Here is a 72,089-nt window from a genome sequence, read left to right on the forward strand (position 1 = left end):
TTCAGTCATGTGGAGGGACTAGAAAAGCTGGGATTGCTCTCCTTGGAGGAAAGATTAAGTAGAGATGTATTCAAAATTATGAGGGTTTTTTTATCGAGTACATAGGGAGCAATTGTTTCCACTAGCAGGAGCGTTGTTAAGCAAAGGCCACAGATTTTAATTTATTTGTCAAAAAAACAGAGGAAGGGTGAGGAGATTTTTTTTAACTCAGCGATTTATGATCTGGAATGCAATGCCTGAAAAAGTGTCATAAGCACCTTCGACAGTAACTTGCAGGGCTAAGGGGAAGGAGTAGGGGAGTTGAACTATCTGGAGAGCACTTTCAGAGCGCTAGCACAGGCACCATGGGCCGAATAGCCTCCTTCTGAGCTGCATGATTATCTGAATATTAGCTGTGCTGAATTTTCTTCGATGTGAATATTTTTTGTCAGAAACAACCTGATGGTTTTTATATTCCGTAATAGTTTTAAAAGGGCTTACAATGGTTCATATTAATACACAAACCACATTAAACTATTTTTAGCTTTTACCAGCGCTCAGTTTTTGCGAATTCTTCACGGTCTATCAATATTTCCTCCTCGGAAGACGAAGGGTGAAACCCGAATTCGGGAGATTTACCAAAAGTGGGGAGCGGATCGGCTGACCGTTATACACGCAGCTCATTTTACTTTCTATTTGGGATTAATTTGAACTCCTGGCACAGGTGAACAACGGGCGACATTGAATTAGCCGCTGAATGTGCAACTCTCCCGATTTTACATTCCATCACCTTCAGTGGAAAGGGAAATCCGGTGTGGTTTATAATGGGTGTCTATTTCAATACTGCACATTCTGTGCCATCAGCCAACTGTAAGATTCACCTATTAAATTCAATGGGAACTAAATTCGGGCCGGGTGTATAACAGGTGATGTATCCACACCTGCCCTCTTTTCACCCTTGCCATTGAATCCCCCGTCTCCCAGTTGAGGCTTTGCTCAAATTGTTTACTGTCCAAAGAGCGCCCTCGTGTACTTCATGAAATGTGTCTATTATTCTTGTTCCGGTTGTTCAAAGGCCAGTGGCCAATGCTCAGTGCCTCATTGCTTGAACCCACTGAGCCACTGGGTGAAGCTGCACCCATTTGTGTTGTTCATTGTTTGATAACAATATCTTCCTGGACCTTACTCTTACCTTTTCTATATCAATGGTGGAATCACATTTGGGAAGTAAGAGCGAATATTTGACGTGCTGGGACAATTTTTCAACATAATTGTTTAGGAGGTAATTTGCTGTCGCATATTGTCTGTACTTGATAGAACCCAGCAATTTACATTCAATTTCGAGCGGTTTTATAACTGGAAGCAAATGCGATTCCGCACATGTTCCATCCCCGCACAGGTGCTATTTCACCACCTCGAATCTAGGTCAAGGGTTACATTCGGTTAAACTACATTTTACCCACAGATCTCTTGAGTCTAATGCAGCTTTCTTACGTTCCATGTGTTATTTGTCTGTTTGTCAGGATGAATTGATTCATTTATACAGTGTGGCTGCAGAAATCGAAAAATGTATATATTGCCACGAGCCCTGTATTCATTCTTTACCTTTACCTACATGTCACTGTATAAATAGCACTCACCCTTTACAGTCACCTGCACATGTTGACTGATAGCTGATGTTATCACTGTTCCATTAACCATTGCTTTATAGCAATAGGAGTAGACTCCTTCATCATCCTGAGTCACATTTGTGAAGGTGAATGTGAAGGTGACAGAATTATCCTCTGCTGACACAGTCAGGGAGGCAGAGCAATTGGTATTGCCAGCTCTCTGCAAGAAGAATATGATGCTGCGATAGACAGTCGATCTGGTGCAGGTAATAGAGACGTTTCCACCGATTTCAACTTTTCCTGGATGTATTGATATAACTGGTTTAAAAATCTCTGAAAAGTAAACGTATTGAGTGAATTTGACTAAATTTCCTATGTTGAAGCCATTGCCATCAATTCAGTGTAGAGTTGCGCTAAGTACAATTGGGCAAGTTGCTGATGATATGATTGAGTCGTTAGAAGTCAATAGAGAAATTGGACTCGGACGGTGGCGAAAACCGAATGGTGTCGGATCGGCCGCCCGCTCTATGTAGCGACTGATATTAAGTTCAATTGACAGCATATTACTCGGCGAATGAATTGAATGTCGGGCACAGCATATACCAGGTCACTAATGTTCTACCGTCAGTTTTACAAGCGCACTCCCTACCCCCTGCCCCGCCATGACCAATTCCACCACAATCATTCTTCACACTTCAACTTCACGTTTGTCTTTAATGTGCTAAATGTTGATCCATTTCAGTTTCAGCGTGGTTCGTAACCTCATAGGTAGCAGATTCATTCCTGGATAATGGGCTTGTTGTTTATTTTGCTGGCTAAGTGTATTAATTGTCGGTAAGCATTGGCAGCTGGTTGTAGAACCGTCTCCAGTTACATTTCCATTGGTTTCTTTAATGGGAACACCGGGGTTCTGCCCAAGCGGTAGGTAGAATATCTATCCCTGTATGACTAATGTTTAACCAGATGGTTGTCACTATTCTTACTGCTGTGTCTTGCAGAACAGGAACACACTCTGAAATAGCCCATTTAAAGTACTGGGGCTTCCACAGGGGAAGCTCTACAGATATGGAGAGACAGCCACATAATACCAGTTATGAGTAGATTTACATGGCATGTGCCAAAATTGTTGAAGGTGAGCAGAGATGTGGCAAGGCAAAAGGTTTAGCAGGATAATTCACTAGAGCAGGAGTCAGTTAGTCTAATGCTTTACCAATCACAACAATTGTCACGAATAGAAGTGAAAGACACTGGATATGATCGACCAGTAACTCCACAGATTTTCTACCGCCAGGTGATTCACCGGCGGGTTCAGTCCCATTCATGTTAATTGGACTGAATATCCGGCGGGGCAAATAACACGCGGCCAATAAGATTCCGCCCGTTTGTCGCTTCTGCCAAAGACGAAATTCAGCTGTGTAACAGCCGCATCTCTTACCAATTCAGAAAGTGTATGTTTTGCCTAAGGATGGGGGATGTATTGTTTGTTGCATGAGTGAGGAAATCATAAACTCCTTCTAGGTGTAGGAATTGAGATTTTGTTAAGTAAAGCAAAAGGAGGAAGAGTTACCTTCCACAGTTATTAACACAGAGGTGTGATAATAATTGCCTTCCGAACACTCTCAACTCGTACTTGCAGCTGTAAAATCCTGTGCGTATATCGGAAATGTTGCTGATAATGATCGAGGCAAAATCATGAGGGGAACCAATATCTAGGGAGCTCAGTACCAAATTGTCCCGATAGAAAGTGAAGTTGTTAACCTTGTTCTGATCGGAATCGGAACAGGTAATGGGAGCTGACTCTTCTTTCATATACACACCCGGCTCGTGGTACAAAGAAACACTGGCGATCATCTTTTGTCCTGGAACAGAAGTTTAAAATAATAGATTTGAAAGAATTTATATTCGTATCGCAACATAAATCTCTAAGGCGCGAGACTCTGAGGGTCAATTAATTTTGCGAGGTGGTATAAAACGGATGATAATGAATTGACCGGTCATTATAAATAAATTCAATGGAGGGAAAAGCAGGCTTGCAAGTATTACAGGTGGCTAATGGAAATCACCCAATTTGCATCATCGCAAAAATGTAAAACAAGATCTGTTATCATGGGCCACAATTACAGAGATATGCGCCAGAAATCTCAACTTCCCTAGGGGCGTAAAACGACGATTTCCGATCATCCTTCCATCATACCCACTGCCTGCCCCACATTATTTTATTTTCCATTGAAAACAATGCAAAGCAAAAGCGAGCATGATATATAATGGGCAGCATTCCCATATTGCCCATATTATCCAGCTGAAGTTGAGGCAGCCACACACAGGCAGCCAACATCAATAGAGACGCCAACGGCATCATTCAGATGCATTTCTATTGATTTTGTCTAGCAATTCTTATATTACATTACTGGTTTTTAGCCTGCTGCCTTAGCTCGGGTTAATTCGTTATAAATTTATTTCCTGAAGATGTTGCAGTATTAAATCATATCGGGTGTAACACAAAACGTGAGCAATGCAATCGGCCTCCCATTATACGCACCGGGGTGTGGAACAGGCAGAAGAAGCGATGCTGCCCATTATACCATTGCTGCCCAGGAGGAAGTTCTACCACATAAAAATGCAGCAGAAGAACAATTCTAGATGTCGCTACAATTTAACGTGGTAACTCGGTAAAAGCATATTTTTGCGGTGAAATTTGTGTTGTGCGGAAGCACAAAATGGTGGGAATTAATCGGTCGCCCCTTTTTAACACTGCCCAGTTTCCGTTTCCACAGAGGGTTGAGCACACACAATAAGATTTTTACCAGTTATCAGAGCCAAGTTTTACAGGTAGATATTCAGTTCCATTGCAGTCAATCGATGTCAACATCAGGCGGGACCAAAAACGTGCAGCAGATTGGATAGCGCCCATTTGTGCACCAGCCCATGAGCAATATCTACGTTTCTTCAACTGAAGGTGTTGCTGATCTCTGGAAGCCGTTATACAAAATTGGAATGGCATAAAATATCAGAAAGTATAACTCACTTTGGACAGTCACAGCATCACTGGGAATAGAGTTAATCCGGCGTCCGGACACTTGTTTCTCATAAAGGCATTTGTAGCATCCGTCACTATTGTTATTGACATTTATTATTGAGTTAGTAAACGATTGTTGTTCCTTGTATATTTCATTGGCTGCATTGCCAACCGGCCACCTGAGTAACCACTGAAGCTGACCGAAAGTGTAACCATTGGCAGCTTCGCAGATAATGATGAGTTCTTCTCTGACCAGATATACCGGATAACTGGGCCTTGTTGGAGGAGGTGGGGGGTCTGAAACGATAGAATTCATTACTGATGTTACACTCAGGCTCTGACTGATGAATAAGCCAATTAACATTGCATTAACACATATGATCTGGTGCGCGTTCAGTGTCACAATGTTGCTGCTGTGTTAGAACAAATGTAAACTTCATTATATAAAGGACAGAAAATAACAGGTTTCTGTCAAAGTTTGTTCTATAATAAACGGACCAACACAATTATAATAATATACACCAGTGAATATCACACACTTATTTTACAAACTATCGTTGTATTCCTTGGTATTTAGATGATTAAGATGTGATTTTATTGAACTTTTCAAGATATTATGGGTAACATAGGGTCCTAAATTTAAATAAAGGAAACTACGATGGTCTGAGGCTGGAGTTGGGTAGGATTGATTGGGGAATGTCACTCAAAGGGTTGACGGTGGATAGGCAATGGCAAACATTCAAAGACTGCATGGATGAACTACAGAATTTATTCCTCACAGTTTGGCATGAAAATAAAACAGAAAAGGGGACTCAACCGTGGCTAACAAGGGAAATTAGTGATAGCATAAGATCCAAGGAGAGGACATATAAATTGGCCAGAAAAAGCAGTAAACCTGAGGATTGGAAGCAGTTTAGTATTCAACAAAGGAGGACAAAGGGATTAATTAAGAAAGGGAAAATAAAATATGAGAGTAAGCTTTCAGGGAACATAAAAACTGACTGTAAAAGCTTTTATAGATATGTGAAGAGAAAACGTTTGGGGAAGTCAAGCTAAGGTCCCTTGCAGTCAGAATCAGGGGAATTTATAATGGGGAACAAAGAAATGGCAGGCCAATTAAATACATTTTTTGATTCGGTCTTCACAAAGGAGGACACAAAACCTCCCACAGATTTCGGGGAACATAGGGTCTGATGAAAGAGAGGAACTGTAAGAAATCAGTATTTGTAGGGAAATGATGTTAGGGAAATAGATGGGAGTGAAGGCCGATAAATCCCCACTGCTTGATAATCTACATCCTAGGGTACTTAAGGAAGTGGCCCTAGAAATAGTTGATGCTTTGCTGATCATCTTCCAGCATTTGATGGAATCTGGAACAGTAGCCATGGATTGGAGGGTAGCTAATGTTACCCCACTATTCAAAAAAGGTGGTAGGGAGAAAACAGGGAATTACAGACTGGTAAGCCTGACAGTGGTAGTGGGGAAAGTGCTAGAGTCCATTGTAAAAGATGTAATAGCAGAGCACTTGGAAAACAGTGACAGGATCGGACAAATTCAACATGGATTCACAAAAGATAAATCGTGCTTGACTAATCTACTGGCATTTTGTGAGGATGTAACTGGTAACATAGATCAGGGAGAATCAGTGGATGTGGTGTATTTCAACTTTCAGAAGGCTTTTGATAAGGTCCTGCATAAGAGATTAGCGTGTAAAGTTAAAGCACATGGGATTTGGGGAAAGGTATTGACTTGGATAGAGAACTAGTTGGCAGACAGAAAGCAAAGAGATGGAATAAACGGGTCATTTTCCAAGTGGCAGGCAGTGACTAGTGGGGTACCGCAAGGATTGGTCCTAGGACCCCAGGGCCTAGAAATTCAGTTGGGCGTGCCAGCTGTTAGCGTCTTAGGAGGAGCAGATCTCGAGCGCTAGGTGCTTAGCGCCCGGACGCAGCGCGATCTGCGCCTCGCCCCAACTTCAGTACACATTTAGCACCGGCGCAAAATCTTAGCGCGCGCCCTGCTGCGCGCGCAGATCATGACGTCATTTACTAGTGCAACGCCCTTTGTGCGCCCTGAACTGGAACTTCACTCGCGCCGGCCCATTGTGCACCGGGCGGTCGTAACGACTGTGAAGTGGAACGGTACACAGCCGATGCGGGCCGCGGGGAGCGCAATTTAAAGGGCCCTCCTGTACTACAAATGGTACGGTATGGCTGGGGGGGTGGGGGGAGAGGAGGAGGAGGAGGAGGACGAGGATGAGAATGAGGAGGAGGAGGAGGAGGAGGTGGAGGAGATGGAGACGACTGGTGTTCCGGGAACACATAACAAACTGATGGAGAGACACCCTCCCCAAAACCACAAATACACCAGTGTCGGCCTTTCAAAAAAATCCACCCTCCCCCTTTAAGAGCTCACCGGAGCCAGAGTGTCTGCCGTCAATCAGCAGCTCGCCGCACCTGCCCTGCGCCCAACTTCCGGTGTAGCACCCCGGCCCGCCGGCTTAGCGCCTAAAGAGAGGCGTGCAGCGCCAGTTTTAGCGCTCGAGCAAACTCTTAGGGCGAAGCTAATGAATATCGGAGAAGTGGCCTCGATTTGGCGGCGAGCGCAAACTTTAGCGGCCGCCCTACTTTACCGCCCCAAAAGTGGCTACAATGAATTTCTAGGCCCAACTGTTCACAATCCATATTAATGATCTGGATGAGGGAATTGGATGTAATATCTCCAAATTTGAAGACGACACAATGCTGGGTGGGAGGGTATGCTGTGAGGAGGATGTCGTGAACCTCCAGTACGATTTGGACAGGTTGGGTGATTGGGCAGAAACATGGCAAATGCACTAGAATGTGGATAAATGTGAGGTTTTCCACTTTGGTGGCAAAAACCAGAAGGCAGATTATTTTTTGAATGGCAATAGATTGGGAGAAGGGGAAGTGCAAAGAGACCTGGGTGATCTTGCGCACCAGATGCTGAAGGAAAGGATGCAGGTGCAGCAGGTGGTTAAGAAGGCAAATGGTATGTTGGCCTTAGTAACAAAAGGGTTCGAGTACAGGAACAAGGATGTCTTGCTGCAGTTGTACAGGGCCTTGGTGAGACCGCACCTTGAGTATTGTGTGCAGTTTTGGTCACTTTATCTGAGGAAGAACGTTCTTGCCATTGAAGGAGTGCAGCGAAGATTCACCAGGCTGATACCTGGGATGGCAGGAATGACGTATGAGGAGAGATTGAGTCGATTCGGCTTGTACTCGCTGGAGTTTAGATGAATGAGAGGGGATCTCATTGAAACTTATAAAATTCTAACATGACTAGACAGACTAGATGCAGGAAGGATGTTCCCGATGGTCGGCGAGTCCAGAACCAGGGGTCACAGTCTAAGGGGTAAGCCAATTAGGATAGAGATGAGGAGGAATTTCTTCACCCAGAAAGTGGTGAACCTGTGGAATTTTCTACCACAGTTGAGGCCAATTAATTACATATATTCAAGAAGAAGTTGGATATATTTCTTAAGGCTACAGGGATCAAGGGATCTGGGGGGAAAGCAGGGACAGTGTACTAATTTTGGATGATCAGCCATGATCTCATTGAATGGTAGAGCAGGCTCGAGGGGCCGAATGGCATACTCCTGCTCCTATCTTCTATGTTTCTATGTAAATAGTGACTGTAATTCCCACTTCAAACAGGAGGTGACGATCGAATGGGTGTAGAGCCACCTGTTCATGTGATTCGTGCTCCAGACCCAGCTTAATCATTATCGCAGCTCATTAACAGAGAGCTTTCGAGGCAGTTGCCTCGGCTGGAGTTCAGCCTAATGACAACATTGTGATGCCAAGATTTTGTGTCAATGGGAAAGGAACAGAAAGTATTTGAACAGTGGTCAATGGAAGGGTTAAATCTCCAAGGCATCAGAGAGGATGGAATCATTTATCGAGGGGCGGCAGTCTAGAGGGAGGAGAAGGACATTAAAGGTCAGGAACGGAAAGTTATAACAAGGTGGATGAAGAAGTTCACAGTCCGTTGTGTATGTTCAAAATACACAAGAGGGGAAGGTGAGTGGCAGTGCCAATGAAACCATTTATTCGGGGTAATATAAAGCAGTTAAAATTCTGCCATTAGTACATCATTCATCCGTGCCAGGTGTAGTGAATGGTAGGTGCTGTTTGACGCAGATACTCTTTAATGCTGTTCGCCTTTATTCCCTTCACTGCACGCTAATGAGTGACAAATGGAAAGCAAAGACACAAACACGTAAGCAGAGTAAATGACATGCATTAAACTTTCACAATATAAGAGGTATAACATATGCTAATGAAGCTGAGATCAAAACCTCTCCCAGCTAGCTGCCTATTCTGTGAAATGAAAGAAGGATTTGCATTTATATAGCGCCTTTCATGGCCACCGGACATCCCAAAATGCTATACAGCCAATGAAGTACTTTTTGAAAATTAGTGACGTGCAATGTAGAAAACTCGGCAGCTAATTTGCACACAGCAAGCTCCCACAAGCAGCAATGTGATAATGACCAGATCATCTGTTTCTGTGATGTTGAATGTGGGATAAACATTGGCCAGGTCAATCGGGAATAACTTCCATGCTCCTTTTCAAAATTGTGCCATAGAATAATTTACGTCCAACTTACAGAGCAGAAAAATCTGAAAGACGGCACCTCCGACATTGCAGCACTCCCTCAGCACTGTACTGGAGTGTCAGCCCCAGGTTTTTGTGCCCAAGTCTCTGGAGTAGTGACTTGATCCCATGAGCTTGTGCGAGAATGCGACCCATTGAGCTCTGGTTAACACTACAACAGGAAGAATACTTTCAAATATTTTGTCAAGCTATCATTTCCTGTTGCTGTACTGTTCCCGCTCTCTCACTATGTGAACCATGTGACTGCACAGTATCAATGTTGGGAAAGCACCTTAACAGAAGCTGGCCGCTGTTGAAATGCAATTAATTTTCTTGGCTGGTCAGGTTCCACCTTTCTTGTTGCGTGTGACCGTTTAGTATTAACATGTTCAAACAGCAGGTTATTGCTCCTTCTGAGTAACGAGGCATCTGCCGTGATGGCTTTGGCTCAGTGCTGTCCACCCTGTGGGATTAGAATTTTATAGTAATATTCTGCACAATATAGAGTGTAGCCGAGCTGATGTTTTAACTGAAGATATAGGCAAATATGACAGCAGCAAATTAGGCCTGTGGCTCAATTATCAGGCCAAAAACATTACATTTTATGTCGCCCAATGTGTACAAACACTGGATGTAATTTTATTGAAATGGCACAATATCATCAATGTCCTTCCATATTCAGTTGATGAGGTTGGCTGTGATGTTATTTAATTGCTGCATCATTTGAATCAATGGAATAGATCTTCCACTTCATATCTCAGGGAATCTTTGAATCTGAATTATTCCATTGTGAAGGAGTGTAGAAAAAGCGCTGGCCTAAGATTTATTTCTACAGACACAGTGATTTCCTTCTTGGCAGTTTCACTGCCATCCTCCCTGTGACATCCACCGCCATACCTACCCGAGCCCCTTTCCTGAGGCATCACCCAATTCATTATCAGCAAGTCAGGAACGCTTACACAGAAGGTGGTATACGGACCTGGTCCTTTGTTAACAACTCTAATCACTGATCACATACAATACCTTATCTCCGAGTCACCCGGAGATCCCCTTTTTCTGCAGAATAATTTTGGAGAACCGAGAAATTCCTCAACTCCACTTTTCAATCTCTAATAGATTACTTACAGAGTCTTTCCCTCCCTTGGGAAGGAACGGTTCAGATTCACTGGGAGAAATTGCTGACAAATATCCTGTAGATTACAACATTGCACAAGTCAAATAACGAACTATCACTCAAATACTGGATTCAGGTCCAGAAAATGCTCCACAATTGCGCATTTCTGTCATCTTTGAACAGACCAACATACATTTTAAAGTGAAGCCTAGGCTATACAGTACTACAATATCATATCAGTTACTCATATTCTATTTTATGTTAATTGTGTTACAACATCGACTCACCTAGATTTTAAAACTACCCATGCACGGAATACAATCGTGTTTTGATTTAATAAAGGCTTTCATAACCTGTATATCTTTCTGACAGCACGTTTATACAGTCTGTGCATATTAGTGATGTACACCACCGCATCATCATCAACCGATCCCCTCCCACCCCACCAGTATGTCGCTTTGTTTGTTTTAGCCTAGTTTAACCTTGAGTTCAGTCACCATTCAAACGTAAGCAGTTTTCTCTTTCGCATGAATTACTTCTTTTGAGGTTTTCTGAAACTTTAGGATTTTGCAGATGCTCATGACACCATTCAGACCTCCCTCTCTCTCCCTGTCTCTCTCTGTCTCTCTCTCTCTGTTTGTCTCTCTGTCTTACTCTCTCTCGATCTCTCTCTGTCTCTGTCCCTGTCTGTCTCTCTCTGTCTGTCTCTCTCACACTCTTTGTCTCTCTCTGTCTCCCTCTCTCTCTCTCTGTCTCTCTCTCTGTCTCTCTGTCTCCCTCTCTGTCTCTCTGTCTCTGCCTCTCATAGAGTCATAGAGTCATAGAGTAATACAGCACGGATAGAGGCCCTTCGGCCCATCGTGTCCGCGCCGGCCATCAAGCCCTGTCTAATCTAATCCCATATTCCAGCATTTGGCCCGTAGCCTTGTATGCTATGGCATTTCAAGTGCACATCCAAATGCTTCTTAAATGTTGTGAGGGTTTCTGCCTCCACAACCCTTTCAGGCAGTGAGTTCCAGACTCCAACCACCCTCTGGGTGAAAAAGTTCTTTCTCAAATCCCCTCTAAACCTCCCGCCCTTTACCTTGAATCTATGCCCCCTAGTTATCGACCCCTCTACTAAGGGAAAAAGCTCCTCAGCATCCATCCTATCTATGCCCCTCATAATTTTGTACACCTCAATCATGTCCCCCCTCAGCCTCCTCTGCTCCAAGGAAAACAAACCCAACCTGCCCAGTCTCTCTTCATAGCTGAAGCGCTCCAGCCCTGGTAACATCCTGGTGAACCTCCTCTGCACCCTCTCTAACGTGATCACATCCTTCCTGTAGTGTGGCGACCAGAACTGCACACAATATTCCAGCTGTGGCCTAACCAGTGTTTTATACAGCTCCATCATAACCTCCTTGCTCTTATATTCAATGCCTCGGCTAATGAAGGCAAGTATCCCATATGCCTTTTTTACCACCTTATCCACCTGTTCCGCCGCCTTCAGGGATCTGTGTACTTGCACACCCAGATCCCTCTGACCCTCCGTCTTGCCTAGGTTCTTTCCATTCATTGTGTATTCCTTTGCCTTGTTAGTCCCCCCAAAGTGCATCACCTCGCACTTTTCCGGGTTAAATTCCATTTGCCACTGTTCCGCCCATCTGACCAACCCATCTATATCGTCCTGCAGACTGAGGCTACCCTCCTCGCTATTTACCACCCTACCAATTTTTGTATCATCCGCGAACTTACTGATCATACCCTTAACATTCATATCCAAGTCATTAATGTAGACCACAAACAGCAAGGGACCCAGCACCGATCCCTGTGGTACCCCACTGGCCACAGGCTTCCAGTCACAAAAACAACCTTCGACCATCACCCTCTGCCTTCTGCCACTAAGCCAGTTTTGTATCCAATGTGCCAAGGCACCCTGGATTCCATGGGCTCTTACCTTCTTGACCAGTCTCCTGTGCGGGACTTTATCGAAGGCCTTACTGAAATCCATGTATACCACATCCACTGCGTTACCCTCATCCACACACCTAGTCACCCCCTCAGAAAATTCAATCAAATTAGCCTCTCTCTCTGTTTCTCTGCCTCTCTCTCCGTCTCTGTCTGTGTGTGTTTGATTCTCTTTCTCACTCTCCCTGTCTCTCTCTCTGTCTGTTTGTTTCTCTCTCTGCTGGCTGTTTGCTGCAGCAACCCTGATGAAATTCCAATATCCTGCCGTTTTGCCATAGCCCTGTATTTGCCTCAGCTTAAAACATGTAAACTCTTACCCCTTAAACAAGTCAATACAACCTGCTTGTAGTTGCTGCCTGTGTTGCTACTGTGTCCGGGTCCCTCCTTTTATTCCTCGACATTCAATTAAAAACTATTGAACGGTAATTGCCCACTTATTGCTGCTTATTGTCCTTTTCTCAATTATATTAATTAAGAGTCAGTGGCAGCGTGGATATAAAAACAGCTCAGGATCAGAAAGAAGTGAGTGGTGCTGAAGGCTTGTTTTTCAGACTGGAGAGAAGTATGTAGTGGGGTTCCCCATGGGTCGCTTATTGAGACCTCTGCCCTTGCTCCTATATATTAACGACCTGGACTTGGGGTTAAAGGGCATCATTTCAAATGTGCAGAGACATTGCTGCTGAAACGTAATGCAGGGAAGTGATGCCTGTTGGAAGGAAGAATGAGGTGAGACAATATAAATAGCTTGGTGTAATTCTAAAGGGGGTGCAGTAACAGATAGACCTGGAGGTTCACTTACACACATCTTTGAAGTTGGCAGGCCAATTGTAAAGACTGTTAAAAAGTATACCGTATCATGTGATTTATAAATAGAGCCATAAAGTAGTGATGAATAATTGTGAGGTGATGCTAAATCATTAAACATCATTGTTGGGGGCTCAGATGGAACATTGTGTCCAGTTCTGGCCATCAGATTTTACAAAGGATGTAAAGGCCTTGGAAAGAATGAAGAGAAAATTGAACAGAATGGAAACAGATGAGGAACTTCGATTATGTGGACATGGTAGAGAAGCAGGGTGATGTTCTCTGTGCAGCAGGGAAGGGCAAGGGGTTTTAATAGAGTTATTCATAATTAGAAATTATTTTGATGATGCAAATAGGAAAAACCGTTTCACTGTCCAGAGATCAGCAACCAGAGGGTGCACATTTAGGGCAGATGGTAAAATCGCCAGAGGGAGCGCTGCACTGCCGGAGGTGCCCTCTTTAGTATGAGATGGTAAACTGAGGCCCCTTCCTCCTCCCTCAGGTGGATGTAAGTTATCCCACACCATGACTCAATGAAGATCAGGGCAGCTGCACTGTTGTCCTGGTCATTATTCCTCACTCAGCCAACCGAAAATAGCATTTGGAAAATCCACCCGTTTGGGAAGTTAGTGCAAATTTGAAGACAAATGATATAAGATGAAACGCATTGGAGAATAAATTATCAATATAGGTATATCTCAGGTACAGATCTGAGAATAAAGCATGAAATAGTAATCCTGGCGCCGGCAGTTATAGAAACAGAATAATTATTCACAAAGACTGAATCACAAGCTGCCTGCAGTTAGAGCAAACTTGATTCAGGCATTGCTCAATTTAACCTGTTTCCTTTGAAAACTGATATCTCTGCTGTAAGCTGCTGCTGGCATTTTCACAGCAACACCATCAGTTGAGGAAGATGCCTTTAATACACACTGTTTCGTGCAGAGAGGGAAGTGTAACTTCTTGATTCACTTCCCTGTGAACTGTGGCTCAGTTGCTAGCACACTCGCCTCTGAGTCAGAAGGTTGTGGGTTCAGAGTCTCACTCTATGGTCTTGAGCACATAAAGCCATACTTGAAGCTCTGAAGCAAAGCTGAGGGAGAGCTGCACTGTCGGAGGTGCTGTCTTTTGGATGAGACATTAAACAGAGGGCCTGTCCCTCTTCTCAGGTGAACATTAAAAAGGTCCCATGGCCAATATTTCAAAGAAACAGGGGAGTTATCCCCGGTGTCCTGGCCAACATTTATCCCTCCACCAAACTAACAAAAACAGATTATCTGGTCATTATCACATTGCTGTTAGTGGGACCTTGCTGTACGCAAAATGGCAGCACCGTTTCCCACAATACAACAGTGATTTCACTTGAAAAGTATTTCATTGGCTGTAACGTGCTTTGAGAAGTCCGATGTTCGTGAAAGGCGCTATATAAATGCAAGTCTACATTTTTTCCAATTTTCTCGCTGTCTTCTTCGCAGATAGATCAGTGCCACAGAAACGATACATTAATAATACAGCTCCCTTCTAATCAATTAGCGAGGGAAAACTGTGGCTCAGAGAAGGTGCCTTTATATGTATTCTGGATATCAATCATTACATGTTCAGCAATGTATTCATTTTCGGTTTAATTTTATGCTTGTCTGTATATATGTAAGCTTGTCTAAATGCCTCTCTCTCTATCTCTTTCTTTCTCCATATCTATAGTAAGAGAGAGTGTAGGGAGAAATAGATACCACAATCTGCATCGTGTACCTGAGAAGAACCTAAAGTGATCATAATTATATAGGGTTTTGATAGGTTGAATTAGGACAAACAGTTCCCACTGGCTAGAGATCGTTGACCAGAGGATGTACATTTATGGTAATTGGCAAAAAAGAGGGGAGTTGCGGATATTTTTTTAATACCCTATTAATCACTACCTGGAATTCATTGCTTGAAAGGAAAATAGAAACAGATTTCACACTTAATTTAAGGTAAGTGATTTTATAGTTGAAAAGGAAACATTTACAGGGATTTGGTGAAATAACAGGGGAGTGGGTCAACTGAATAGTTCTTTCAAAGAGACTGTACAGGCACGATGACCACATTCTGTGCTGTTTTGCTATATATATACAATAATTTGTAATATGTCTCTGAAAAGTACACAAAACACTTCTGATTAACCAAATTGTTTGCTGCATGTCTTTGGAATAATACAGGGTATCATTATCAGAGATGAAATATGTGTAAAGTGATTTGTTCACTATCTTTGGCTATGAAACATTGCTTCCTGCTAAATACTGCACTGGCTGCAGATAGGCTACAGTACGTAAAGCTAATTATTAAACAAATCTGCTCTTTGAATAATGTAGCGAGTAATCTTATTGTTGTACTGAAAATTAAACAGGATTGTTGTGTGTTTAGCGATTAAATGTACTAATATGTACATATATATGCAAATATATTAAGATAACGTCAACATACAATTAACATAATCTGGAATATAAATTAATCCTTCTGAGCTTCTCTCTGTGATCCTAAAACAGTCTCTATTTTTTTAAATTAAGGTTTTCAGTCCTTCATCATTGAAACAAGATGTTTAATATTGAAAGATCTTCAGAGAGGCACCGGGAAGTTATATGTGATTGCCTAAAACGCACTGGCATTGTAGGTGGTTGTTTCAATACATTGTTTAATATATGCTACAGGCTTCTATTTACATATATAGGAAAAGGAAGAGGCCATTCCGCCCCTCGAGCCTGTTCTGCCATTCATTGAGATCATGGTTAATCTGCCTTTGGCCCATATCCCTTAATTCCTTTGGTTAATGGAAAGCTATCAATCTCCGATTTAAATTTAACAATTGATTTAGCAACAATTGCCGTTTGCGAGAGATAGTTTCAAACTTCGACCACCATTTGTGTGTATAATTTTGGAATTTCATATTTTCACTCCTGATAGGTCTGGCTCTAATTTTAAGACTATGCCACCTAGTCCAGGAATCCCTAACCAGCGGAAATCCTTTATCTCTATCTATCCTATCTGTTCCCCTTACTATCTTGATAACATCGAACAGATCACCCCCTCACATTTAAATTTTAGGAAATACATGCGTTGTTTGTGTAATCTCTCCTCGTAACTCAATATATTACACACCGGTGTAACATGTCAAATTCATGTTCAGAATGAGTGTGTAGTAATTGTATGTGCTGACAGGTCAGGAAGAGAGTGTTTGAAGACCAGGACCACAAACCCAGCACTAGGCTCCTGGTCTACAGAGCAGCAATGATACCCGCCCTGCTGTATGCCTCAGAGACATGGACCATGTACAGGAGGCACCTCAAAGCACTGGAGAGGTACCACCAACGCTGCCTCCGCAAGATCCTGCAAATCCTTTGGCAGGATAGGCGCACCATTGTCAGTATTCTCGGTCAGGCCAACATCCCCAGCATCGAAGCCTTGACCACACTCGATCAACTCCGATGGATGGGTCAAATTTTCCGCATGCCCGATACGAGACATTCAAAACAAGCACTCTACTCAGAGCTCCGGCACGGCAAGAGAGCCCCAGGTGGGCAGAGGAAACGCTTCAAGGACACCCTCAAAGCCTCCTTGAAAAAGTGTAACATCCCCACCGACACCTGGGAATCCCTGGCCTGAGACCATGGCACAAAGTGGAGGAGAAGCATCCGGGAAGGCACCGAACACCTCGAGTCTCTTCGCCGGGAGCAAGCGGAAGCCAAGCGCAAGCAGCGCACGTCAACCAAAGCACCCCACCCTCCCGCCCCTTCAACCACCGTTTGCCCCATGTGTGACAGAGACTGTAGGTCCTGCATTGGACTCATCAGTCACCTACGAACTCATTTTTAATGTGGAAGAAAGTCATCCTCGGTTCCGAGGAACTGCCTATGAGGATGAAGAAGATTATTCGTTCCTTTATTAACAACTTGATTAACGTGATTTCTGTGTTGCAATCTTGGTTACTACAGCAACAGCCACGTCATATCCTTTATGCCCAAACCAATGACTAAGGAAGTTAAGAAAGAAATCTATCTCGGTCCTTTGGAGGCTCCGAAAATTGTGCGCGAATCTAATTAGAACATGTATACTCTCTCAGTTCTTCTTGGGATCAGTGAGTATGATTCTAGTGTCTGGTAATTTCAAATCCACGAAGGTTTTTATTTCAATGTAAAGTTGAAATAGAGAGTTATGCAAACTGTTTGAATTGAGGAACAGTCTACACAGGGCGTTGCTCGCTGCTGTATTTGTTTCTAATGAGCATAGTCGGTGATACTCGACCTGTATTTGTAATTGTTAAAAGGTGGGCGAGCAATTCACAGGGTACAAACTGGATGATGTGCTCTGGTAGCTTAAACAATAAATCATGCAGAGGTTTCTCAAGATCTGGACACTGTTCTCGTACAGTTTTGAAAGCGGATTACAGGAAGTAAGGGCAGGGTATGTGTGGCTGCTATATAACTAATTCAAAGACACATTGTCTATCTAACTTACTTCAAACGGTAAGTGCTGGACACACCCAAAAAGTCAGGCATCATCTGTGGAGAGAGAGTAGAGTTATTGTTTCAGTTCAACGACTTTTCATCAGAACTGGAAGTTGTTAGAGATGAGCAGCTTTTAAGAATATAAAGTGCCAGGATAAAGGGGACAGGAAATTAATAAAAGGAGGCAGTCTGTGATATGTTGGAGGACGTGAGTGATTCAGTGACAAAATGGATGATGGTGTAAGGCAAATGGGAGTGCTAATGTTGCAAGTGTAGAAACACATATTGGGTGCAGAGGATTTTTAATGGTTACAGTAGAACAGCGAGAGGTAAGGGAATCGTGGAAAATCTAACAAGGTGGAGAGGCTTACCGTGGTTCGGGAATGAGGTGGAAGACAGTAGGTAGACTGGCAGGGGTGGGGTTGATGGTCGGAAATAGTTTCTGGGAGGGAAGTGGCGATGGTGGAAGTGTGGGAAAGAGGTTTCTGGGAGTGGTTCCCAGTTCCTGCACTTATTTTAAAAGCACTTCATCTCTAATATCTTCTAGTTCTCATTTCATTTATCGACCTGAATCGTTAACTCTGTCTCACTCTCCACAGATACTGCGTGACCTGCTGAATGTTTCCTGAATTTACTGTTTGTATTTCAGGATTCCAGGATTCACTGTGTTTTGTTTTATCGACTTGCCTAACTTTCTCTTTGTTTTTTCTTTCTTACTATCTCTTTCTTTCTTTCTTTCTTTCTTTCTTTCTTTCTTTCTTTCTTTCTTTCTTTCTTTCTTTCTTTCTTTCTTTCTTTCTTTCTTTCTTTCTTTCTTTCTTTCTTTCTTTCAGTCATTCTTTCTTTCAATCTCTTTCTTTCAATCATTCTTTCTTTCAATCATTCTTTCAATCTTTCAATCTCTCTCTCTTTCTCTCTTTCTCTCTCTCTTTCTCTCTGTTTATTTATTGCTCTGTGTCTATATCGATGTGTGCATCTATCATCTTTTGCACTATTCCACAGGTTGTTCCCCTGTGTCTATTCCCGTGAGCACATTGACTGGCAGTCCAGACCCGAGCCGTTCATTTCTCTTTCCACTTTCTCTCCCCTTTTACTTTTCTCGCTCTCCCTCCATGACCGCGCCCTCCTGTTGTTCTGCTTCCTTCGCTCTCTCCACTTTCGGATACTCTGCCCTCCCTAATCCCTACCACAATCCAACATAACGAATAAGGGATGTTATCCACTCCTTTAGTGACAACTTGACGAATGTTAACCCAGTGCCCTAATTAGTGACTTCAGTCTGTGTTGCAATCTCGGTTACTACAGCAACGTTCCTGTCATATCCGTTACCCCAAATCAATGACCAAGGCAATTAACAAAACACAATATCGCGGTATTTTGCAGGATCCGCACAGTGTGCACGAATCTAATTAGAACATGTTTACTCTCTCAGTTGTTCTTGGGATCAGTGGGCATGGGTGTACTGTCTGGTAACATTAACTACTCGAAGATCTTTACGTCAATGAAAAGTTCAAATAGAGAGTTCCGCAAACTGCTTGAATTGAGGAACTGCCGACACAGGGTTCAGCACGCAGCTGTTTTTTCTCTAATGTGCATATTTGATCATTATCGACATTTCTTTGACATTTTAAATACATGAAATAGCAGTTCACAGGATACAAACTGGATGATGTGCTCTAGTTGCTTAAACAAAATCACACAGATGTTTGTCATGATCTGGACAATCTTATCGTACAATTTAAAAGCCTATTAAAGGAACAATGGAGAAGGTATGTGAGGCTGCTATAGACATAAGTCAAAGACACATTGGCCCTGGATTTCCGATCGGAGGCTTCGTGCGTGCGGATGTCTCCGATCAGGAAAAATCTACGCATTAAGCTGTTGGCTCTGTCGGTGCCGAGGATTGCGATCCTGGGTCTCTCCACTACGACATGTGAGGAGGGCCATGTATCCCAGGGACTCATGTGGTTCGGAGGCTTGCCCTGTTCAAAGTGCAGAGGCTTGTCCTGGATCGGCAATGTGGCAGACGGAAGGTAGTTAGACACCCAAGGGGGGCGGATATTTATTATAAATGCTCTTCATCTCTACTTTCTGCTAGTTCTCATTACATTTATACACCTAAAACTTTAACTCTCTGTTTCTTTCTTTCTTTCTTTCTTTCTTTCTTTCTTTCTTACTTTCTTTCCTTCTCTCTCTTGATGAAAGTTTGAGCAGGTTGGGCCTGTACCGATTGGAGTTTAGAAGAATGAGAGGTGATCTTATTCATACATATAAGATTCTGAGGGGGATTGACAGGGTGGATGCTGAGAGGATGTTTCCCCTCCTGGGGGAATCTAGAACTAGGGGGCATAGTTTCAGAATAAGGGGTCGCCAATTTAAGATGGAGATGGGGAGGAATTTCTTCTCTCAGAGGGTCGTGAATCTTTGGAATTCTCTAACCCAGAGAGCTGGGGAGGCGGAGTCAGTGAATATATTCAAGGCGGAGATTGACAGACATTTGAACTACAGGGGAGTCAAGGGGCATGGGGAGAGTGGTGAAGTGTTGTTGAGGGCAAGGTTGGATCAGCCATGATCTTATTAAATGGTGGAGCCGGCTCGAGGGGCCAATTGGCCAACTCCTGCTCCTATTGCTTACTTTCTTATGTTCTTATGATCTTTCTTTCTTTCTTTCTTTCTTTCTTTCTTTCTTTCTTTCCTTCTTTCCTTCTTTCCAATAGTCTAGACCAAAATGTATTAATATTTATTACAACTACGAAACACAAAGTGACATTTCAAAATGTTTTTCTCGGTGTATACAATCTGTTTAATTGTGTAGTAATATAATTATGCTGGTTATTGTTTGATAATTTAGAATCAATTTGAATTTTGTACCTTACCTGTACTGAATTATAAAGGTACACATAAATCTGGGGAAGAAAATCTGATGGCAATTTCGGAAGTGATAACATGCGAGCTCTGGGAGCTGTTGGTTAATGCGACAGGTCAACAGGCTATTGATGGGCAAAACTTTACATTGATCCATTTTTTTCTCTTTCAGTTCATTTCCAGGCGTTGTTCGGGCAGAGATTTATATGTAAGTATGTGACATTAAAATGAATAGTCAATTCATTAATATAGCCATCAGTTAGCCGAAATTAATATTTGACAGTTGGGATTTCGTTTAACTCCAGGGCGCATTGATCTATTGCAGGAATTATTGTGCAACTTCCCGCAATTGTTTCTTAAATTCTGATATTCCAAAAAAAAATGCACTTATTTGAAAGGTGATCACGGCTTGTACGCGTTTTGTAATATTGTATTTATTAACACTGTCAATCACTATTATTATGGGCTAGACATTCATCTCGGGCGGTGCGCAAAACGGGCAGCATCGGATCGGCCGCCCATTAAACGCAGCGCCTGATATTCAGTATTTGGGTGGATCAATTGGTTGGCGACCATTTCGGGATGCCAAAGTCGCCGGCGCTAATTTTAGCACCCCGTAAAGTTTAGCGCCCCTCCGCTGGAAATTCATTAGTAGTGTCACAAGCCGAATGTGGAGAGCGACTGGAAGTGCCCCACACCCTTCTTGGGCCGCCATAACTGATGATTGGGGGGCTATGTGCAACAGCGCCAAGCGCGTTGGAGCATACCGATGCCTCATTGCAGGACTCCTCCCCTGATTAATAGGGAGGGACCTAGCGCTGCATGCATCGGGGCCCTGCTAGACCACTAGGGAGCAGGGTGCAGTAAAAACTACCTGGTCTGCCCCTGGGGGCGCTAAAGGGAGGCCCAAATCCACCTAATTTACCAGTTTTTAAAATGACTGCAGTTCCCTTTCCTGTTATGTTGTTTGACTTATTTAAAGTATTTAAAAATAATAAACCTGTGGAAAAAATGTTTTATTTTTAATTAATTCACCACTTACCTTGTAAAAAGTAGGCCTTGCGGCTGCTTTTTGAAAGCTTAGCTCCTGGAGACTTACCCTCCCGGGAAAACCTGCAAAAAGAATGTATGTTCGATGCGCACGTGCAGCCTCTCCGGCGCATGCGTTCGACCTCTGTGGCCTAGAAATTCAGTTGGGCGCGCCAGCCGTTAGCGCCTTAGGAGGAGTAGATCTCGAGCGTTAGGCGCTTAGCGCCCGGGCGCAGTGCGATCTGTGCCTCGCCCCAACTTCAGTAGACATTTAGCGCCGGTGCAAAGTCTTAGCACGCCCTGCTGCGCGTGCAGATCATGATGTCATTTCATCGTGCATTGCTGTTTGTGCGCCCGGAACCGGAACTTCACTCGCGCCGCCCCATTGTGCGCCGGGTGGCCCTAATGACTGTGATGTGGAACGGTACACAGCCGAGGCGGGCCACGGGGAGCGCAAATTAAAGGGCACTTACCCTGCACTATAAAGGCCAGCCATTTTGCAGCATTCACTCTTGTGCAACGGTTTTTTGGAGAGAGACCAAGGAAGAGAGCTTACTGCTTTGGCCCAACACTAGGACAGGTATTTTTGGCTCAGGCCAGAGCTTAGCAATTGTCTTTGCCTTCATTGAGATCTCAGTGTTTGCCAGCATATAATGGGGGCTGCATTGGGTGCCAACGCTGAGTTTCAGCCTTATGCCGGAAGGGCTTACAGACGCCGTGAGAGAGTGGCAGTCCTGGCTAGACGCAGAGGGGGCAACAGGCGTCGCCAAGTGAGGCCTTACCCACCCAGGGTATACCGCCAGCAGTCCTCCTATCTGACCATGTCTGCCGCGCAGTGTGTTAGGAGGCTGCGATTCAGAAGGGAGGTGGTTGCAGACATCTGCCAGCTGCTGCACAGAGATCTGCGTCCACAGCTGATGCGCAGGACGTCTCTGTCGGTGGCAGTGAGGGGACGGTGGCTCTCAACTTCTATGCCACCGGCTCCTTCCAATCCGCTGCTGGGGACATCGCTAACATCTCCCAGTTCGCCGTGCATTGCTGCATCCGCCAGGTGTCCAATGCCCATTTCAGAAGGAGACGTCAATTCATCTCTTTCCCCATGACCCTGGAGAAGCAGCAGCAGCGTGCAGTGGGATTTGCAAGAAGAGCGGGCTTCCCCATGGTGCAGGGCATCATTGACTGCATGCATGTGGCTTTGCGGGCACCTCTGGAGCATGCCGAGGATTACCGCAACTGGAAGGGCTACCATTCCCTCAACGTACAGCTGGTGTGTGGCACAGGCAGCGCATCCTAGCTGTCAATGCCCGCTTTCCAGGCAGTAGCCACGATGCCTTTATCCTGCGACAGACAACTGTGGCTGACATGTTCCAGGCACAGCCTCACCCAACAGGGTGGCTTATCGGGGACAAAGGCTATCCTTTGTGTACCTGGCTCATGACCCCGCTCCGCGCGCCCACGAACCCTGCTGAAGAGGCATACAACGAGAGCCATCAAGCGACTAGGAACATCATAGAACAAACAATCGGCGTCCTTAAGCAATGGTTCCGCAGTCTGGATCGCTCCGGGGGAGCCCTCCAGTATTCGCAGGAGCGAGTCTCCCAATTCGTCGTCATTTGCTGCATGCTGCACAACCTGGCTATCCGCAGGACTCAGGCACTGCCACCTCACGTTGGACCACCACCTCAGGAGGAGGAGCAGGAGGAGGAGGAGGACGAGGAGTACCAGCCCAGGAGGGAGGCAGAAGGTCCAAGGGCCGCCCGTCAGCGGCTTATTGACCGCCACTTCTAGGCCCCCTGTCAGGGAATGGCTTGTGCCAATGAAACAACATGATTGCAGCCGCTCCGCAAGCCGTCAGCCGGTTAAGGCATCAAACACTTCAAAGATCAAACATGGACAATGTGAATAAATAAAATGCTTTATTGTACAAACTCAGGGCCCTTCCCACATGAAAACCAAAAACAGACGAAAGCCCCAAAAAACACTCACACACATGACTCACTCCCACAACCTGGGGAGCATTAACAAAAGATGTAAACAAAAATGGCCTTCATCCTCGGCCTTCACAAAACACACATTCCCGAAAACACAACATTTGGACACACCCTCTACTTAGTGGCCCGCGAGGGCGATGCCTTCTGCCAAATTTGGCGGCCCCTGCACTCCCTGCTGCTCCTCCTCAAAGTAAGGCCATTGGCTGCTGCAAAGCTGGGGGCAGGCTCCTGAGGGGCACATGTCGTAATGGCAGATGCCCTTGCGGGTCGGCCTAGAAGAGGTCTGGCCGTCGAGGGGCCGGCTGGTGAATGCTGCAGCTGTGGCTGGCCAGCATCAGTCGCTGCAGCAGCTCCTGGCAGCTCCACTGGGGGAGTGGCAGTGGCGGCTGGAGGAATGGGGGCAAGCTGGTGGATGGCAGGCACTCGCTGTTCACCTGAGACACTGGCACTCGGCCGGGCCAGCACTGCAGCATGCGCACCAATCTGCCGAGGGACAGACGCTGTGCTGCTGCAGCACGCCGGGTGCCCTGGTGATGCCTGGCTGACACAGCGAGTGTGGCAGCAGTGAGTGCCCGTGTTGACCTGTTCAGTGACCGCATCAGAGCATCCAGTGACTGCACGGCACCACTGATCAGCTGGCCACTCGCTGCCTGAGCTGCCCCGAATTCCGCCCGGCTGGTGGTCTGTGAGGCCCCGAACTCGGTCACACTCTGAGACAGGGCCCTGATGGCCTCAGGCAACCGTGCCACTACCACCATGAGCTCCGTGTGCCGGCACTCCGAGTCCGCGGACAAGTCCTCGAGGCGGCGCATCTCCTTGGCATTGGCCGTCTCCGGACTGGAGGCCGGATTTTCCCTCTGGGGAGAAGGCCGCCGAGCTGGCCGACCCTTCCTGTGTTGCTGGACGCCGCTGGGCCCAGCAATTGGACTCCCCTCCGACCCTTCCCCCCTCTGGGGAGAAGGCTGCTGAGCTTCCACCCCCCTCCCGCGTTTCTGCAGGCCGCTAGTCCCAGGAGCTACCCTCCCCTCCGACACTTCCCCCACGCTCCCCTCCAGGGAAGACGTGTCCCTTACATTGGCATGGGTTGCCACAGCTGAGGGTTCCCCTGATGGGCCACCTTCCTCTTGCTCCTCCTCCTCCTCCTCTTCTGAGGGGCAGTCACTGGCAACTTCAGGGACCTCCTCCTCACCATCTGAAAGCAGGAAGGCACAAGAGTAGTTTTAGAGTGAGGAGAGGGTGTCAGCGAGAGATGCATGAGTGGTGGCATTCAGCGCATTGGCCGGAAAGTGGCAAAGGATGTAGATCTGATGCGCAAGTGGGACGAGAGAGGTCCAACAGGTGATGTCCTTACCATTGGTGCCCAGAACAGGGTCGGCATCTCCAGATGCAACGGGGCCAATCACCCGGGCACCCATGATGCGCTCCATGCGATGTTGCAGCTCGGTGAGCGGCTGGATCTGGGGTCTGCCTCCCCCGGTCACATTCCGGCTCCTCTTATTATTGGCCAGCTTGGCCTGCAAGAGAAAGGACAGCCTCTAAGCACAGTGTGTAGCCCTGATCTTGTGTGCACTGCATCCCATGGTCGAATAGCCTGGCCAGTGTGTTAAGTGCACAATGTGCAATTGATGTTCATGAGTGTCCCGTAGCTGCTGCCTGAGGGCTGGCCATTAGGGCGTTCAGGTCCCTTTGCCCATAATGTGAGGTGCACATGCAAGGATGAGGAGGACACTGGAAAGGGTACTCACCCTGACAATCCTGGTGAGGTCATTCAGCTCTTTGCGGCATTGGAAACCGCTCCTGGGGACCTCGCTGTTGGATGACACCTTGGTGGCGACATGCCTCCAGGCTCTCCGGTAGACGCGGGCTGGCGGCTTCCTGCCATTGTCCGGAAACAAAATATGGCGTCTCTTCTCCACAGCACCAACCAGCACCCTCAGGTCAAGCTCTGAGAAGCACTGCGCTCGTTCACGGGCCTGCTCCTTGGTTTCAGGCGCTATTTGGGTCCAGCAGCAGTGTTCAGGCCTAGCTGCAGGGCTCCACTATCCAGGGCGTGGCAGCAGACCAGTTCGACCCTTCCCCCTTAAGAGCTGGCCGGCGCCAGGTTGTCTGCTGTCAATCAAGAAATGGCCGCACCTGCGCTGCGCCCGGCCTCGGCGCTCTCGTTCAGCACCTCCGGCTTAGCGCCTAAAGAGAGGCGTGCATCGCCAGTTTTAGCGCTCGAGCAAACTCTTAGGGCGAAGCAAATAATATCGGAGAAGTGGGCTCGAATTTGCGCCAGGCGCAAACTTTAGCGGCCGCCCGACTTTACCGCCCCAAAAGTGGCTATAATGAATTTCTAGGCCTGAATCTCTTCTTTCAGGGGAATGGAAGTGTCGGTTTCCCACACATGCGCAGTGCATGCACGAAACCGGCACTTCCATTGGGCTTACGCGTTAGTACCCCGTGTCTACTCACCCGCGGGGACCCGAATTTCTGGGCCAATATTGCGACACCCCTTCCTCTTTTACACCCACCTCTTTCTCACCTGAAGATTTTATACCCCGGACTATTGAGCTGCCAGTCCTACCCATCCCTCAACCATGTCTCTGTGATTAAAAGGTTGGGACCTAGTGCTGCACGCAACCTGGCCCTGCTGGACCACCGGGGAGCAGGATGCTGTGAAAGCAGCACGGCATGCCCCTGGGGGCGCTAACCAGAGGTGCAATCAACCTAATTTACCAGTTTTAAAAAAAGACTGCAGTTGCACGTTCCTGTTATATTGTTTGAAACATCATATTATTGTTACATCCCTAACAGTAATTTAAAAATTGCACAATAATTCCAGTGATCTATAAAGCGGAGAGCTCACTATCTCCTGACACTTTTACCATTTCAGTGCGGCGGGCGTATTCTGGTAAAGGGCAGGTTGAACTTAGCTTATTACAATGATAACGATGTTAATTGATTGAAGGTTTTCGGTGTTTAAACTCCTTTGACTGTGCTTTCCTCAGATGATTTACCGCAGCCAATCTTCTCTGTGAATCCACCATATGAAGTCATTGTATACAGAGAGACAATAACTATGACTTGTCGCTGTCAGTGTCCCCTCACACTGAACAGTTATTACCGAAGGCAGACTGAATTCCTCAACCGGCCAGCTCCTAAAGGACAATGTTACACCTCATATGCTTTCACCGCAGTAGATGGCTTTGATGACATTTACACATGTGTATGTCTACACTCGGAGAATGGACAATGGAGATCTTCACAACCGAGCAATCCTGTTCAGTTAATTATGCGAGGTATGTTAACAGAACCAATTCTCCCAATGGGATTAGAACAATTTGTGCTTACTCAGCAATTAAACGATCCAGTGGAACAGTAGGACACTTTGGCTGCAGTTACATTGGGCCTAGGATGTTAGATTTCAAACCCAACTTCTTTACATGGTGTGAGCGGATTTCTTAATGGTTACCGTCACAACAAAGTGTTGTCCGGCGACAATAACTCCACTTATGATTCACACACGATTTTTTCTTATTTTAACAGGTATAGTACATTCACTAATAACATCATTTTATATAACTGTTCTACAAGGTTATATTATTTCACAATAGTACCTTAGAATGGTTACAGCACAGACAGAGGTCATATGGTCCTTTGAGCCCGTGCCAGCTCTCTTCAAGAGCATTTAATTAATTCCCCCTCATCCCGCCCTTTCCCGTAGCCCTGCCACCTTTTTTCCTTTCAGTTACTTATCCAATTCCATTTTGAAAGCCACGTCATTTTGAAAGCCATTTTGAGTCTGCTTCCACCACCCTTTCAGGCAGTGCTTTTCAGATCTTAACCAGTCGCGGCATAAAAATGTTTTTCCTCATTTCGCCTCTGATTCATCTGTCAATCACCTTAAATCTGGTTCTCGAGCATTTCACCAATGGGAACAGTTTCTCTCTATCTACTCTTTCTAGACCCCTCCTGATTTTGAACACCTCTGTCAAATTTCCGCTCAGAAGTTCCCTGCTCTAAGCAGAACAACACCAGCTTCTCCAGTCTATCAACGTAATTGAAATCCCTCATCCCTGGAACCTTTCTTGCAACTCTATCCTGCACCCTCTCTGAGGCCTTCACATTCTTCCTAAACTGCAGGGCCCAGGTCTCTCTGTTCCTGCACACAATTTAGAATTGTACCCTTTTGTTCACACTAGAATGTATCAGTTCACACTTTGCTGTGTTAAATTTCATCTGCCACATGTCCGTCCATTCCGCCAGCCTGTCTATGTCCTCTTGAAGTCAATCGGTATCCTCCTCACTGTTCACTATACTTCCAGGTTTTGTGTCATTTGCAAATTTTGAAATTATGCCCTGTACACAAGTCCTAATCATTAATATAAATCAAGAGAAGCTGTAGTCCTTGCACCAAAATCCTGGGGAGCACCAGTGTATACCTCCCTCCACCACGGAGACAACTGTTCACCACTACTCTATGTTTCCTGGCACTTAGCAATTTCGTGTCCATGCTGCCACTGTCCACTATTTTCCATGGCCTTCAACTTTGTTGGTAAGCGTATTATGTGGAACGTTAGCAAATGCCTTTTGGAAGTCCATGTATACCACGTCAACCACATTGCCCTAATCAACCCTCTCTGTTACCTCATCAAAAACTCAATCAAGTCAGTTAAGCACGACTTGCCTTCAGCAAATCCATGCTGCCTTGCCTTACTTAATCCACACTTGTCTAACTGACTGTTAATTTTGTTGCTGATGATCATTTCTTAAACTTCCCCCACCACCGAGGTAAAACTTACTGGCCTGTATTTGCTGGGATTATCCTTACAAACTATTTAGAATTTTCAATTCTCCAACCCTCTGGCACCACCCCAAAGCTAATGAGGATTTTACAATTATGACCAGCACCTACACAATTACCATCTGTACTTCCCTCAGCATCCTAGGTTACACCCCATCAGGGCCTCGTAACTTGTCTACTTTAAGTACAGCCAGCCATTCTAGACCCACCTTCTGATCAATATTAACCCATCCAGTACCTCAACTACCTCCACTTTCACTATGACAAGAGGAAATGCAAGATGATATGCAATTAATAAGACCTGGTCCCTAGACCCGGAATTGCACCTTTTGTCTCTCTCAGCTGCTGGACTGGCTGTGGGCTTACGACTGCATTTGTGTTGTTTATCTAACTAATAAATCAAAAAAGTCCCTTTCTTATACTTTTCGGCTAGCTTAAACTACATCTGACACACAATAAATACGCAAATCCCCCATTTTTAATTGGTAACCCATTTTCTAATCTATTTAGCTTTTTTCACTGTGCTAGAAGCTTTGATTGCAGTACAGTAAGTGCATAACTTAAGGTACATGAGAATGAGTTGCCCCAAATTGAACACATATCTGTTTTACGCTTAATGCTGTTTTTACCTCAGAGAAAATTGTAATCATATTTTCAGAGGGTGCTGTGCAAATTCCCGCCCTCGACTGGATACCACGAGCACCATTGTGCATGTTGGTCATTTACAGCCTATTTAAAATTTAACAGTGCCTGTCAAAAAACGAATACCAGCGCCAATTTCAATTCAGTGTGTGGTTTTTAACTGCAGGAAACCTTCTGGTAGTCAGCACTTATGGGACCGAGCTGGTGCCGGTCGATCAACATTGCCGGAAAACGAGCGCTAATGTTAAAACATATGGGGGGAGAAATTGGGTGAGTGGCGCCACCTGTTAATGCCTAAAGAGGCAGTCAGTGGCTGTAGCGCCACTGGCTGTGTCTCCGGCGATATTCAGTCGGGGCGCTAATGGTGGCGTTAGGTATTTGCGCTGCAACGCCACCGATGACGTCATCGGTGTGCGCAGCGCCCCATTCATGCGCCGTTCGCGACATTTGGTAGCGAACGCCGCAGTTGCACCGTTCGCTACCCGCGCCCGGTTCACGGGGCCTTACTGTGCCGGCAGTGGCGCAAGTTAAGGTGGAGGTGCGGGGAGGCCGCTTTTCCGGTGGCCGCCTGCCAGCACCTCCATCCCCGGCCTCCTGACCCTTCCTCCCGCAACATTGCCGGCTGTTTCCCGAGAGCCTGGCACTTCTGCTTGATGCCGGGCTCATTTGCCGGCACTCGCGATCGGAGATCGCGCTGTTGCAGGCACCTCCACCTTAACAGTGGGAGGAAGGCCTGCAGTACTGCAGCATGCCGTGCCGCAGAGTGTGTCGCTGCAGCACGTTGTGCTGTGATAATCAGTTTCAGCGCCCTAAGAGGGACACGGAGCGCCTCGAGCCTCACCCCGTGTCCCTCGAGGGGCAATGAAATTGAATATCTGCTGATTGGTATCACTCCGATCGCTGCGCTAAATCCTGCGCTCTGCCGACTTTTGCGGCACTTTGGCGCCCCAACCCAATTTCTAGGCCATGGAGCTTCTGAGCTCCGTCTGAAGCAACAAACCTGCTGCTTAGCAACAGCTTCAAAACAGTCGGCGCAGCTTGCAAGCGTCTCTGTAGCTAAGCAACAGCTTCAGCTAGACGCTTCCAGAGCCAGGAATGGAGAAAAAAAGCAACGAAAAGTTAAAAAACTTATCTGAACCGACTCCTGAATTTTGCCGGTGGAAAGAGCATTCTGGATATTTAACCTCCGGTAAAACGAAAGTTTCCTGTTGTCTGCTTCTCTTAGGAAATGGTGGAGACCTTTAGGGTTTATGAATGCTAATATCAATGCTCTGAATACAGAGAGTGCTTGCACTCTGAGTATCAGGGAAAATAAAGACAGCCTGAAGTATCAACAGGTTACAGGAATCTATCGATTTTATCAAGACTTCTGTTTTTCAGTCGAGTAGTAAAAACTTCAGTGTTATTATGATTATATATCGTAATATTTTTTTCTACTTTAACATAAAAACAATCTAAACATGGAGCATCATTTCCTCAGAGTATAACACAGTTCACAAGCAGAGTTGTCTCAATAGTACCGAGAATATGTGTGCACTCAAGTAGGTTACTCTCTTTTTATCAATACTTAATAAAAATGCTTCTTTTTTATACACTGTTCATTTTTATCAAACCGGATCTGGCCTGATCTTATTTGGTAGCTTCCGGTCAATGCATTTTCCTTCCGCCGATTCATACCCACACAAGTTGACATTTCTAGTACATCAACATGTTGTAGTTTCCTGTCAATGCACAGTCCTTCTGCCGATGCATGCCCACACAACTTTACATTTATCATACATCAACATTCATTGGTTTCTAGTCAATGCACTGTCCATCAGCCGTTTTGTATGCACACAAGTTTACAATTCTCGTACATCAAAATCTCATTGTTGCAATGTTGTTTTATGGGATGTTTATAGTACGGAAATACTATAAACAGCCCAAGGCCTTACTTCAATCTTAAACACTTGCTGCTGCTCAGTGTAATATGTATCTTTCCCGCTCTCTCACTCTCTCGTTCTCTCACAATGATGCCATCCACGTTTCTTTGCTGTGCACTGAATGACATAAACCTGCAAACATTTAAAACCGATTTACCCGAGTTACACAAGCCAACAGAATCAAATGAATGGAATATCTGCCTGAGAATGGGGTGGTCAGTTAAAGCATTGAGCCAAAGGAAGGTCAGGTTGTGCAGAGTGAATGGAGATGTATAGTAAGCAGCTACCATATGGGAAACAAAAAAAATGCAGACTGAAATAAAAACATGCATCAAAGGAATAATCAGCACATTCTTGTTCATCCTGCTTTCTATCTGTACTTTTCTTGTAAGTAATAACAAAAAACGATGTATGCATTGGAAGCAAGGCGACAGATTTTGTTCTTCTCATATAAAATTGTACTCATATGTCATTGAGTAGACTTTTGCCACACAATTTCATGCAGTATTTTTGATACAGATGAACTCCCGGAGCCGACTATCTACATGGACCCAGATTCCGGTGCTGTTTCAAACGGAGAAAATTTTGCCATTTCCTGCAAAGGTGACATTCGCTCCAGAGGGGGAACATTTCTCTTGTTCAAAGATCAGAAAGGAAATCCTGTACAGTCTCGTAATGTGAGTGGCAATGAGCGGATTGTGACCTTCAAGATAAACACCCGAAGCGTAGACTCTGTGGGTAATTACAGTTGTCGATATCAAACAGAGGTTGCAGGACGCTCGATGGATTCACCATTCAGTAAAGATGTCCCGATTACGGGGAAAGGTAGGGACCAACACATTTCAAAACGAAGTTGTGTGTTCTTGTATCTCAATGTCTGTCTTGTTCGCTCATATATAGTTAATATAGGTGACCAATTCCATTTAAAATTGAACTGAGATGTACTAATTTCCATGCTATAGTTAACTGGGGATCTGTTTTTGATCTATTGTCTTAATCTTTACATGCGTGCTGCACAGCCTGCAGAAGCTGTACCTGTTAGACTCAAATAATGGTCACGAAATAAACGCTGGATGGGTTAGTTAACTCGATATGATAGCAAAATACTGCAGATGCTGGACATCCAAAACAACAACAGAAAATGCTGGTAAAACTCAGAAGGCATCCGTGGGGAGAAATTAGAGTCGACGTTTCGGGTCTAATCCTTTTTCAAAACTGGAAAGGAAATGAAATAGATCGAAAGGCAGGGCTGTGAGAGGACAAAAGAAGTGGAGAGACATTAAGAGGTATTCAAAACGAGACGAGATGGTGATAGGACTAGTGGAGACAAAAGACGGCTCTAGGTTAGGAGTGAAATGCGCTGGCAGAATGGGAGACAGCTGCCATGTGGGAGAGAGAAAAAAAAGGAAAGGGGGGAGGGAAAAACCAAAACAAAGTGGTGGATAAAAATTTTTTAAAAAAGTAATAGTGGCTGAGGTTATGATCTGAAATTGTTGAAATCGATATTAAGTCTGGAAGGCTGCAATGTGCCTAATCGGTTAGTTAACTCTCTTTATTTACGTGCGTAGAATTTCCGGGTAACTCCCGATTTCATCTTCAACCCACTTTGCATTGCTCCATCACTATGGGGGAGAGCAGCAGCGGAGGAGGAGCCCGGCTTAAAAACCGGTGCGAAGGTAGAGGCCCGACCAGTTCGGGGGAGAGCAGCAGCGGAGGAGGAGCCTGGCTTTAAAACCGGCGCGAAGGCAGAGGCCCGACCAGTTCGGGGGAGAGCAGCAGTGGAGGAGGAGACCGGCTTAAAAACCGTCGAGAAGGCAGAGGCCCGACCAGTTCGGGGGAGAGCAGCAGCGGAGGAGGAGCCCGGCTTAAAAACTGGCGCGACGGCAGAGGCCCGACCAGTTCGGGGGAGAGCAGCAGCGGGGGAGAGCAGCAGCGGAGGAGGAGCCCGGCTTAAAAACCGACACGAAGGCAGAGGCCCGCCCAGTTCGGGGGAGAGCAGCAGCGGAGGAGGAGCCCGGCTTAAAAACCGGCGTGAAGGCAGAGGCCCGACCAGTTCGGGGGAGAGCAGCAGCGGAGGAGGAGCCCGGCTTAAAAACCGGCGCGACGGCAGAGGCCCGACCAGTTCGGGGGAGAGCAGCAGCGGAGGAGGAGCCCGGCTTATAAACCGGCGCGAAGGCAGAGGCCCGACCAGTTCGGGGGAGAGCAGCAGCGGAGGAGGAGCCCGGCTTAAAAACCGACACGAAAGCAGAGGCCCGCCCAGTTTGGGGGAGAGCAGCAGTGGAGGAGGAGCCCGGCTTAAAAACCGGCGCGAAGGCAGAGGCCCGACCAGTTCGGGGGAGAGCAGCAGCGGAGGAGGAGCCCGGCTTAAAAACTGGCGCGAAGGCAGAGGCCCGACCAGTTCGGGGGAGAGCAGCAGCGGAGGAGGAGCCCGGCTTAAAAACCGGCGTGAAGGCAGAGGCCCGACCAGTTCGGGGGAGAGCAGCAGCGGAGGAGGAGCCCGGCTTAAAAACCGACGTGAAGGCAGAGGCCCGACCAGTTCGGGGGAGAGCAGCAGCGGAGGAGGAGCCCGGCTTAAAAACCGGCGTGAAGGCAGAGGCCCGACCAGTTCGGGGGAGAGCAGCAGCGGAGGAGGAGCCCGGCTTAAAAACCGGCGTGAAGGCAGAGGCCCGACCAGTTCGGGGGAGAGCAGCAGCGGAGGACGAGCCCGGCTTAAAAACCGGCGTGAAGGCAGAGGCCCACCAAATCAACAGCAGAGGCGAGAGGTAAAAAGTAATAAGTGTGTGACGTCACCAGGGAGCAGGTAAGTGATTGGTTGGTGAGTATTTCTCTCTTTTCAATACAAGCTTGACTTCCGTGGTGTGAAATTTCTAGGGTCTCTGGTGTAGTGGGGACAGTTGGTAAATAAAGCGCCATAGAGTATACCTGTAACTGAAGTATTGAATAAATTTTTTAATTAATTAAAGGAGTAAGTCATGGCAGGAGAGCTCAGACCCGTGTACTGCTCCTCTTGCTCCATGTGGGAAATCAGGGACGCTGCCAGTGTCCCTGACGACCATGTGTGCGGGAAATGCATCCAGCTGCAGCTACTTGCAGACCGCATTGCGGCGCTCGAGCTGCGGGTGGATGAATATTGGAGCATGCGCGATGCCGAGAGGCTCGTGGATAGCACGTTTAGCGAGTTGTTCACGCCTCATGGTAGGGCAGCACAGGGGGTGACCATCAGGCGGAGCAACAAAGGCAGGCAGGTAGTGCAGGGAACCCCTGCGGCCATCCCCCTTTCAAACAAGTATACCGCTTTGGATACTGTTGAGGGGGATGACTCACCAGGGGAAGGCAGCAGCAGCCAACTTCCTGGCACTGGGGGTGCTCCTGCTGCCCAGGAAGGGGGGAAAAAGAGTGAGAGATCAATAGTGGTAGGGGATACTATAGTAAGGGGAACAGGTAGGCGTTTCGATGGCCGTAGACGTGAATCCAGGATGGTTTGTTGCCTCCCTGGTGCCAAGGTCAAGGATTTCACTGAGCGGCTGCAGGGCATTCTGGAGGGGGAGGGTGAACAGCCAGTGGTCGTGGTCCACATTGGTACCAACGACATAGGTAAAAAGAGCGATGAGGTCCTGCATCAAGAATTTAGGGAGCTAGGTAACAGATTAAAGAGCAGGACATCAAAGGTTGTAATCTCTGGATTACTCCCAGTGCCACGTGCTGGTAAGTATAGGAATGGGAGGATAGAGCAGATGAATGCGTGGCTAAAGAGTTGGTGTAGGGGGGAGGGTTTTACTTTCCTGGATCATGGGCCTGCTTCTGGGAAAGGTGGGACTTGTACAATTCGGACGGGTTGCACCTGAACCAGAGCGGGACAAATATCCTTGCGGGGAGGTTTGCTAGCATTGTCGGGGGGTTTAAACTAATTTGGCAGGGGGATGGGATACAGAGGGGAGCTGAAATAGGGGGGGATGTGCTGCCAATTATAGAGAAAAAATCAAGTCAGCTTGGTAGACAGGGCAAATATATAAGGGCAAGGCTGGATGGCATCTATTTTAATGCAAGGAGTCTTGCAAATAAGGTGGATGAACTGAAGGTGTTGATAAACACATGGGAGTATGATATTGTTGCTATCATGGAGACATGGTTGAGGGAAGGGCAAGACTGGCAGCTCAATATTCCGGGGTACAGAATCTTCAGGCGAGACAGAGGGGGAGGTATAAGAGGAGGGGGTGTCGCAATATTAATTAAGGAATCAATTACTGCAGTAAGGAGGGATGATATATTAGCAGGGTCCTCTAATGAGGCCATATGGGTGGAGCTTAAAAACAAAAAGGGGGCAAGCACTTTGCTGGGAGTGTACTATAGGCCTCCAAACAGTCAGGGGGAGATAGAGGAACAGATATGTAGGCAAATCTCAGAGAAATGTGCAAATAATAGGGTAATAATGGGGGATTTCAACTTCCCCAATATTAACTGGGATAGTCAGAGTGTGAAAGGCTCAGAGGTTGTAGAATTCTTAAAGTGCATCCAGGAGAGCTTTTTGAGCCAGCATGTAGAAAGTCCTACAAGAGAGGGGGCGGTACTGGACCTAATTCTAGGGAATGTGGCCGGCCAAGTGGAAAAAGTGCTAGTAGGTGAGCACTTTGTTGATAGTGACCATAATATGGTAAGATTTAAGGTGGTCATGGAAAAGGACAGGGATGGGCCGGAAATAAAGGTTCTAAATTGGGGGAAGGCCGATTTTAATAGGATAAGGCAGGATCTGGCCAAAATGGACTGGGATCAGCTACTTGTAGGAAAATCCGCATCGGAGCAGTGGGAGGCTTTCAGAAGGGAGATTGAGATCATACAATGGCAACATGTTCCCGTAAAGGTCAAGGGTGGTTCCAAAAGCCACAGTGAACCTTGGATGTCAGGGGATATACGAGAATGGATTAGGAAAAAAAGGAGGGCTTTTGGTAGATACAAAAGGCTAAAGACGGAGGAAGCCCTAGAGGAGTACAAAAAGTGCAGGGGGATACTTAAAAAAGAAATTAGGAGATCAAGGAGGGGTCATGAAATAACACTGGCGAGCAAAATAAAGGAAAATCCGAAGATGTTTTATAAGTATGTTAAGGGTAAGAGGATAACTAGGGAAAAAATAGGGCCCATTAGGGACAAAAGTGGCAATCTGTGTGTGGAGCCGGAAGATGTAGGAGGGGTTCTAAATGAATTTTTTGCATCTGTTTTCACTATGGAGAAGGACGATGTAGACATAGAAATAGGGCGGGGGGAACTGTGATATGCTCCAACATATTAACATCGAGAGGGAGGAGGTATTGGCGGTTTTAGCTGGCCTAAAAATGGATAAATCCCCAGGCCCGGATGAAATGTATCCCAGGCTGCTGTGTGAGGCAAAGGAGGAGATTGCGGGGGCTCTAACACATATATTCAGGACCTCTCTGGCCACAGGGGATGTGCCAGAGGACTGGAGAACCGCTAATGTAGTACCATTATTCAAGAAGGGTAGTAGGGTAAAACCGGGGAGCTACAGGCCAGTGAGCCTAACATCAGTGGTAGGAAAATTATTGGATAAAATCCTGAGGGACAAAATTTGTCTCCACTTGGAGAGGCACGGATTAATCAGGGATAGTCAACATGGCTTTGTCAAGGGAAGATCATGTCTGGCTAATTTGATTGAATTTTTTGAGGGGGTGACTAGGTGTGTGGATGAGGGTAACGCAGTGGATGTGGTATACATGGATTTCAGTAAGGCCTTCGATAAAGTCCCGCGCAGGAGACTGGTCAAGAAGGTAAGAGCCCATGGAATCCAGGGTGCCTTGGCACATTGGATACAAAACTGGTTCAGTGGCAGAAGGCAGAGGGTGATGGTCGAAGGTTGTTTTTGTGACTGGAAGCCTGTGGCCAGTGGGGTACCACAGGGATCGGTGCTGGGGCGCCTTGCTGTTTGTGGTCTACATTAATGACTTGGATACGAATGTAAAGGTTATGATCAGTAAGTTCGCGGATGATACAAAAATTGGTAGGGTGGTAAATAGCGAGGAGGGTAGCCTCAGTCTGCAGGACGATATAGATGGGTTGGTCAGATGGGCGGAACAGTGGCAAATGGAATTTAACCCGGAAAAGTGTGAGGTGATGCACTTTGGGGGGACTAACAAGGCAAAGGAATACACAATGAATGGAAAGACCCTAGGCAAGACGGAGGGTCAGAGGGATCTGGGTGTGCAAGTACACAGATCCCTGAAGGCGGTGGAACAGTTGGATAAGGTGGTAAAAAAGGCATATGGGATACTTGCCTTCATTAGCCGAGGCATTGAATATAAGAGCAAGGAGGTTATGATGGAGCTGTATAAAACACTGGTTAGGCCACAGCTGGAATACTGTGTGCAGTTCTGGTCGCCACACTACAGGAAGGATGTGATCACGTTAGAGAGGGTGCAGAGGAGGTTCACCAGGATGTTACCAGGGCTGGAGCGCTTCAGCTATGAAGAGGGACTGGGCAGATTGGGTTTGTTTTCCTTGGAGCAGAGGAGGCTGAGGGGGGACATGATTGAGGTGTACAAAATTATGAGGGGCATAGATAGGATGGATGCTGAGGAGCTTTTTCCCTTAGTAGAGGGGTCAATAACTAGGGGGCATAGATTCAAGGTAAAGGGCGGGAGGTTTAGAGGGGATTTGAGAAAGAACTTTTTCACCCAGAGGGTGGTTGGAGTCTGGAACTCACTGCCTGAAAGGGTTGTGGAGGCAGAAACCCTCACAACATTTAAGAAGCATTTGGATGTGCACTTGGAATGCCATAGCTTACAAGGCTACGGGCCAAATGCTGGAATATGGGATTAGATTAGACAGGGATTGATGGCCGGTGCGGACACGATGGGCCAAAGGGCCTCTATCCGTGCTGTATTACTCTAAGACTCTATGACTCTATGACTATCTGAAGACAGCCCACATACCAAGGAGTGTCTGGCTGTGTGCCTTCAATGTGGCCTAATAGGGTGAACTGAAGAACTTCCATTTATATGCAGCAAGCGAGCTGTGCCCACGGTCAATAATATGTGCAAAATAAAGAGGTATACTTAGGCGCTCCTCCATTTACTGCAAGGCCTGATTGACTTCGAATGCTGATCCTAAACTTTTACAGCCAAACTGTTTCCAGGACTCTTTTCAAGTGGATTGGATCAGAAACTGAATAGCATTCATACTTCAGATATCTTGCTGCAGTTGTACAGGGCCTTGGGGAGACCACACCTTGAGTATTGTGTGTAGTTTTGGTCGCCTTATCTGAGAAAGGATGTTCTTGCAATGGAGGGAGTGCAGCGTAGATTCACCAGACTCATACCTGGGATGGCAGGAATGACGTATGAGGAGAGATTGGGTCGATTGAGCTTATACTCGCTGGAGTTTAGAAGAATAAGAAGGGATCTCATTGAAACGTTTAAAATTCTGACAGGACTGGACAGACTGGATGCAGGAAGGATGTTCCCGATGGCCGGGGTGTTCAGAACCAGGGGTCACAGTCTAAGGATAAGGGTTAAGCCTTTTAGGACAGAGGTGAGGAGGAATTTCTTCACCCAGGGAGTGGTGAACCTGTGGAATTCTCTACCACAGAAGGAAGTTGAGGCCAATTCATTTAATATAATCAAGAAGGAGTTCGATATATTTCTTAAGGCTAAAGGGATCAAGTGACATGGAGAGAAGGCAGGGACAGGGTACTGAATTTGCATGATCAGCCATGATCTAATTGAATGGCGGAGCAGGCTCCAGGGGCTGAATGGCCTACTCCTGCTCCTACCTTCTATGTTTCTATGTTTCTATGGTACAATTCAGATTCACTCAGATAGTGCCGGGTATGATGAAATACAAATAAGAATTAAAAAATCCTTGAAATATTGAGGCTTCCTTTATTGAAACAATGAACATTACGGGGCGATATGAGGCAACATTTCACATTTAAAAAAGCATGGAAGAAGACCGATAAAACCAAACTATTCCCAATAGTTATGATTAATAATGAAGGGGACAGAATTACAATATTAACTGTAAGAGAGCAAGAACAAACTCTTTATAGCGCGAGATGTGGAAGGTATGGAATTCGCTATCAAGGATAATGGTTGAGGAAGTAATCAGTCAAGGTTACATTATATCGGTGGATGAAAGAAAAGCTGATGAATGGATTTGCGAACAGCGTTGTGCAAATGTGATTCAACTATTTGCTCACCAGTTAGGTCGGCACAATTAAAGAGGAATTGTGCACAATTTGATCTAAGTATTGTACCTGGACTCAGTGCCTTGTCTACTGGTACCCACACATTCCTATGTGTGGGTCTGTGTGTGATGATACTTTATCTGGACTCCTAGACAATGCATGATCAAACTGAACTTCGTCACAAAACAACAACTGAATTGTGACTAATCGTAGTCAGTGCATCTAACTAAATCTGAGGCCATTGCCAAGAGATTCCAAACTTTATCGATTCCATATCGCAGCAAACTCACCCCAGTTGCCACAACGCTCAAAGTTCCCTTTTAATGTTTAGTCTGCCCGGTACCAAGTGATTCTTCTCACATCACATTCAGTGACCAAGGCATCTCAGGAACCATGTGAGGACTCCCCTAGTTGCTGCTGTTGCCAAGGTTTTCAGTCCTTCCTGTAGCAGCTTGATTTTCAGATGTCAAGGAATGTTCCCTTTCATCCCCAAACAAGGACGCCTTCCATTGGCTTCATCCTTGCAGCAGAAAGTCGAAGGAGTCAAGAGAAAAAGCAAGAGGTCTATCTGTAGCACCTGACAAATATATAGTGCCTTTAAAGCTGTATAACGTCACAAGGCGTTTCCCATGATCATAGTAGGACTAAACCTGACAGCGAGTTTAGGAAGGTGACAATAGGACTTTTCGTCAAAGAGATCAGCACGATTGGATAGGCTGGTGTTGTTTTCATTGGAACCGAGGAGGCTCAGGGGCGACTTAATTGAGGTCTATAACATTTTGAGGAGCCGAGCTAGAGTGGATAGGAAGGACCTATACCCTTAGCAGAGTGTTTGTTGTGGCAAAATAAAATTAATGAAATCCGCACACTAGTCTGTAAATGGTAAAATAGCCAAGCAGTGTATTAAAATCCAGAAAATACAAAATTATTCAACAGTACGATACAAACAATCTGTGGAAGTACCTATACACTGATCAGGGAGTACAGCTTAGAGTTCCCGCAGCTCGTTCCTGGCTGACTCTCTGATTGTCTTTGGTCTCCGCTATTTAAGCATACAAAAACCATGGCAGGCTCTAAAGCCCGCATGCACATTTGCTAATTGGCTGATTCCCTATCTCGGGTCACATAACCTTTCGCCTATATTTATTGTCACATGATCTCCTGATGTTTTATTTCGTCACCCTTAGTAAAACCACATGTCCGCATTTCTGTTTGACTGTGCCCCGTGTGGTTTTACATAACTCTACGTTCCATTGCTTGTGGTTGGTGCTTCTGTACCTGTTTTATCTAATCTTGCAAAGCATCAAGACCTTGCGCTCAACATGTCTGAACTGTCTCCGCTGTTGTCTCGTGTGCAAGCTGCATTGTTAACCTCTTAAATCCTGAAGGGTGCCAATGCTTCACTTCTGAGCCATATGCAAAGCCTCTTTATTTCTGACTGTTGTTGCCAGGCAGAAATGCCTTGACTACTTATTCTTACCCATGAAGCTATGCTTCCACTAATTGTGATTTCTAAAAATCCACGTCAGTGTTCAATAACCAGGGGACATGGAATTAAACTAATTGGTAGAAGGATTAGAGGAGAGTTGAGGAGAACTTCTTTCACCCAGAGGGCGGTGTGGGTCTGGAACTCATTGCCTGAATGGCTGGTAGAGGCAGGAATCCTCATCACATTTAAAAATTACTTGGATATGCACTTGAAGTGCCGTAACCTACAGTGCTACGGACCAAGAGCTGGGAAGTGAGATTGGCTAGATAGCTCTTCTTCAACCTGTAAATGTTTGCAATTCAACGAGTGCCGGTCCTCACGCATAGTTATACATGACCAAAAATGATAAAACATGATGGCCTAGAAATTCAGTAAGGCCCCGCCAGCTCGCTTGCGCCCAGAAGTTACCGGTGGGCGCGGAGCCACTCGCGCCCGTCGGATATTCAGTTTCCGCTCCCCAACTCGAAGGCGGCTGCTGTTCAAGGGTGTGGCCGCCCCCGCTTGGGGCGCTGAAACTGAATATCGGCACGCGAGGTGCCGCAGCGCCACCCGCTGCGGGGCGGCAGGCTGCGGTACTGCAGGCCTTCCTCCCTCTCTTAAGGGGGAGGTGCCTGCAACAGCGGGATCGCCGCTCGCTAGTGCCGGCAATTGAGCCCGGCACCACGGAGAAGTGCCGGGCTCCCGGAAAACAGCCGGCAATGCCGCGGGGGGGGGTGGAGGAGGCCGGGGAAGGAGGTGCGGGCAGGCGGCCGCCGAAAAAGCGGCCGGCCGCACCTCCACCTTAACTCGCCCCACTAAGGCTGCAGGACGGCCCCGTCTTCACATCGTTGTTTGCGGCCGCTGTGGAAGAGGCAGCCGCAACTAAATATGGGTGTCGGGCCGGTAGCGGGGCGGAACCGGGGCACTGCGCACACCGATGACGTCATCGGTGTCAGCGCAGCGCTACCGGCTACCGCCGCCATTACCGCAGTGCTGAATATCAGCGCAAACTCCTCTAGTGGCGCAGAAGCCCTCTTTGGGTGGTAACTGGGCGCAAAGCCCACTGAATTTCTGGCCCGATGTCTTCTACTTAAGTAATAAAAATTCATTGAGTGCACAACAGACGTTCGAAATAGAACAGTGCATTTCAAAATTTATCAGTTTATCAGGAAAATCTGATGCATTATATATTCACCTATATCATTAATAATATCTGCCATTTGCCTCACACACCTCGCATTCCTACTGACAGGAGTGGAAAATACCGACAATGCCACGGAGAATCTAATTCATGGATTAATTGACTTCGACTGCAGCGCAAAACAAGTTAACGGCATTAATTGCTTCCTTTGCCCCCCAGTCCTCTCACTGTGACATACCTGTGCAATGTTACAACAAGAGTATGAATACGTGAGAACCGAATCGAACCAAATTAACATTGACCAAGCTGTAAAATTCAACAAGATTCACTGCAGACAAATAATAGCAGTAGTTGCTTCAATCACCATGTTTAAGAACGTCGCAAAAGCATTCCCTCCATTCATGAACTCCGGCAAATGAGTTCTAAAGGAACACATTAAGCATTTTGAAGGACAATCTGTTAAAGTCCTACAATTATTACCCTGAGTATAATGTCATTGTGCTGACTTTCTTTAGGAATTTGTTAGTTTTCCAGTTAATTCAGGGGTTTGAGTAATTTGGGTCCATTTCCATTGTGTGCGGCCATTAGTGGATATTTGGTACATAGCAACTGCAGTAAAGCACAGTAAAGTGCAGTAAAGTGCGGTAAAGCACAGTAAAGCACAGTAAAGTGCAGTAAAGTAAACTACTGCATATCACAGACCTGCAGCCTCACATGGTCTGGGAAGTTATATTGTTGTCACGCTCCAGCCTTGGACACTATTTGTCTGTAAGTACTTGAGAATGTTATAGATGATTAGTGTACACTATATTTTGCAGAAAATGTTTAGTTTGTAACTTTTCTTTGTAAGCAAACTTACACAGCTAGCCGTGAAGTGCTCGCTCTCTGTCTAGCTGGTTAACTTGTAGCTGTATTTTGATGCACTATGTACAGGGCTAATTTAAAGAGAATGCCTTCCAGTTTGCGAAATGTATATTCACAGTAAGCGGTGTTTCCACGTGTTTGGTGAGTTACATGCCAAATGTACTGTGTTGTTCAGGCGTACCTAAATTTGTGTATGCATATCAGTTATGTGCTTGTATACTAATGGGTTCTTCCACTTCTGTATTGTATTTCAGTTTCACAATAAGAATCTTTCAGTAAAGTTTACAAGAAAAGTCAAGCCTTGTGATTTTTATGGGAAGATACCAAGTTGTTAGCTATCTGTCTAGCTTTGCATAGGAACGCGCTGCAAGGGCAGAATAGTGAAAAGACAACAGCACAGCGGCTCAAGCACAAGAATATACCACCCAGCTACCATGAGTCTATGCTCAGGAAGACAATATACCATAGAGGACGTCGACCTGCCAACCGAGAAGCATGAGCCTTTTCGAGCAAATGATGCCAAGTCACTGTCCTCTAAAGCATCTTCTAGATCATCTCGGCGGTCCAGCAGACCATCATCATAGACAGCTTCTGCAGCCACCAAAGCACATGCCAAGGCAAAAGCTGCCCAGGCTCAATTGTCCTTCGCTGAAAAAGAAGCTAGTGTGATGAAGCAGAGAGCTGACCTCCACGCTAGTGTGATGAAGCAGAGAGCTGATCTCGACGCCAGTCTCTACATTCTCCAAAGCCAGAGAGCTGCCGCTGCTGCTGAAGCTGAAGCTGCAGCTTATGAAGAAGGTGAGGAGAACGAAGGCGGGTAGCACAGCCATGAACCATATATTCCAGAACAGCCCCTCAGTCCAGTGCAACGTACAAGTGAGTACATCCAACAACACTCCAAATTGTTCTTCAAGGAAACATCCAGGTATCTCGACGCAGAACCAGCTGCTCACCACAGTAACAAACAGCCTGTTTTCGGAGACACTGAGCTTAAAGGAGAAGAAACAAGTAAGACTTACCTGCAGAGGCCTCCACAGCACTCGGCCAATCCAGCCAAGCAGTCCTCACCCGAGCCGAAAGATGCACAAGACCTCGCTAGGTACTCATCCGCCGAGAATTGTTAAGTTCAGGTCTTCTAGAATTTGATGACCGTCCTGAAAATTATTGGTCATGGAAAGCGTCCTTCCTGAATACCACAAAGGACTTGAATCTGTCAGCCAGAGAAGAACTAGATTTGATGACAAAGTGGCTCGGAGCTGAGTCGTCAGAACAGGCGAGGACAATTCGCTCAGCGCACGTCTGCAATCCCACAGCAGGCCTCAACCTGGTTTGGCAACGTCTCGAAGACTGTTATGGGACACCAGGAGTCATTGAACATGCACTGCTTAAGAAGATGGAGGTCTTTCCGAAGCTAACCAACAAAGATAATGTCGAGCTTCGAGAACTGGGTGACCTTCTCCTCGAACTGGAGTCTGCTAAGGGAGAAGGTTACCTGACAGGCCTCTCGTATTTGGATACAGCTCGTGGGGTAAACCCAATAGTGGAAAAGCTCCCCTACAACCTTCAAGAGAGATGTATAGATAAGGGATCCAAGTACAAGGAGGACTATGGAATAGCATTTTCTCCCTTCTGTCTCTTCTCCAGGTTCATCCAACAACAGGCAAAGTTGAGGAATGAACCAAGTTTCACTTTCTCCACCTCCAGCAGTCACGCTCCTTCGAGAACAGAGAAACCCACAAGGTACAGCAACAAAGCCTCGGTGAGCATGCACAAAACAGATGTTCCAGCCGAACCCTCAGTCAACCAATCCAGTTCTGCTGGGAATAAAGTGGATGACCCAGATCGTCAGTGTCCAATACACAAGAAGCCCCACCCACTCAAAAAGTCTCGAAGCTTTAGAGGCAAGCCTATTGATGAGCGCAAATCATACCTGAAACAGAATCGCATCTGCTTCAGGTGTTGTGGGTCAACTATGCACATGGCAAAAGACTGCAAGGCGACAATCAAGTGCTTCGAGTGCAACAGTGAAAAACACATCGCAGCCCTGCATCCAGGTCCTCCTCCTTCGACCACTGAGAGTGCTGCGGTTGACAAAGAGGATAGCGGGGAGCAAAGCGAAAGCGAATCTTCTTCAGTCACTTCCAAGTTTACAGAGGTTTGTGGAAATGCAAGCAGCCCACGCTCATGCTCCAAAATCTGCTTGGTTAAAGCATATCCTGCAGGGAGAAAGGAGAAGGCAATCAAGATGTATGCAGTGCTTGATGAGCAAAGTAACAAGTCTCTAGTGAAGACAGAATTCTTCAATCTCTTTGAAGTCAAGGCCAGCGCAGCTCTGTACACGCTAAAAACCTGTTCAGGGACAACAGAGACTACAGGTAGGAGAGTTGGCAACTTCATGATCGAGTCCATGGATGGGAAACTCCAGCTTCCCCTCCCCACCTTAATTGAGTGTGACATGATGCCAGATGATAGGACGGAAATTTCCTCCCCAGAGGTCGCACGCCATCAGCCCCACCTACAGCCAGTTGCCAACAAGATTCCAGCTGTGGACCCGGACGCTCCAATCCTCCTGCTCTTGGGAAGAGACATCTTATGGATGCACAAGGTGCATGAGCAAATCAACGGGCCCCACAATGCTCCTTATGCGCAGCGGCTTGACCTGGGATGGGTCCTCCTTGGTGGAGTTTGCCTGGGAACAGTCCACAAACCAGCAGAAGTCAACTTCTATAATGCAAAAGAGTTGCACAATGGTCGCACATCCTGTCTCAGCCCGTGCCCAAACAGGGTCCAGGTAAAGGAAGAATACGATGGTATGACGCAGCATCATAGGTCAACCTCCTCTGCCTGTGAGGGAGAGGCAGGCCTCGGTGTGAGCACAGACAGCCTAGGATGCTCAGTGTTTGAAAGGTCCAAGGATGCTGACAAGCCAGCACTATCCATGGACGACAAAGTTTTCCTAACGATCAATGCCCTGAGGAGGTTTTTCTCAATCCGTGGTCCAGCCAAACTTCTCCGCTCCGACAAAGGGACTAACTTTGTGGGTGCCTGTAAGGAGTTGGACATCCACACGGACGATGCAGCGGTAAGAAGCTACCTCCAAAAGAAAGGATGCACGCGGGTGTTTAACCCCCCGCATTCATCCCACATGGGTGGTGCATGGGAGAGGCTCATCGGTGTTGCCAGGCGTATTCTGGATGCTATGCTGCTTCGGACGGGATCCACTCATCTCACACACGACGTCTTGAGCACATTCATGGCTGAAGTCATGGCGATCATGAATGCAAGACCCCTGGTGCCGGTGTCCACCGACCCAGACATGCCTGCAGTCCTCACCCCAGCGATGCTCCTGACTCAAAAGATGAGTGCTATTTCAGCCCCCTCTGGAAACTTCGACATAGCTGAGCTGCATAAAGCAGTGGAAGCAAGTCCAGTGTCTTGCAGACAATTTTGGGAAGAGATGGAGAGGAGAGTATTTGTCCACCCTACAGAGCCATAGGAAATGGACAGAAGACAAGCCAAATGTCAAAGTGGGAGAAGTTGTCTTGTTGAAAGACAGCCAAGCACACAGAAATGAATGGCCAATGGGACTGGTTGTCAAAACTCTGCCGAGCAGGGACAAGAGAGTCCGCAAGGTGGAGGTGAAGATTGTCAAGGAGGGTACTGTCAAAGTGTTTCTGAGGCCAGTCTCAGAGATCGTAGTCCTCCTTTCTGAAGAAACCTAGAGAAAGGATTCTGAGTATGTTTGCAGCCAAAGGACGTTTTCTTTAGGTTTATTTTGTATCTGTAGTGGTACAATGGAATTGTACCAAGCGGGGAGTGTGCTGCCTTTCTTTAGGAATGTATGTTAGTTTTCCAGTTAATTCAGGGGTTTGAGCAATTTGGCTCGATTTCCATTGTGTGCCGCCAACTAGTGGATATTTGGTATGTAGCAACTGCGGTAAAGCGCAGTAAAGTGCAGTAAAGCACAGTAAAGCGCAGTAAAGTGCAGTAAAGTACACTACTGTATATCACAGACCTGCAGCCACACATGGTCTGGGAAGCTATATTGTTGTCACGCTCGAGCCTTGGACACGATTTGTCTGTAAATACTTGAGAATGTTATAGATGAATAGTGTACACTGTATTTTGCAGAAAATGAAGATTGTCAAGGAGGGTACTGTCAAAGTGTTTCTGAGGCCAGTCTCAGAGATCGTAGTCCGCCTTTCTGAAGAAACCTAGAGAAAGGATTCTGAGTATGTTTGCAGCCAAAGGACGTTTTCTTTAGGTTTATTTTGTATCTGTAGTGGTACAATGGAATTGTACCAAGCGGGGAGTGTGCTGCCTTTCTTTAGGAATGTATGTTAGTTTTCCAGTTAATTCAGGGGTTTGAGCAATTTGGCACGATTTCCATTGTGTGCCGCCAACTAGTGGATATTTGGTATATAGCAACTGCAGTAAAGCACAGTAAAGTGCAGTAAAGCACAGTAAAGTGCAGTAAGGCACAGTAAAGTGCACTAAAGTACACTACTGTATATCACAGACCTGCAGCCACACATGGTCTGGGAAGCTATATTGTTGTCACGCTCGAGCCTTGGACACTATTTGTCTGTAAATACTTGAGAATGTTATAGATGATTAGTGTACACTATATTTTGCAGAAAATGTTTAGTTGGTAACTTTTCTTTCTAAGCAAACTTACACAGCTTGCCGTGAAGTGCTCACTCTCTGTCTAGCTGTTTAACTCGTAGCTGTATTTTGATGCACTATGTACAGGGTTAATTTAAAGAGAATGCCTTCCAATTTGCTAAATGTATATTCACAGTAAGCTGTGTTTCCACGTGTTTGGTGAGTTACATGCCAAATGTACTGTGTTGCTCAGGCGTACCTAAATGTGTGTATGCATATCAGTTATGTGCTTGTATACTAATGTGTGCTTCCACTTCTGTATTGTATTTCAGTTTCACAATAAGAATCTTGCAGTAAAGTTTACAAGAAAAGTCAAGCCTTGTGATTTATATGGGAAGATATCAAATTGTTAGCTACCTGTCTAACTCTGCATAGGAACGCGCTGCAAGGGCAGAATAGTCATTACTGTATTTTTCTTGTTGCAGTAGAGGAACTGCCAGCGGGTGTGAACAATGTCTTTGTGTAAAAAGTAAAGCGAGGGTTCACATTCAATTTCAGTTGAATTTGGAAGCGTTAATGACTAAATTAAGACTTGCACACAATGAACTATCAATGCTCGTTGCTTCTTCCACAGATCAATATCTCACGGTGCCGTTAGTCCGACTCTGCCTCAGTGCCTTCGTGTTCATCATGATGGTGATATTCATTGTTGAGTATTTCGTGAATGTTAACCCGCCTAAAGGTAAGGCATTAAGTAGAATTGCAAATGTTAGATTTCTCTAATATATTTTGTTATTCTGTAGAATTACCTGGAAAGGGCATTCCTACAACGTTATACCTAATTCAGAGCCTACCAGATAACACCACATATCCAGTCACGTAGTATTACATAGTATTTACAGCACTGAATCAGGTCAGTCCGCCCAACAGGTCCATGCCGGTGTTTATGCTCCGCACGAACCTCATCCCACACTTCTTCATCAACCCCATCAGCATATCCTTCTCTACCTTTCTCCCTCATGCGTTTATCTATGGTCTCTGTAAATGCAATTATGCTGCTGGTCTCAATAACTACTTGCGCTTGCGAGTTTCACATTTTAACCACTGTCTTGATTAAGAAGTTTCTCCTGAATTGCTTATTGGATTTATCAGTGACTATCTTATATCCATGCCCATAGTTCTGGTCTCATCCGTAAGTGCAAACATTTTCTCTGCAGCTAAACTATCAACACCTTCCATAATGTCAAAGCCCTCTATCAGGTCAACCTCTTGTGTTCTCCCTTCTCGAAAAAAGACCGTTGCCCGCTCAATCATTCCTGATAGTTAAAACACTCCTGTTCTGATATAATTCTAGTAATTCATTTTTACCTGCTCCGTGCCTCTATATCCTTTTTATAATATGGAGACTAGAACTGTTCACAGTATTCTAAGTGTGGTCTAACCCAGGTTCAACACAATATTTGCAAAACTTCTCAACCCTCAGTCTTTCTTATCCAGAGAAAAGAGACAATGGCTGTTCAATAATTCCTGATAGGTATAACCTCTCAATTCTGGTATGATTCTAGTAAATATCCTTTGCAGCTTCTCCATACCTCTATATGCATTTTATAATATGGAGACCGGAACTGTTCACAGAATTCCAAGTGTACTCTAACCATGGTGCAATACAATGTTAACATAGAAACATAGAAGATAGGAGCAGGAGTAGGCCATTCGGCCCCTCGAGCCTGCTCCACCATTCAATGAGATCATGGCTGATCATTCAAATTCAGTACCCTGTCCCTGCTTTCTCCCCATATCCCTAGATCCGTTTAGCCTTAAGAAATATATCCAACTCCTTCTTGAATACATTTAATGAATTGCCCTCAAATGCCTTCTGTGGTAGAGAATTCCGCAGGTTCACCACTCTCTGGGTGAAGAAATTCCTCCTCATCTCTGTCCTAAATGGCTTACCCCTTATCCTTAGACTGTGACCTCTGGTTCTGGACTCCCCGACCATCGGGAACATCCTTCCTGCATCTAGTCTGTTAGAATTTTCTACGTTTCAATGAGATCCCCTCTCATTCTTCTAAACTCCAGTGAGTACAAGCCCAATCGACCCAATCTCTCCTCATACATCATTCCTGCCATCCTAGGTGTCAGCCTGGTGAATCTTCGCTGCACTCCCTCTGATGTAAGAAAAAGGAGTCTCACACATCAAGTAACTTTAAAGTAAGCTTTAAGCAACTTATAATCACACTATATACAAGAGAGGTCTTCACCATGCCTCTGGTAGAAGCCCCTTACAATACTGAGCAGTTCAGTATTTATACCAGTCCAACAGGAAGTGACATATGACAGGAAGTGATGTTTGTACAAAGTTCACAGTTCATAGTTCACCGTTCACAGGAAGTGATGCACATAACTTTCCGGAAGTTATTATTATTATCACAGTCTTCCCTCCTGCAGGATTTGAAGGCTGTGGTCTTCCTTTTGTTCCACAGCCGCCGAACGAGGAAGAGTCGCACCCGTTTGAGTTCCCGTCGTAGAGGGTCGCTGGTCCGCTTACATGCGGTTGGCCATTGGTCAGACTCTGTGTGGCCTGGATTACCCTGCGAAGGGTCGAGGAGATCATGGCTTCGTATACGAGCCCCATAGGTTCCAAGTCGGTCTGCCTCTGTTCAGAGGGAGGTGCAGAGCTGGTCTGTGGCGGATCAGTACTTTCGTGCGCGTTACTGGGAGGGTCGCAACTTTGTGTGCGGGGTTCTACCGGCACCAAGCTAGTTGGTGTCCGATCAGGATCCTGGAGAGGGGTACCCGATAGATTCCAAGAGTTTCCTGGTAAAATATGATCACCCGATGTCCCACTAGGTCCTGGTGGGCAGGGAGCCAGATCCCGTAATGATACAGTAGATTCTCGGCCATTGGGATATCGTATGTTTGCATAGGTGGGGTTGGCATCGGTTAGTTCAACCTCGTCTATGAGGGGGTCATTTATAGAAGTCCGAACGTATCTTCGGAGTAGTACCGGTCCAGGAGTAGTTAGCCATTATGGGAGTGATGTCCCATGAGATGAGCGACGCTGGAATCCAAAGAACCGCTCATGAGGTGTAGTATTTGTGGCTGTAGAAAGAAGGGACCATATAGAGTGCAATGCATCCGGAAGCACTGCTTCCCATTGCTGGTCTGGTAGGCCCCAAGATCTTAAAGCAAGACGTACAGAATTCCAGATGATACCATTATACCTCTCTACCTGCCCGTTTCCGATGGGATGGTAAGGCGTTGTTTTGCTTGTAGCAATTCCCCGTTCTGAGAGGTAGTCCTTGAGTTCCCTTGACATAAAGGATGGACCCCGATCTGAGTGAATATAAGCCGGCATGCCACAGAGAGAAGATACCTGCTCAAGGCAGCAGATTACTGTAGATGCCAGCCTATTGGAGCAGGGGAAGGCAAACGGAAAATGTGAATATTCATCAATCATGGTGAGCAAATATGTGTTCCGAGTTGAGGAGGGCACTGGGCCCTTAAAATCGATGCTAAGTCGTTGCATCGGTTGGGTTGCATGTATGAGTATACCATCTGAGGGGTGGAAGAACTGAGGTTTTAATTCCGCACAAAGCCGGCATTCACGGCATCTCCAGTAGAAAAAGGGAGATTCCGTGATCGTACGAAATGTAGCATGCGCGTAACACCAGGATGACACAATCCATTATGGACATCTATGAGAGTAGAGGACGACATAGTGGAGCAGAATGCCCGTGTGAGTGTGTCCGGGGCCACAATCTCCTTGCCAGGTCGATAGTGAATGGTATAACCAAAAGAGGCCAGTTCCATCCTCCAAAGTTGTATTTTATTATTCTTAATTTTGGTTCGTTTTCGATTATCGAGCATGAAGGCGACTGATCACTGGTCCGTGATTAATGTAAAGTGCTGGCGAGCTAGAAAATGGTTCCACTTCTATACTGCCTCTATGATGGCTGTGGCTTCCTTCTCAACCGGAGGATAATGTAGCTCGGCACCTTGTAAGGTCCTGGACATAAATGCTACAGGACGACCTTCCTGATTTAGAGTAGCCGAGATCGCCACCTCCGAGGCATCACATTCGACTATGAAAGGGAGATTCTCATCGATGGAGTGAAGAGCCGCTTTCTCCAACTGTTTTTTGAGAAGGTTAAAGGCTGCAACAGCCGCTGTTTCCAATGGAAAAGATCTAGCATGCAGCAAGGGTTGGATTTTGTCTGAAAAATGAGGAATCCATTTAGCGTAGTATGCAAACAGACCGAGAGCCCGATGTAAAGAAGCCGGATTGTTAGGTGACGGGAGCTCTTGGAGCGGGCGAAGTCTTTCTGGGTCTGGCTTAATGATACGATTGCCTACGCAGTAGCCAAGGATGTTGATGGTCGGTTGCGACTCAATAGATTTAGATTCATTCAAGGTTAAGTTACGGAGATGGAGGGCATCCCGAAATTTTTGGAGGTTGGCGTCGTGTTCCTGTTGATCGTGACCTGCAATAGTAATGTTATCAAGATAGGGAAAAGTGTCCCTTAGGTTTTCCTGTTTAACCAGGCCATCCATTGCCCGTTGGAAGACAGCCACTCCATTAGTAACCCTGAATGGCAGGCGACGAAATTGGTACAGCCGTCCATTAGCCTCAAAGGCCATGCACTGCTTATCTGAGACCTTCAAGGGTACCTGATGATAGGCACTTTTTAAATCGTAAGTTGAGAACACTTTGTATTCGGCCAGTTTATTAACCATATCATCAATGCGTAGCAATGGGTAGGCATTCAAGTCGGTATATTGATTGATGGTTTGCGAATAATCGATGCATAGTCGTTGTTTGTGAGGTTTTAGAGGGTTCTTGACAATGACGACTTGAGCCCGCCAGGGCGACGAAGATGGTTCGAAGATATCCTCTGCTAGAAGTCAAGAGATTTCAGCCTCAATAAAAGATTGGTCTTCCTGATTAAAGCGCCGCAATTTCGTTATTATTTTTTTGCATCGAGGCGGAATACTGGCAAATAATGAGGGTTCATCAAGTGAAGCTGCTGATAATGCACAAAACGGTAATTTAGACGGTATATTAGAAATAGTAAGTCCAGGTTTGGATCCGCCGAACTCAATGGTGAGTTTCTTATGCTGTTTATGGAAATCCAGCCCTAAGAGGAGATCACTACATAAGTCCTTGAGCACCGAAACTCGGGTGGAGGGATACATGCGACCTTGAAGTGTCATATCAACAACACAAAAGCCGGAGATTCTGTTATTAAGTGATGACTGAGCCATCGCAATTGCCTGGTCCGATGGGAAGACATGTAGTTTCAATTTCGCAACAATCTGTTCTTTAATGAAACTATCAGTACTTCCTGAGTCAATTAAGGCATCTAAGGTATGCCCTTTAATTGAAACTTTTGTAACTGCATGAAGCAGGTTCTGTGGCAAGCAGCTGTAATTGGTGTCATTGCACAGAGAGTGGCTGAAACTCTCGGTGTGCTTCTTCGGGAGAGAGTTCGAGAGGAAGCTTGATCGGTCCTAGCTGGAGCATCTTGATAGGCCCTAATTGGGGCAGTTCGGTAGGCCTTAGCTGGATCGGCCCTCGTAGAGGCTCTTGATTGGCAAACTTTAGCAAAGTGTCCTTTTTTTCCGCAATGACTGCAGATTGCATTGCGAGCAGGGCAGAATTTCCTAGGGTGAAAAGCATCTCCACAAAAGAAGCATTCCTTCCTAGATTGCCAAGAGGCTGCTAAAGTGGGGTCATCCTCGTCTTCTTCATCAGAATTATCAGGATTAGATTCCTCCATGATAGGGTTCACCTGAGACCACTTGAATTGTCTGGTTGCAGTTACAGCAGCAGATCGAGATCTGGGCAGCTGATAGAGGTCTGCATTTCTCTTTGCCAAATCCAGAGAACAAGCTAGGTCAAAAGCTTTTTGTAGTTCAAGTGTTTTACTTTCTGGTAGATGCTGGCGTATAAATGGAGAGGCAATCCCACAGATGAAAGCATCACAAATCATTTCTTCGCGGTACAGCTCAGCTGAGGCTGCCTGAAAGTTACAATCTATGCTGAGCCTGCGAAGTTCTTGAAGGAATTCGTTAATCGATTCCCCTGGCCCTTGTCGGGCTGTGGCCAGTAGATGTCTAGCATAGACCTCATTTGGAGTCTTGGCATACAGTTTTTTAAGTGCCCGAATCGCCTCATTGTAATTATCCCATTCATCAACATATTCAAACACTGTTGGGGTCACATAGTTGATAATCATCCTCAGTTTAGTAGGAGCAGTCACTTTACATTCATGAAGAAAATTCTCAAAATTACGGTACCAATGCTTCCATACCCTGCCAGCTGCTGGTGTGTTTGGGTCCAAGTCCAGACGAGTAGGTTTAAGGAGGTTTTCCATGATGGGTGGTTCCCTGGATCCTTAACTCCGAGTTTGTCCGAAGGTCCAGTATTTGTGCGTGTAAAATACTGAGTTGCTTAAATTGATGTAAGAAAAAGGAGTCTCACACATCAACTAACTTTAAAGTAAGCTTTAAGCAACTTATAATCACACTATATACAAGAGAGGTCTTCACCATGCCTCTGGTAGAATCTCCTTACAATACTGAGCAGTTCAGTATTTATACCAGTCCAACAGGAAGTGACATATGACAGGAAGTGATGTATGTACAAAGTTCACAGTTCACAGTTCACAGGAAGTGATGCACATAACTTTCCAGAAGTTATTATTATTATCACACCCTCCATGGCAAGAACATCCTTCCTCGGATAAGGCGACCAGAACTGCACGCAATACTCAAGATCTTCCCTGATTTTCAATTCTATCCTTGTAGAAATTAACCAAAATGGTCTATTTGCATTTTATGGGCATATTCACCTGCTTCGCTACTTTTAGTGATTTGTATACGAGTACACCCAGATTCCACTGCTCCTCTATCCCATTTAGGCACTTATTTTCAATGGAGTATGTAGCCTATTAATGCATCCTACCTAAGCGTGCCACCTTACACTTCTTTGTACATATGTAGAACGTTATTTGCCAATTACACGCACAATCTGCGGGTTTATTAATATCTTCCTGCATATCTTGTGGGCCTCCTCTGTTTTAATTACAATACCCAATGTGGTTTTACCCGTAAATTTTGTCATTATACTTCTCTAGAGGGACAGGTGGGCAGGGACCTGATAGAGAGTGATCTGGCAGTGTCCCTGACCGCAGATGTCCCACTCAGCAATGTTACAGGAGCTCGACAAGTTAGGGATACAACTTGCATCAATCATCCTCAATTCTACTAAGTCAATCCAATATCATTATCTGTTTGTTTCTTTATACAGGAAAAGATAAATTGGACCAAACGTGTTCTCCAGACCGCCACAACAGACAGAACATGGTCATTATGTCCTTGGATTGAATTTCTGTTTCAGGGGTGTTTTTTTAAACCTTTGCAGAAGAGATTGCTTGCCTGCGGAGCAGATATTTTGCTACTATATTTCCTTTAAAGGACAGCTATGTCTGTTTTGATGCTATTCCCTCTCTAATATATAGGTTACAGTGACAAATCAGCACTGAACACTTTACACTTATTTTAGCAGAACATGTAGCAGAATTAGGAAGAACAGGACAATTTCTGTGAAGTAGACATTGAGCTGTGTGAAGCGCCTTGTTGGGATAGGTGAGCCGAGCCAGAGGACCCAGCGATTCCTCCTGATTAACGTGGCTATTGAGATCTGCGAAGATCAGATAAAACCTTCCTTGGATGTTCCCACAGAGGAACAATCAATTGCTCAAGAAACAGAAGTAGGACAGGAACAGACACATAAACTTTTACAGGTTAGGGAATAGTCCAGCAGACTGCAAGCCCAAATTACATCCAGCTATGTATAAATACGCCATATTGTCAATGAAAGTAGTGCAACTGTTAACCAAAGTGTCCTGGAAATGTGTCCAGGGCCCCAAACACCCCTTCCAGGTGAAACAGCGATCTACTTGTACTTCTTGCAATCTAGTATACTGTATTTGCTGCTCACAATGTGATCTCCTTTACATTGGGGAGACCAAACACAGATTGGGTGACCGCTTTGCAGAACCCCACTGTTCAGTCCGCAAGGGGGACCCCGAGCTTCTGGTCGCCTGTCATTTTAATTCACTGCCCCAGTCCCACTCGGATCTCACCGTCCTCGGCCTCTTGCATTGTCCCACGGAAGCAAACCGTAAACTTGAGGAACAGCACCTCATCCTCCGATTAGGCACTTTACAGCGTTCTGGACTCAATATCGAGTTCAACAATTTCAGGTCATAACCTCGGCCCCTATTACATTTTTACTTATATTTCTTATTCACACCTTTGTTTGGGCCTTCCCCCCCTCCCCTTACTTTATTTTTTCCTCTCTCCCACATGGCAGCTGTCTCCCATTCTGCAACCGCATTTCACACTTAATCTAGAGCCGTCTTTTGTCTCCACTAGTCCTATCACCATCTCGTCTCGTTTTGAATACCTCTTAATGTCTCTTCACTTCTCTTTTGTTCTCTCCCAGCCTGGCCTCTTAATCTATTTCATTTCCTGTGCTTCTTTAGTGTTGACAAAGGGTTTTGACCCAAAACGTTGATTCTATTCTCTCTCCACGGATGTTGCCTGGCCTGCTGAGTTTTTCCAGCATTTTCTGTTGTTATTTCGGATTTCCAGCATCTGCAGTATTTTGCTATAGTCCAAGAAATGTGATGGGCAGATAATAGAAATAATGGAAGCAAATCTTCAAGAGAATCAAGAGAATGAACGTCTACTGAACAAGAATTGGCAATATCTCTGATACAAATGGAACAAGATAGGCTGAAATGTTGAACGCAAATGCTTATTTGAAGGGGAAGGTTAATAAAATTGATAGGAAAGGATCATTAGTGGAAGGCAATGAGTCACGGGTGATATTCACAGGAACTGTACAGTTAATGATGTGGAAACAAATGACACAGCATCAACCCAGCTCCAACCACTTTGGCTTCGGATCTTATCACAATGAATCGTTATTTGTTACTATTAAAGAACCTGATCAAAGTCAGACTTGGAAAGTAAAGGAAGGAACACTCTGACACCCCGAAGATGGGTCATTGTTGTCTTTTTATTCTGAGTTCTGAGGGATCCACAGCACGAATGTAAATTCTGTTGGTGAAGTTGGAAGAAACTGCACACAGGAATGTGGGAATGGCCCTAAAGTCCTTTGAACGGATGGTGTATGAGTTAGGAACAACCTAGTCGTCGCAGCCACCACAGTGTCAGGTGTGGCTCAGTTGGTAGCACACTCGCCTCTGGGTCAGAAGGTTGTGGGTTCAAGTCTCACTTCGATAGAACAGCTGGGCAGTTTTTCCCAGTGTCCTGGCCAATATTTATCTTTCAATTCATATCACAAATAAACATTATCTGGTCATTATCACGTTACCGTTTGTGGGACCTGGCTGGGTGCAAATTGGCTAACACGTTTCAAACATTACAACTGTGGCTACACTCCAAAAGTGCTTCATTGGCTTTAAAGTGCATTGAGACGTCGGGTGGTCGTGAAAGGCGCTATATAAATGCAAGTCTTTCTTTCAGACTGATTGTTGTGGATGAGGAATACAAATGAATTAAGGGCACATTCTTCAGCCACAAGCAAAATGTGAAGCCTAGGAAGATTGGAGTGTACTTGGACTTTCAGGTCGGACTGGTGCTTACGATATGCCTCATCTCTGCCAATTCATTGATGCGTTTTCTGAGAAAATCTACCGTAACTACACTCTTGTAGTGAACAACAATCTCAGAACTGCTGAAAATCTGCAGGATTAAGGTTCAATTGGCTGCTTTCATTTCTTGCATCTGCCTTTCAGATCCTCATTCCTGGCTCATCCCAGGAACAATTCATGTTGTTATGCACTTTGTAATTAGAGTTTTACTAATATGTCTTCAAACGGTTGAACTTAATAGTTTGCACGATTGTATTGATACTGGCCTGAGCTTATTATTCTGATCCACAATAACCTCAGAGTTGCGCTGAAGTTTCAGCCTGGGTTCATTGCTAGAACTCTGGCTCACACAGTTGTGCACATAATGTAGCCTGGCACTTGAGGGATTCACTTTGTGAGATGCTGTCTTCCAGATGAGAGGTGAACCAAAGTCCTGTTCACTCCCTCACAAGGAGGTAACAGATCTCACTGCACTAGTTAAAGAAGCGCAGGGCATTTCTCCCCAGCTGTTCTGGTGACATTGATCAGTTAACACACATCCCTCAAACAGATCATCGAATCATTGATCTCATTGCTCTTTATGGGACATTGCTGTGAGGAAATTGGCAGCCACGTTTCCCCATGGTACGACAGTGATCACATTTTATAATCATTTTAATTGGCAGTAATCAGTCATTCTGTGGGCCCGTGACAGTTGCTAAATAAATTGAATTTATTGTGAATTGTTTCTATGGATGGAAATTTGAACGTGAATTCATATATATAATCTCAGCTGTGTGCCATGTCTCAAAATTTCACAAATAAATTAACTTTGATTTAGAGTAAATTCTGTATCAGGTTTATTGTTTCTAAGTTAAGATCTGCAAAATTTCTGGATTAGGAAAGAAAGGGAGGCTTGTGGCAGATACAAAGGACTAAAAACAGTGGAAGCCCAAGAGGAGTATAGAAAGTGCAGGGGGGTACTTAAAAATAAATTAGCAGAGTGAAGAGGGGGCATGAAAAAACACTGGCGGGCAAAATAATGGAAAATCCAAGGTGTTTTCTAAGCATATTAAGGGCAAGACAATAAAAAGGGAAAGAGTAGGGTCCATTAGGGACCAAAGTGGCAATCTGTGTGTAGAGTCAGAAGATGAAGGTGAGGTTTTAAATGATATATTTTGCATCTGTGTTCACTGTGGAGAAAGACGATGTAGGCAAGTAAATCAGGCAGGGGCATTGTGATATACTTGAACAAATTAGTATAGAAACATAGAAACAAAAAAGATAGGAGCAGGAGTAGGACATTCGGTCCTTCGAGCCTGCTCCACCATTCAATGAGATCATAGCTGATCTTCCAAATTCAATACCCTGTCCCTGCTTTCTCCCCATCTCCCTTGATCCCTTTAACCTTAAAAATATATCCAACTGTTTCTTGAATATACTTAATGAACTGGCCTCCACCGCCCTCTGTGGCAGAGAATGCCACAGGTTCACCACTCTCTGGGTGAAGAAATTCCTCCTCATTTCAGTCCTAAATGGCTTACCCCTTAAATTAGAATATAACCCCTGGTTCTGGACTCCCCGGCCATCAGAATCATCCTTCCTGCATCTAGTCTGTCCAGGCCTGACAGAATTTTATAGGTTTCGATGAGATCCCTTCTCAATCTTCTAGACTCCAGTAAGTATAAGCCATGGACACAATCACTCCACATACGTCATTCCTGCCATCCCAGGTATCAGCTTGGTGAATCTTCGCTGCACTCCTTCCATGGCAAGAACGTCCTTCCTCAGGTAAGGAGACCAAAACTGCACACAATACTCAAGGTGCGGTCTCAACAAGGCCCTGTACAACTGCAGCAAGACATCCTTGTTCTTGTACTCGAACCCTCTCGCTACGAAGGCCAACATACCATTTGGCTTCTTAACCGCCTGCTGCACCTGCATGCTTACCTTCAGCGACTGGTGCACAAGGACACCCAGGTCTCTTTGCACTTCCCCTATTCCTCTATTGAGAGGGAGGAGGTGCTAGCGATTTTAGCGGGCTTAAAAGTGGATACATCTCCAGCCCCAGACGAGATGTAACCCAGGCTGCTGTGTGAGGCAAGGCAGGAGATTGCAGGGGCTCTGACACAAATTTTCAGAACCTACCTGGCCACAGGGGAGGTGCCAGAGGACTCGAGAGCAGCTAACGTAGTACCATTGTTCAAGAAGGGTAGTAGGGATAAACCAGGGAATTACAGGTCAGTGACCCTAACATCAGTGGTAGGGAAATTATTGGAAACAATTTTGAGGGACTGAATTAGTCTCTACTTGGAGAGGCAAGGATTAATCAGGATTAATCATGGCTTTGTCAGGGGGAGATCATGTCTAACCAATTTGATTGAATTTTTCGAGAGGTTGACTAGGTGTGTGGATGAGGGTAGTGCAGTTGATGTAGTCTACAGGGACTTCAGTAAAGCTTTTGCCAAACTCCCACATGGGAACCTGTTAAAGAAGGTAAGGACCCATGGGATCCAGGACAATTTGGCACATTGGATCCAAAATTGGCTTAGTGGCAGGGGGCAGAGGGTGATTGCCGAAGGTTGTTTTTGTGACTGGAAGTTTCTGCCCAGTGGTGTACCACAGGGGTCGGTGCTTGTTCCTTTGTTGTTTGTTGTGTACACTAATGGTTTATATATGAACGTAGGAGGTATGATCAGTAAGTTCACAGATGACAAAACATTGATGGAGTGATAAATAGCGGGGAGGGAAGCCTCAGGCTACAGGGTGATATAGACCAGTTGGTTAGATGGGCAGAACTGTGGCAATGGAATAAAACCTTGAAAAGTGTGAGGTGATGCATTTTACGAGGACTAACAAGGCAAGGGAATACACGATGAATGGTAGGACCCTAGGAAGGAGAGAGGATCAGATGGACCTTGGTGTGCAAATACTGTACATAGATCACTGAAGGCAGCAGGACAAGTAGATAAGGTGGTTAAAAAGGCATATGGGATACTTGCCTTCATTAGCCGAGGCATAGAATATAAGAGCAGGGAGATTATGATGGAGCTGTACAAAACGCTAGTTAGGCCACAGCTGGAATACTGGGTGCAGTTCTGATCGCCACACTATAGGAAGGATGTGATTGCATTGGAGAGGGTGCAGAGGAGATTCACCAGGATGTTACCTGGGCTGGAGCGCTTCAGCTATGAAGAGAGACTGGACAGGCTGCGGTTGTTTTCCTTAGAGCAGAGAAGGCTGAGGAGAGACCTGATTGAGGTGAACAAAATTATGAGGGGCATAGATAGGGTAGATAGAAAGGAACTTTTCCCCTTAGTAGAGGGGTCAATAACCAGGGGGCATAGTTTCAAGGTAAGGGGCAGGAGGTTTAGAGGGGATTCGAGGAAAATCTTTTTCCCCCAGAGGTTGGTTGGAATCTGGAACTCACTGCCTGAAAGGGTGGTAGAGGCAGGAACCTCACAACATTCAAGAAGCATTTAGATGAGCACTTGAAATGCCATAGCATACAAGGCTACGGACGAAGTGCTGTAAAGTGGGATTAGAATAGACAGGGCTTGATTGCCAGCGCGGACACGATGGGCCGAAGCGCCTCTTTCTGTGCTGTATAACTCTATGACTCTATGGCCTAGAAATTCACTGTGGCCCCGCCAGCTGGCTAGCGCCCAAAAGTTAGCGCTGGGCGCGGAGCCAGTTGCGGCCGTCAGAAATTCAGTTTTTGCGCCCCAATTTGAACCGGGCACTATTCCAGGGTGTGCCCGCCCCCGCTTGGGGCGCTGAAGCTGAATTTCAGCGCTGTAGGTGCCGCTGCAACACCCGCTGCGGAGCGGCAGGCTGCGGTACTTCAGGCCTCCTCCTTCTCTTAAGGGGGAGGTGCCTGCAACGGGGAGATCGCCGCTGGATTGTGCCGGCAAATGAGCCCGGCACCACGGAGAAGTGCCAGCCTCGCAGAAAGCAGCCGGCAATGCCGAGGGGGGGGGATGGGGAGGCCGGGGAAGGAGGTGCGGGCAGGCGGCCGCCGATAAAACGGCCGGCCGCACCTCCACCTTAAAGCGCCCCAGTAACGATGCAGGACGGCCCCGTTTTCCAATCGCTGTTTGCGGCCGCTGCAGAAGAGGCGGCCGGAACTCAATATGGGGGTCGGGCCGGTAGCGAGGCGGAACCGGGGCACGGCGCACACCGATGACGTCATCAGTGTCGGCACAGCGCTACCGGCTACCGCCGCCATTACCACTGCGCTGAATATCAGCGCAAACTCCTCTATTGGTGCAGAAGCCGTCTTTGGGCGATAACTGGCCGCAAAGCTGTCGGCGCCTTAATGAATTTCTAGGCCGATGACTCTATAACAGAAACAGCTTCCGGGTTCTAAGCGTTCATCACAAAGACCGAATTTTAATGTTAATATTTATGTGGATGTTGCTTACTGAATAACAGGAAGAAGCGATAAACTCTGTTACCTCTAGATGTGATTATTCCAACACACTGCTGGCCAGCCTGCCACGTTCTACCCTCTGTAAACTTGAGGTCATTCGGCCTGTCTCCTGATTCGCACCAAGTCCCGTTCACCTCTGTGCTCGCTGACCTACATTGGCTCCCGCTTAAGCAACACCTCGAATTAAAAATTCTCATCCTTGTTTTCGAATCCCTCAATTGCCTCGCCTGTATGTACCTTTGTAATCTGCTTCAGCCCCACAACCCCCCGAGATATCTGCGCTACTCTAATTCTGGCCTCTTGAGCATCCCTGATTTTAATCGCTCCACCATTGGTGGCCGTGCCGTCAGCTGCCTGGGCCCTAAGCTCTGGAATTCCCAGCCTAACCCTCTCTGCCTCTCTACCACACTTACCCCCTTGAAGACACTCTTTATAACCTATCTATTTGACCAAGATTTTTGATCACCTGTCCTAATATCACCTCATGTGGCTCGGTGTCAATTTTTGTTTGATAACGCTCCTGTGAAGCACCTTAGGACGGTTTAAGAAGTGCAAGCCTCTTTATAATGCCTTGCTGTTTTTCTTGTAGAACTAAATGATGAACTCATGGTTGCTGAAGTTGAACACATGTCCTTTGACGTCAGAGAACTATTAGGCACTTGGTCTGAGTGTTAAACAAGGCTTTAATCAACTGTTTTTCGACATGGAGATCTAGTTGGGTCCTTCACTTGCTCCTGTTAAAAATGTCCTGCACAAGCTGGGCGCATGCCCGAGTATTTATACTCTCCCTGGACAGCGCAACCAGCAGGCCGCCCAGTATTATTACATCAGTCATTTTCACATGAATGACAAGGTTAATGTCATCCTTTATGAGAAAGAGCGAATGAGCTCATGAACAGAGTCTAGCTCGCAGTGCTAACAGTTACAGTGATGGACAAACACAAGATGTCTCTTGTCGCGTGTTCGTTCTGGAACCCCGTTGTTTTGCGAGATCACGTGGATATTTTCCTGTATACCTTCAACTTACTGCCACACAGAGTATTTGAAGCGAACAGCATAGTTGCATTTAAGGGGAGGCTGAAGATGTACATGAGAGAGGAAGGATTTGAAGGATATGCTGATAGAGTTAGATGAAGTTGGGTGGAAGGAGCTTCGTGTGGATCATAAGCACTACCGGAGAACAATTGGAGTGAATGGTCTAAAACTGTGCTATTAAATCTATGTAAGTTTAAGTAATTTTTCGCTGAGGTTATTTCTTATATTTTAATTCATTTCAAAGTATGTTCCCTTATCCAGACACATGGGTAACCATTTGCTAAAGTCCACAAGACTGCCCAATGTCCATTAAGGAGGGAAGCTTGCTGTCCATTCCCGGAATGGCCTACATGTAACTCCATCGATGTAGTTGATTCAGACCTTCAATCTGAAGCCGCAGAGCAAACAATGCCGTTGTACCAATTCGCTGGAAAGGAAAACAAATAACTGTACATGACGCATCCCTCCTCTGCGACACACATCAAAGCAAGACACTACAAAGGGCATACCAAGCTCAGTCTGACCCTGCAAAAGCCTACTCACTACCTGATGCCAAATGTGCGAGAGCTGTCTCAAACCACAGTCAAGTATCAGTCTGATATAGTGATACTTACAGAATCACACATTCAGCCAACATCCCAGATTCCTTCCTCAACATTCTTGGTTATGTCCTTTCCCCCGACAGGACAGACGCACCAGAGATGGGGGCACAGTAAAATACAGTTGTGTGGAGATCCCCTACGTATCATCAACATTGACTACAACCCCATGAAGTTTCATGACTTCAGGTCAAACATACGAAAGGAAACAACCTGTTGATTACCACCTACTGCCTTCCATCAGCTGATGGATCAATATTCCTCCAAGTTGAACACCAGCTCTGAGTTGAGCAAGGACAAAGAATGTCCCCTGGTGGTGGGACTTGATTGTCCATTAGCATGTGTGGCTCATACATCCGTCACCGACCAAGCTGGCAGAGTCGTGAAGTACATAGCTGTCAGTGAGATAAGCAATAGGAGGAAATAAGTAACTTGACCCAGTCCTCTACAATATCCCTGACACAGTTGCATCAGTCCATGATTGTTTTGTCACAGGTAACAACCTCACATTTCTCGTGAAGGTTAATTCCCGTTTTCACACTGAGGACACCATCCAGCATGTCGTGAGGCACTATCACCTTATTGAATGGGACAGGTTAAGAACAGTGCCAGCAGCTCAGAATGGGGAAACCATGAGGTGTTCCAGCACAATCTGCTGCCTCATGTCCCACCATAGCCCTCACTCCTCCAACGCCCTCCAGCCAGATCAACAAACCTGGTTTAATAACGAGTGTAGAAGATGGTGGGAGGGGCAGCGTCACGCGTTACTGAACATGAGGTGACAACCAATTGATGCTACAACACAGGACAATATTGACCTTAAACAGTGGATGCAGCATGCTTCACATAAAGCCCAGCGAGCCCACATCCAACGGATCAGGTTAACACTTTGCAGTCCTCCAGCACCCAGTCGTGAATGGTGAGTTGTTTTTGTACATGATGAATCTATTTATGAAGCCCCGCGGACACCCGCTCACATATGATAGGTGAATTAGCGATGGAATTTGGGTGTTTTGCTGATCAATTGGGCTGTAATAAATTGCTTTCCTATAAACGGTGTAATGTCTCATTACTGATAGGCTCTTTTGATCTATCGATGGGGATTCCGTGTTTATTTTTGGGACTAGACTTGATTGGGGTGGGTGGGAAGAATTCCTTCCCCCAAAGACAGTAGTTAACCAGTTGGATTTTTTCAACAATCCATCAGCTTTGATGATTACATTTGCAGTTGCTGACGAAACAATAGCAGTGACGCGAACATGACATCCAGGTTGATAAGTCAGTACCATCAGCAGTGATCTGTGATGCTGCATTTAATTATATGTTCACGTTTATCACGAGTTCATTGTACTCTTCTCCACATTCAGGTTCTTATATTCTACCGAATAGGTGACATTTCTATCAATGCATCAGATCACATTTAATAATTTTAAATTGAATTTGACACTTATCTTCCAAGTCTACAACTTTTCTATACTATATTATGTTAATACAATACCAGCGTCATCTTATTGTATTGCATTTTTATTTAAATCTGACTTTGCAAAAACGAAAAGAAAATTTCAAGACAACAATAAGTTTACTCGCTACATTACTCTTGTTACAGATTTGAAAAACTGTTTGCTTCACTTATTGAAAACTATATGCAGCCAGTGAGGTATTTAAGAGGAAGATATGTTGAACACCCGTAGATATTTAACACACCATTTCACACATCACTCATCTCCGATAATGAGCCACTGCATTATTCCAAAAAACTGCAGCAAGCAATTCAGTTAATCCGAAGTACATTGTGTCCTTCTCAGAGCAATAATGCATTTTGCTAAATCTCTCCCTGTCTCTCTCTCTCTCTCATATCTTAATTAATCCTTGAATGACTGCATTGTTGAAAATGTATTATCATTGATATCCAGAATTGATTAACAGGCACGTTCTCTGAGCAACAGATTAATTTTGTTGTCTGTAATTGATTAGAGGGGATATGACTGATTCTATAATTTAAAACGGTATATAGCTTATTGTCCCAGGAAATAGACTACTGATGGCCGAATCCTTAAAACATTCTCGGTCCCGAGGACACTTCTACAAATGTATATCCTTCCTACATCTAATAAATAGGCATTTTCAAGCGTAAATGTTGTTTATTGTTCCAGCTTCATGCAAATCGACAATAAAACATTGCCTTCAAGCTTTTTTAATCAAATGTTTCCCATCGTAAATGTCACATATGATAAGAGATGCCCACAGCATTAGAACAAAAGGAATAGGAGCAGGAGTAGGACATTTGGCCCTTCGAGCCTGCTCTGTCATTCAATAAAAGCATGGCTGATCGTCTACCTTACCTCCACTTTCCTGCACTATCCCCATATCACTTGATTACCTTAATATTCAAAAATCTATCGATCTCTGTCTTGAATATACTCAAAGACTGAACCTCCACAGGCGTCTGCGTTAGCGAATTCCAAAGATTCACCACTTCCTGAGTGAAGAAGTGTCTCCTCATCTCAGTCGAAAATGGCCGACCCCTTATTCTGAGACTGTGACCCCTGGTTGTAGACTCGCCAGCCAGGGGAAACCTCCTCCCTGCATCAACCATATCAAGTCCTGTAAGAAATTTGCATGCTTCAATTAGATCACGTTTCATTTTTCCTAAACTGTAGAGAATATAGGACGAATCTACTCAATCTCTCATCATAGGACAATCCCCCCATCCCTGGAAACAGCCTGGTGAAACTCCGTTGCACCCCCTCTAAGGGAAGTATATCCTTCCTCCTGGAAGGAGACCAACACTGTACACAATGCTCCAGGTGTGGTCTCACCGGGGCCCTATATAATTGCAGTAAGACGTCTTTACTCTGATACTCAAATCCTCTTGTAATAAAGGCCCTCATACAATTTGCTTTCCTGATTGCTTGCTGTACCTGCATGTTGACTTGCAGTGATTATTGTACAAGGGCACCCACATTTCCCAATCTCCCACCATTTAAAAAACACTCTGCTTTTCTATTTTTCCTACCATAAGGAATAGCTTCACAAATTTCCACGTTATATTCCATTTGCCATATTCCTGCCCACTCATTCGCCTGTGTATATCCCCTTGGCGCCTCCGTACATCATCCTCACAACATACATTCCATGTTATGATTGAAGCAATTAGTATAAAACATGTTGCTACATGTAACAGCTTGCATGTGATAAGCATGCAATCTTATATACCTACTAAAAAAAACATGCTGAGCTAAAAAATAATGAGGCTATATAGTTGTAGATTTTTGTGTTTACCACTAGGGCATTAAGCATGTTCTGGGCAAAGCAGAAAATTGAAAATCCGGCTGGATAAATCGCCTGTAATAGAAACCACCTCATTTTCTATTTTGATATTAATGGAAAGGAACTCTGGCCAGTTCTGTCGGAGTTGTGCATAATATTCTGCCGGAATTTCGAGCCTGCAGTTCGCCCCGGTAATGCTTAATCTCCAAGCGTTAATTACGAAAATCGCGACCCTACTCCCACCATCCGTCCCGAGAAAGCAGTTGTCTCCACAGGTCTTGGTGAGTAACATATATCAAAGCTGCTGAGAACTTTTATTTCTTTTTCACTTCGGCATACACAATGCTGTCCGCAGCAGTGGCCAAGGCACGTTCTTTCTGATTCAGAGCTTCCATATTCAAAGTAGCATAGGTGAGTTCCTGGTGGTCGCTCTCTGGTACATCAGCAGACGCTCTCTGCAATGAATAACATGAAGAAATGGCAGAAGTAGATAATATACGGATAATGTGTTTCTTTCCTCCTCTCCAACTCTCGTCGCCTCTCTATATCAATCTTTTTCTCTCTGTCTCACTTCCTCTGCCTCGCTCTCTTTCTCCCTCTCTCAGCTATCTTACTCTCCGTCTGGCTCTCTGCCTTTGACTGTCTATCTTTCTCTGTGTCGCTGTGTCTCACTGCAGCTTTCTCTCTCTCTTTCTCTCACTCTCTGTTTCTGTGTCTGTCTCTCTCGGAGTCTGTCTGTCTGTCTCTTTTGTTTCTCACACCTCTGACTCTCGTTCGTTCGTCTGTCTGTTCATTCTGTCTGTCTGTTCTGTCTGTCTGTCTGTTCATTTTGTCTGGTCAGTCTGTCTGTCTGTCTGTTCGTTCTGTCTGTCTGTTTGTCTGTTTGTCTGTGTGGTAAACCACTGTTGTTAGTATTGTTGTTCACCACTGTTGTTAGTATTGTTGTTCACTGTTAATACTGTTGTTCACTCTTGCATATTGTTGTACTTGTCTGTGCATGCCTCAGCTGACTCCGCCCCTGGCTCCACCCTCATGGCTGGGTATAAAGGTGGCTGCTCGGCAGCCCCCGGCCCTTTTGGATACCAGGCAACCACAAGAGGCATGCTCTGTTCTTTGGTAATAAAAGCCTGTTTGTTACTCTCTCTTTTGTAGTAATTGATAGTGCATCAGTCTGTCTGTCTGTCTGTTTGTCTGTGGTTCTGTCTGTCTATCATTCTGTCTGTCTGTCGTTCTGTCTGTCTGTCGTTCTCTGTCTGTCGTTCTCTGTCTGTTGTTCTCTGTCATTCTGTCTGTCTGTCATTCATTCTGCCTGTCGTTCTGCCTGTCATTCTGCCTCTCTGTCTACCAATATATATTTCTATCTATATATCTATCTGTTTGTCTGTCTGTCTAGCTATCTATAAATGTATCGATCTCTATCTCTGTGCCCATCTGTTCTTCTCTCTGTCTTGTCCTTCTCCTTCTCTCTCACTCACTCTCTATCTCGTTCTTTCACTCTCTTACTCTCCCTCGCTCACTATTCTGTAAGTTTCCGACTCTCTCTACAGGAGCCAGCTCATCGGTGTTTGCAAAGCAAGAGGCGTAATGATTGGTATTTGAAAAAAATTGAACTTACGTTTTTGTCAGGATCTAAAGGAAGATTCGCAGTCTGATCTGAAAAGAAGGACATTTATTTTGTGAAGTCTCTGCCTGTTTTTCCAGCGAGTTTCAATGGGCTAGAATCCCAACTGGCTGCTCGGGCAGAAAACTGCCGTTGCCACGTGTAATAGTAAATGCCTAATTACTAAATTCCATTAAAATCAGTTGACGTGCAGTTCACGCCCGCGCTGAAAATCTTCCCCGATATTAAAAAATATCCTCAGTAATCACTCATTACCACAAATTTAGTGCAAATTTAAAATCATGTTTAGATATTTGTCTTTACCTAATGGGTAATAACAATCACAAGGCCACATTTCAGGAAGCAAAATATCGCAACAAGTATAACATGGCACTTCATTTCAAAGGAAGGGAAATCTGGCGGGTTACGTTACAAGCAGGGATCAGTGTTGGGGCCTCAGCTATTTACAATCTATATTAATGGGCGAGATGAAGGAACCGAGAGAAAACAGGGAGAGGGCGAAGTACCTGGACTCTATGTTTCAGGAGTTAGTCTCACCTATGAAATTAATTAATTCAGATGTAGCCCGTGGTCAGGGACAGGACGGTGCGACCAAGAGTGAGGCAGGTACAGGGATCCAGGAGGTAGTGTTGAAGGAGCCGCAGCACTTGCTCTTGTCAAAGAGGTTCGAGGTACTTATTCCCTGTGAGGGCGGGAGCGGGGACTGCAGGGAGGACGAGCAACCTGGCCACAGCACCGTGGAACAGGGGGCCATTCAAGTGGGGGGAGTAAAAAGAAATGTTGTAGTGGTAGGGGATAATATCATTAGGGGGATAGGTAGGGTTCTCTGCAGTCGAGGGCGGGAGTCCCGAAGGCTGTGTTGCCTGCTCGGTGCCAGGGTTAAGGACATCTCTTCTGTGCTGGAAAGAAACTTGGAGTGGGAGGGGGAGGATCCAGTTGTTGTGGTCCATGTTGGTACAAACGACGTAGATAGGACAAGGAAGAAGGTTCTGTTAAAGGAGTATGAGCAGCTAGGGGTCAGATTAAAAAACAGACCCTCAATGGTAATAATCTCTGGATTATTAACTGAGCCACGAGCGAATTTGGCTAGGATAAATACAATTAGAGAGTTAAATGCGTGGCTCAAAGACTGGTGTGGGAAAAATGGGTTTTGCTTCTTGGGACACTGGCACCAGTACTGGGACAGGAGGGAGCTGTTCCGTTGGGACAGACTTCACTTGGCCAGTGCTGGGACTAGAATCCTGGCGAATCATATAACTAGGGCTGTAGAGAGGGCTTTAAACTAATAAGTGGGGGGGAGGTTTCTAGAGCGCAAATAATAAAAAGGACAACGGAGAAGGTTATAGACTTAGGTAGCAGTGGGGGAATTAAAAACCAGAGCGTGTCAGGAAGGGACAGAAGGTATGGAGTAAAAAGTAAAGTAGTAAAAGGGGAAAAAGCAGGAACTAAGTGTCACAAAACGTATTTGTAAGTTCTTTATCTGAATGCACGTAGCATTCATAACAAAATGGACGAGTTAATGGCACAAATAACTACATATGGGTATGATCTTGTGGCCATTACAGAAACATGGCTGCAGGGTGATCATGACTGGGAATTAAACAGACCAGGTTATTTAACATTCAGGAAGGACAGGCAAAAAGGAAGGGGAGGTGGGGTGGCTATGTTAATAAAGGAAGGAATCACTGTAATACATGGAAATGATATTGGGCCAAAGGATCAGGATAGTGAAACAGTTTGGGTGGAGATAAGGAATAATAAGTGGAAAAAAACACTAGTGGGCCTAGTCTATAGGCCTCTGAACAGTTGCAACTCTGTTGGACAGAGTATTAATCAGGAAATAGTTGAGGTTTGTAATAAGGGAACAGCTATAATTATGGGGGATTTTAACTATCATATTAACTGGACAAATCAAATTGGGCAGGGCAGCCTTGAGGATGAGTTCATTTGGTGTATTAGGGATGGGTTTCTTGAGCAGTATGTAACTGAACCAACCAGGGGGCAAGCAACCTTAGATTTGGTCCTGTGTAATGAGACAGGATTAATTAAAAATGTCCCAGTAAAGGATCCTCCATATTCAATTAGAGGGTGAGAAGGTTGGATCTCAAACAAGCGTGCTGAGCTTGAAAAAAGGAGACTATACAGGTATGCCAGCGGAATTGATTAGAGTGGACCGGGAAAATAGATTAAAGGGTAAGACGGTACATGATCAGTGGTGTACATTTAAGGAGTTATTTTAAAACTTCCAAAAAAAAAATATTCCACTGAGGAAAAAAGGGTGTAAAAGAAAATATAGCCATCCGTGGCTAAGTAAAGTAATTAAGGATAGTATCCAACTAAAAACAAGGGCATATAAGGTAGCCAAATCTAGTGGGGGGATAGAGGATTGGGAAGTCTTTAAAAGAGAGCAAAAAATAACTAAAAGATTGATTAAGAAAGGGAAGATAGATTATCAAAGTAAATTAGCAAAAAATATAAAAACAGATAGCAAAAGTTTCTACAGTTATATAAAAAGAAAAAGGGTGGCTAAAGTAAATGTTGGTCCCTTAGAGGATGAGACCGGGAAATTAATGGTGGGAAACATGGAGATGGCAAAAACACTGAATGAATATTTTGTATTAGTCTTTACAGTAGAAGACACTAAGAATATCCCAACACTGGACAAACAGGGGGATCTAGCGGGGGAGGAGCGAAATACGATTAAAATCACTAAGGAAGTGGTACTCGGTAAAATAATGGGACTCAAGGCGGATAAATCCCCTGGACCCGATGGCTTACATCCTAGGGTCTTGAGGGAAATGGCGGTAGGGATTGTGGATGCATTGGTAATAATTTTCCAAAGCTCTCTGGACTCAGCAAAGGTCCTGGCAGATTGGAAAACTGCTAATGTAACACCATTATTTAAAAAGGGAAGTAGGCAGAAGGCTGCAAACTATAGTCCTCTTAGTAAAATTTTAGAGTCCATTATTAAGGAGACAGTAATGGGATATTTGGATAAACATAATTTAATAGGACAAAGTCAGCATGGTTTTATGAAGGGGAAGTCATGTTTGACAAATTTGCTGGAGTTCTTTGAGGAAGTAACATACAGGGTGGATAAAGGGGAACCAGTGGGCGTAGTGTTTTTAGACTTCCAAAAGGCATTTGGCAAGGTGCCACACAAAAGATTATTGCTCAAGATAAAAAATCACGGATTGGGGGTAATATTCTGGCATGGGTGGAGGATTGGCTATCTAACAGAAAGCAGAGAGTTGGGATAAATGGTTCATTCTCATACTAGCAATCAGTAACTAGTGGTGTTCCGCAGCGGTCAGTGCTGGGTCCCCAACTCTCTACAATCTATATTAACGATTTGGAGGAGGGGACCGAGTGTAACATATCAAAGTTTGCAGATGAGACAAAGATGGGAGGGAAAGTAGTGAGTGAGGAGGACATAAAAAACCTGCAAGGGGACATAGACAGGCTAAGTAAGTGGGCAGAGATTTGGCAGTTGGAATACAATACTGGAAAGTGTGAGGTTATGTGCTTTGGCAGGAAAAATCATAGAGCAAGTTATTATCTTAATGGCAAGAAACTGGAAAGTACTGTAGTACAAAGGGATCTGGGGGTCCTAGTGCACGAAACTCAAAAAGTTAGTATGCAGGTGCAGCAAGTGATCAAGAAGTCAAATGGAATGTTGGCTTTTATTGCGAGGGGGATAGAATATAAAAACAGGGAGGAACTGCTGCAGTTGTACAAGGTATTGGTGAGACCGCACCTGGAATACTGCATACAGTTTTGGTGTCCTTACTTAAGAGAAGACATACTTGCTCTCGAGTCAGTACAAAGAAGGTTCACTTGGTTAATCCCGGGGATGAGGGGGTGGACATACGAGGAGAGGTTGAGTAGATTGGGACTCTACTCATTGGAGTTCAGAAGAATGAGAGGCGATCTTATTGAAACATATAAGATTGTGAAGGGGCTTGATCGGGTGGATGCGGTGAGGATGTTCCCAATGATGGGTGAAACTAGAACTAGGGGTCATAATCTTAGAATAAGGGGCTGCTCATTCAAAACTGAGATGAGGAGAAACTTCTTCACTCAGAGGGTAGTAGGTCTGTGGAATTTGCTGCCCCAGAAAGCTGTGGGAGCTACATCATTAAATAAATTTAAAACAGAAATAGACAGTTTCCTAGAAGTAAAGGGAATTAGGGGTTACAGGGAGCGGGCAGCAAATTGTACATGAGTCTAGGTTCAGAACGGTCATGGCCCTGTGGGTAGCGGAGCGGGCCCAGGGGCCGTGTAGCCTGGTCCTGCTCCTACTTCTTGTGTTCTAATTCTGTGTTGATTTCAGGAGATGCTTCTATTCCCAGGGATTAGTGGAGACATCGAACAGGCTGCCAGCTAGGT

At 45.5% G+C, this 72,089-nt stretch overlaps 1 protein-coding gene across 1 annotated transcript; it reads left to right on the forward strand.

Moving 5' to 3' along the window:
• Positions 1 to 26,485: 26,485 nt before the first annotated feature.
• Positions 26,486 to 57,574, forward strand: LOC147085065 (venom metalloproteinase inhibitor DM43-like). The gene is made up of 4 exons (XM_085979298.1): positions 26,486 to 26,737; positions 31,326 to 31,631; positions 47,710 to 47,817; positions 54,388 to 57,574. Exons 1-4 carry the CDS (start codon positions 26,518 to 26,520, stop codon positions 54,462 to 54,464), a joined length of 711 nt encoding a protein of 236 aa, XP_085835424.1. The 5' UTR covers positions 26,486 to 26,517; the 3' UTR covers positions 54,465 to 57,574.
• Positions 57,575 to 72,089: the final 14,515 nt, after the last annotated feature.

Source organism: Somniosus microcephalus, unplaced genomic scaffold, assembly GCF_052327205.1.
Source record: "Somniosus microcephalus isolate GS21.2 unplaced genomic scaffold, FLI_Smic_1.0 unresolved_chr9, whole genome shotgun sequence".
Lineage (NCBI taxonomy): Eukaryota > Metazoa > Chordata > Chondrichthyes > Squaliformes > Somniosidae > Somniosus > Somniosus microcephalus.

Excerpts from the sequence above, each read along its gene's own strand:
- LOC147085065 (XM_085979298.1), top strand. The coding sequence starts at position 26,518 with ATGACTTGTCGCTGTCAGTGTCCCCTCACACTGAACAGTTATTACCGA. Across the intron at positions 31,632-47,709 it reads TGTCCCGATTACGGGGAAAG|ATCAATATCTCACGGTGCCG; the intron begins GTAGGGACCAAC and ends CTTCTTCCACAG. Across the intron at positions 47,818-54,387 it reads GAATGTTAACCCGCCTAAAG|GAAAAGATAAATTGGACCAA; the intron begins GTAAGGCATTAA and ends TTCTTTATACAG.